The sequence below is a fragment of the Nicotiana tomentosiformis genome, chromosome 9 (genome assembly GCF_000390325.3).
Source record: "Nicotiana tomentosiformis chromosome 9, ASM39032v3, whole genome shotgun sequence".
Classification (NCBI taxonomy): Eukaryota; Viridiplantae; Streptophyta; class Magnoliopsida; order Solanales; family Solanaceae; genus Nicotiana; species Nicotiana tomentosiformis.
Genome location: NC_090820.1, coordinates 11622395 through 11681528, shown reverse-complemented (window position 1 = coordinate 11681528; position 59134 = coordinate 11622395). Strand labels below are relative to the sequence as shown.

At 37.5% G+C, this 59134-nt stretch overlaps 3 protein-coding genes across 3 annotated transcripts; 1 reads left to right on the top strand and 2 right to left on the bottom strand.

The window, feature by feature from the left end:
* Positions 1–7564: 7564 nt before the first annotated feature.
* On the bottom strand, positions 7565–9478 carry LOC138898389 (uncharacterized). The gene is made up of 3 exons (XM_070184451.1): positions 8840–9478; positions 8605–8778; positions 7565–7966 (listed from the first exon to the last, which is right to left on the bottom strand). Exons 1-3 carry the CDS (start codon positions 9476–9478, stop codon positions 7565–7567), a joined length of 1215 nt encoding a protein of 404 aa, XP_070040552.1.
* A 23832-nt stretch (positions 9479–33310) lies between these two features.
* On the top strand, positions 33311–37432 carry LOC104088944 (GDP-mannose 3,5-epimerase 1). The gene is made up of 7 exons (XM_009593734.3): positions 33311–33421; positions 34550–34960; positions 35847–35940; positions 36028–36157; positions 36244–36376; positions 36684–36891; positions 36971–37432. The coding sequence occupies exons 2-7, from the start codon at positions 34551–34553 to the stop codon at positions 37124–37126; spliced, it is 1131 nt and encodes a 376-aa protein (XP_009592029.1). The 5' UTR covers positions 33311–33421; position 34550; the 3' UTR covers positions 37127–37432.
* An 18088-nt stretch (positions 37433–55520) lies between these two features.
* On the bottom strand, positions 55521–58058 carry LOC104088953 (uncharacterized). The gene is made up of 3 exons (XM_009593744.4): positions 56872–58058; positions 56585–56774; positions 55521–56487 (listed from the first exon to the last, which is right to left on the bottom strand). The coding sequence occupies exons 1-3, from the start codon at positions 57289–57291 to the stop codon at positions 55796–55798; spliced, it is 1302 nt and encodes a 433-aa protein (XP_009592039.1). The 5' UTR covers positions 57292–58058; the 3' UTR covers positions 55521–55795.
* Between the last annotated feature and the right edge of the window lie 1076 nt (positions 58059–59134).

Sequence of the window (59134 nt, the reverse complement as noted above, 5' to 3'; positions counted from 1 at the left end):
AGTGAATTACGTAAGAAGGCCAAGACATAAGGATCTTTCAATGCGGTTTTAGTAAAAATCGCAGAGCAGAAAATCAGGGACAACAACAACAGGGTTCTCAGATAGGGACAAATTTGTCTTAACAAACCACATTACAGACAGGGTATGTCACGACCCAATTTCATCATAGGTCGTGATGGCGCCCAATACCATTGTTAGGCAAGCCAACATTGATACATCTAGTGATTTCCAGTTTAAATATGTTTGCAAAGTGAATAACTTTCTGCATTTATAAAAGTTTTAGAAATTTACTGCTATAAAGTAATTAAACAAAAGCAACTGAGTGCAAATCAAAGTCACAACAATAAATCCAAAATCATAAGTCTACTAGTGTGTGTGCCAAGACCTGGTGTCACAAGTGTGTGGGCTACTAGCAGAATATACAAAAGAATACTAGTCTATTGTCTCAAGGAAATAGACAGAAATATAAATCCAAAAGAGAGGCTCCGGCTGTTGCTGAACGGCTCGGAAGGGCAGCTCACCGCGTAGTCTCGAGCTAGAAGTCAAGCGTGCGTGCTGGACTGATAACCGGATGCACCTGCCTCAGATCCTGCACATCAAGTGCAGAAGTATAGCGTAAGTACGTAAACAACATGTACCCAGTAAGTATCTAGTCTAACCTCGAAGAAGTAGTAACGAGGGGTCGACTTCGACACTTACTAAGGGCCAAAACATAATAATATGAAGTTCTAATATAATAGAGCTCAAAACTGGAAGTAAGTAAGCAAATCCTTCTTTCAAGTAAGAATCAAACCATTTCTCTCATCTATTCCTTTCACATTTCAAGTCCGTGAAGCATTATTAAATATAAAAAGGGATTTTGGTATCACTACGCATGAGTTATGCCAAGGACGTACGGTCCGATCCAAATATACATAATAATATACTGTGCACCGCCGAGGGTCGAACGACCCGAACCATATAATATATCAATAAATTCTACCGAGGTAAACGGCCCGCTCCCATGAGAGTAGTGGAAGTTTACCCCGCCCGCGGAATATATTTGCGAAGTGGTTGAACATATAATTTCTCAATTTATCATAGTATTCCTCAATTCCTTTCAAAAAAATTAGAAATTCAACTTGGGGCTTTAATGTAACGACCTAACTTGTCATTTTAAGAATTTATGCCAGTTAATTGAAAAAGAAACTCTACTTTCAAGATTCAAGATTAGTGGCGGCATAAGGCCCTGAGCAGCTTCTTATTATGTGTATTGACTTTCGTGCATGATTGAATTTAGTTACCCGATGATTGGGATTGATTTGGGACACTTGGTCCCCAAAACGGAAGCTTAAGTCTTAAGATTTTTACCGTAGTCAGAACTGTTTGAAGACGACTCCGGAATGGAATTTTGATGATGTCAATAGCTCCGTATGGTGATTATGGTCTTAGGAGCACGTCCGGAAAATTATTTGGAGGTCTGTAGAGGAATTTAGCTTGAAATGGCGAAAGATTAATTTTTGAGAAGTTTGACCGGAGGGTTGACTTTTTGATATCGGGGCCGAAATCCGATTCTGGAAATTGAAATAGTTTTGTTATGTCAATTATGACTTGTGTGCAAAATTTGAAGTCATTCTAGATTGACTTGATGTGTTTCGATACAAGATATAGAATTTGAAATTTCAAAGTTCATTAGGCTTGAATTGGGTTTTAATTCGTGGTTTTGATATTGTTTGATGTGATTTGAGGCCTCAAGCAGGTTCGTGTTATGTATTGGGACTGGTTGGTATGATTGGACGGAGTCCCGGGGGCCTCGGGTTTGATTCGGGGTGGTTCTGGACCAAGTTTGGGTGTTTTGATGTTGTTGGTTGCTGGTTCTGGTGTTGTTCTTTGCGTGCGCGAAGAAATATTTTGTTGTTGGGACTTTGTTTTTCGCGTTCGCGAAGACGGAAATTTTGTTGTTCGTCATCTGATTTTAGAGGCTCATATCTCGCAATATATAAGGACTTTGGAAGCTTATATTTCGCAATCTATAAGGAATGGGGAGATGAGCAACAAATGAAAGTTATAGCCCTTTGGGTCTAGTTTCTAGAAAGTTAAACCATTTGTCATTTGGCGATTTGTACAAAATGTTATGACTATTATACTAGAGGCTGTCTGAGAAGAGTTTGAAAATAGTTGTTGGAGTATTTGTTCATCGCGAACGCGAGGGAAGGGTCGCGAACGCGAAGAACAAATCCCTGGGCAGCAGAATAAAGTCCAAATTAATCTCATTCTTCCATTTTTGGATCAAGGAAGCTCGGTTGAGGCGATGTTTTGAGAGTTTTTCAAGGGAAACATTGGGGTAGGAATTCCTAACTTGATTTTGGTTAAATTACATGAATCTATTGTTGTTTTTATCACTAAATTAGTGAATTGGGTTGAAAATGGTAGAAATCCTCTAGACTTTAATTTAAGATTTGAAGGGCGATCCGTTATCGGAATTTGATAATTTTGATATGGTTGAACTCGTATCGGAATGGGTGTTCGGATTTCGTAAAACTTTTGTCGGGGTTCCGAGGGGCGGGCCCCGCGTTGACCTTTTAGAATAAAATTTTAAGTTGGTATTTTATTATCCGAAATTTTTTCCGATAAATTTTAATGAAGTGACACAATAAATTTTGATAGATTTGAGCTATCCGGAGGTCAATTCAAGCAAGAAGGCGATTTTGGAATATCGGCACAACTTCAATAAGGTAAGTGTCTTGCTTAACCTCGAGTGGGTGAAATACCCCTTAGGCATTGAGTATTATGTGCAAATTGTGTAATTGAAAATCATGTACGCGAGGTGACGAGTACGTACTTGGTTTATATGTGCTAATTTCGTTGATTAAAATCCTTAGATGCCCTTATGTATTAAGTTAAAAATTATTGACACTTATTAAATCCTCTATTTGTCATGCCTAGATCCCTGTTTGTTGAAATTATTTTTATATGATGATTTGGTGTGATTTTCACCTTGAATTTATGTGAAATATTATTTTGTTGAGTTGTTCACTCCCTAATATTTTTGTTAAGATTTTTGTGCACATTATGGTCGAGGCATGGGCTCCTTATTGTGGAAAATGATGTATTGTTGGTTTCCGTAGCAAGTTGAAATATTTGAGCACTTGATGATCCATTTATGATATGTGAGCACTTGATGTGCAGTTGTTGAAATCATATTTACTTTGGGACTACGAAACGGTATTTCGAGAGATCCCCCTGCCTTGCATATTTACTTTGGGACTACGAAAAGGTATTCCGGGAGATCCCCCTGCCCTGCATATCTACCTGCATATTTACTTTGGGACTACGGAACAGTATTCCGGGAGACCCCCCTGCCCTGCATATTTACTTTGGGACTACGGAACGGTATTCCGGGAAATTCTCCGGTCTTGCATATTTACTTTTGGGACTACGAGGCAGTACCTCGGGAGATCCCCCCTGTCTTGCATATTTACGTTTGGGACTATGAGACGGTACCTCGGGAGTGCCCTTTGTTGATATTTTTTTATGGATGCACTTTCCTTTGGTTATTTTGTTTTTCCGTGATATGTAAATTCTTGTGTTCTTCCGTGATGTATTATTTGATTTTATTATGTGTTTTGCATTCCTTGTTGTATTGTATTGGCTTTGGCTCCTTGTACAAGACTCTAGAGATTTGTGTTTATGGTTTTTACTGGTTTTCGAGAATTGAGTTATTTCAAATAAAAGGAATGGCTATTATGTTTTAATTTAATAAATTTTACATCCAAATTATTAGTTATAGGATGCTTCATTTTAATTGGAATATCATTTTCTTCACCCAAATGGTTTCTAAAATAAATTCATTCCTTTGTTGATTTCTTACTTGATTTAAAGATTTTAACCTTACTTTAGTGAAAATAAATTGATCATGCGGATCTTATATACATTGATATTTTGACACATGAGTGGTCCGTGTGATGGTAAAAGAAAATATGGGCACGAGGTGGCGTGGAAAAATAATATGAAAGTGGGCTGAGACCCGTAATTTTTATGATTGTGAAATGAGGTGTCACATGGTGACTTTTACTTGAAAATATATTTATTGGAAAGTATTATATCCTGAAAATTATTATTTGAAAAATATATAGGCGAAAGAATTTATATTTGAAGAATTTGATTAATTGATTGTACACGTGTTTCTTATTCGTCTGAGCAATAATTATGATGTTCTTGTTGCATTGTTGTTATATCACTGGTTGATTTTGTTGTTATCGTTGCTAGTTATTTTCCAGTATTATTTTGTATACTATATTGCACAGGTTATTAGACTAGTGAGTGTCTTGACTGTACCTCGTTTCTACTCCACTGAGGTTAGTCTTGATACTTACTGGGTACCGATCGTGGTGTACTCATACTACACTCCTGCACATTTTTGTGCAGAGCCAAGTATTGGAGGTATCGAACCCGGACAGAATTAGAGTGTGATCGCAAGGATTCAAGGTAGAGCTGCTTGGTCGTCGCAGTCCCTTGGAGTCTGTTCATTTCATTGTACTTTAATTTTTAATCAAACGGTATTGTATATTTGGTCCTCATGATCATTCCATGTATTCAGCTAGAGTTCGTGACTCAGTACTACCAGTCTCGGGAGATTGTATATTCTTATTTGTCCCGCTGTTAGTTTTGATTACTTATTTAATTTTAAAAAAATAAAAATAGCTTCAAAAATGTAATTGAAATCGGCTTACCTAGTATTAGAGACTAGGTGCCATCTCGACGCCTGTGGCGGGATTTTGGGTCGTGACATTTAAATATTGAGACCTTCAACTTCCACTTTAATCCAATACCTAGTAAGCATAAACAAGTAACGATATCAACAAATCATGGTGTAAGCCTAGATCTACCCGGACATAAGCATGAATAGTAGCTACGCACGGACTATCGTTACATCGTGCGTGCGTAGCCCCCACAATTAAAAGTACATATTGATTTAAGTTCACCTATGGGTTTAATTTCACTCTTACAAGGTTAGAAAAGAGACTTACCTCGTCTCAAGGTCTACTTCTCGGCTCAAGAATGCGCTCACACCCTCAAGTCGGTGCCGAATCAATTCAAACTAATCAAATAATATATAAACTAATCAATACGTGCTCAAGAGTTCGTATTCCAACTATTAAAAAGGTTACCCAACCCTAAATGCAAGATTCTAAAAATTCACCCCCGAGCCCACGTGCCCGGATTTCGGAAATTTTCGAAGAAAGTTGTTATCCATAACCTTAGAAACATAAATATATAATTTTCACTAAGTTTCATAACCATTTTCGTGGTAAAATCCCATTTTTATTAAACCGTAGGTTTTTTATCTATAATCTACCAATAATATATATACTAAACTCATATTAAGTAGAAATTACTTGCCTCACAAAGCTAGGTCGAAATCTCCTCCTTGAAAGCTCTCAAATCGCCCAAGAGTGAATGAAAATGTGATAAAAATGGCCTAAGTCCCGTATTAAATGAACCCTCATTGCCCAACGACTTTCGCACCTGCTTTGGGCCGCGTTTGCAGTCTCGCACCTGTGGCAAATGCCTCGCAGGTGAGCCTTTCCCTCACCTGGCCGGGCTCCGCATCTGTGGACAAGGAGGGCCGCTTCTGCGAGCCTAGTCGCACATGCGACCAAGGCTCTCGTACCTGCGCTCACGCAGGTGCGCCCAATCTTCCGCATCTGCGGATTCTGGCCTACCCTCCATTTCTCGCTTTTGTGGCTCGTGGCTCGCACCTGCTAGCCCGCACTTGCGGCTGGCCAAGCACAGATGTGATTATGACAGATCTGGGAGCTTCAGCTGTTGCAAGCTTCCGACTTGGTCCGAGCCTCGTCCGATTGACACTCGGGGAGGGGCCCCGCCCAAACATACCAACAAGATTAGAATCATATAGCGAACTCGCTCGAACTCTCGGAATGCCCGAAACAACATTAAAACTATGAATCGCACCCCAAAACCAATTGAATCAAACTTATGAATTTAAAGTTCCTCTATTCACTAAACATGCGCTGAAACATACTTAGACTACTCAGATTGATACCAAATTTTGCGTGAAAGTCTTAAATGACATTACAGAACTATTCCTGGTATCGGAATTCCGTTTGGACCTCGATATCACCAAAAACCGCTCCAAACCAAATTTAAAGAACTTCAAAATTCTTCAAGAACCAACTTTTGATATTAAGTGCCAAAACGCTCTCGGTTCATCCAAAACCCGAACCGAGCATACGCCCAAGTCCAAAATTATCATACGAACCTATTGGAACCGTCAAATCCTGATTTCGAGGTCGTTTACTCAAAATATTGACCGAAGTCAAACTTAGCCTTTTAAGGCCAACTTAAGGGACCAATTGTTCCGATTTTAACCCGAACCCTTCCAAATCTCAAAATAACCACCCCCACAAGTCATAAAATAGTAAAAACACATTCGGGGAGTCTTATTTAGGGGAACGGGGTTCTAGAAAGCAAAACGACCAGTCGGGTCGTTACATTCTTCACCTCTTAAACAAACGTCTGTCCTCGAACGGGTCTAGAATCATACCTGGAGTGCTGAACAAGCAATGATATCTGCTCTGCATGTCTTCCTCGGACTCCCAAGTCACCTCCTCGACTGGTTGGCCCCTCCACTGGACCCTCACTGTTGAAATGCTCTTGGATATCAAGTGGCGATCCTGCCTATCAATAATGGCAACTGGCTCCTCTTCATAACCCATGCTCTCATCTAACTGAATCGTACTGAAGTCTAACATATGTGACAAGTCGGTATGATACTTCCGAATCATAGACACGTGGAAAATCGGATGAACTCCCGATAGACTGGGAGGCAAAGGAAGCTCATAAGCAACCTCCCCAACACGCCTCAACACCTCAAATGGGCCTATAAACCTTGGGCTCAATTTGCCCTTCTTCCCAAACCTCATGATCCCCTTCATCGGCGAGACTTTCAAGAGAAATTTCTTGCCTACCATGAATGATAAGTCACAAGCATTCCGATCCGCGTAACTCTTCTATCGGGACTGTGCTGTGCGGAGTCGCTCCTGAATCAACTTTACCTTTTCCTAGGCATCCTTCACCAAATCAGTACCATACAATCTAGCCTCGCCGAGCTCAAACCACCCAATGGGAGAACGACATCGCAACTATATAAAGCCTCGAACGGAGCCATCTTGATGTTGGACTGGTAACTGTTGTTGTAAGCAAACTCGGCCAAGGGCAAGAACCGATCCCAATGTCCTCCAAGGTCAATTACACATGCTTTGAGCATGTCCTCCAATATCTAAATTGTCCGCTTCGACTGCCCGTCGGTCTGTGGATGAAATGCTGTGTTGAGCTCCACACAGGTTCTCAATTCACTCTATATTGCTCTCCAGAAATGTGAAGTAAACTGAGGACCTATGTCTGAAATGATGGAAACAGGCACACCATGCAGCCGAACTATCTCCTGGATATAAATCTTGGCCAATCTCTCCGAAGTATATGTAGTCATCACAGGAATGAAGTGTGCCGACTTAGTCAATCTGTCTATAATGACCCAAACTGCATCAAACTTTCGCAAAGTCTACGGCAAACCAACTACGAAGTCCATAGTGATGCGCTCCCACTTCCACTCTAATATGGTCATTTGTTGGAGTAGGCCTCCTGGCCTCTGGTGCTCATACTTAACCTGCTGGCAATTTAGGCATCTAGCCACATACTCAATTATGTCCCTCTTCATCCGCCGTCGCCAATAATGCTGCTTCAGGTCACAGTACATCTTCGTAGTACCTGGGTAAATGGAATATCGAGAACTGTGCGCCTCTTCTAGGATCCTTTCTCTCAAGCCATCGACATTAGGAACACATATGCGACCCTGAAGTCGCAGGACACCATCCTCGCCAATAGAAACCTCTTTGGTACTACCCTGTAGTATCGTCTCTCTGAGAACCAACAGGTGCGGATCATCAAACTGTCCAGCCTTGATCTGCTCCAACAGTAAAGACTAGGCAATGATGTAAGCAAGAACTCGGCTGGGCTCTGAAATATTCAACCTCACAAGTCTGTTAGCCAAGGATTGAATGTCCAAGGCTAGTGGCCTCTCATCTGCTGAAATGAATGCCAAGTTACCCATACTCTCTGTCTTCCTACTCAAGGCATCCGCGACTATATTCGCCTTGCCCGGATGATAAAGAATGGTGATGTCATAATCCTTCAGTAACTCAAGCCATCTACGCTGTCTCAAATTGAGATCCCTTTGCTTGAACAAATGTTGCAAACTGCGATGATCGGTGTAAACCTCACAAGACACCCCATAAAGATAATGCCTTCAGATTTTAAGAGCATGAACAATCGCGGCCAACTCCAAATCATGCACAGGATAATTCTTCTCATGGGTCTTCAGCTGACGTGAAGCATATGAAATAACTCGTCCTCCTGCATCAATACACCACCCAAGACAATGCGTGAAGCATCTCAATACACAATATACATCCCCGAACCGGAAGGCAACACAAGGACTGGTGCTGTGGTCAAAACTGTCTTGAGCTTCTATAAGCTCGTCTCACAATCATCGGACCAACAAAATTGAGCACCCTTCTGGGTCAATCTAGTCAAAGGTTCTACAATAGATGAGAAGCCCTCCACGAACCGGCGATAATAACCTGATAACCCCAAGAAGCTTCTGATCTCGGTCGCCGAAGTAAGACGAGGACAACTCTGAACTGCCTCAATCTTCTTGGGATCCACCTTAATGCCTTCGCCTGATACAACATGCCCCAAGAATGCCACAATATCCACCTAAAAACTCACACTTAGATAACTTAGCGTATAGCTTCTGTTTCCGCAAAGTCCGAAGCACCACTCTCAAATGATGCTCATGATCCTCCATGCTACATGAGTAAATCAAAATGTCATCAATGAAGACAATGAAGATAATCTGACTAGATGTGCTGACAGACAAACCCTTCCACTCCAATCTAGGCAACTTTGGCATCGCTAAGGTAACAGTCCTGGCATGGCAATCTAGGATGGCGTGATACGGAGATAGCCAGTCCATGCCCAAGATGACCTCAAAGTCGGTCATATCAAGAAACAGAAGATCCGCTCTAGTCTCATAACCACAGAATGTAATCACACAGGACCGATAGATTTGATCCACTACAACAGAGTCGCCTACAGGAGTGGACACATAGACAGTAGTTCCCAAGGATTCACGAGGAGTATCCATAAAGTGAGCAAATAGATATGACACATACGAATAGGTAGATCCTGGATCAAATAATACTGAAGCATCCCTACCGCAGATAGAGATAATACTTGTGATCACGGCATCGGAGGCCACTGCATCTGGTCGGGCCGAAAAAGCATAAAATCTGGCTGGAGTGCCACCTGGATGGCCTCTGCCTGCCTGACCTCCACCTCTGGGACGACCCCTACCCACCTGCCCTCCGCCTCTAGGCGACCGAACGGCTGGTGCGGCTACTGGAGCTGTAATCATGGGCTGCTAACCTTGCTGCACTACCTTGCCCCGAAGTCTGGGGCAATGCCTTTTCATGTGACTAGGATCCCCTCACTCATAAAAAATTCTCGGAGCGGTGGACTGCTCCCCTGAAGTCTGACCCTGATGGCCTGAATACCCACCGGAATGACCCTGGATAGTTGATGGGCGATATGAACTCTCTGGCATGGAACTGAAGTAGGCACTGGAAGAACCCTGATGACCGGAGTACCCACTGAAAGAAACCTGAATAACTAGCGGGCGGTAAGAACTCTCTAGCATAATGCTGAAATAGGGTCATGCCGGAATACCTCGAGGAAGTGGTGGTGCCGGATATAGGGGCGTTCTAGGCTGACCCCTCCCAAAATGACCTCTGCCCCCAGCTGGGGCACCTCTGAACTCTCCAAAAAAATGGGACCTCTTGTTCCGTTGCATCTGCTCTCTACCCCTCATACGGTAACCCTCAATCCTCCGAGCAATCTCTACTACCAACTGATAAGAAGTCCCCATCTCAACCTCCCAGGCCATAGTAGCCTAAATACCTGAGTGCACCCCTGCAACAAACCTCTACACTTGCTCCGCCTCAATAGGAAGTATCATAAGTGCATGGCGAGACAACTCAGAGAATCTCGTCTCATAATCGGTCACTGACATCGGACCCTGCTCGAGCCGCTCGAACTAACACCGCAACTCTTCCCTCTGGGAGGGTGGGATATACCTATCCAAAAATAAATGGGTGAACTGGTCCCAAGTCATGGGAGGAGAATCTGTTGGTCTTCCAATAAGATAAGCCTTTCACCACCTATGTGTGCTGCCCTCCAACTGAAAAGTAGTGAAATCCACCCCGTGAGACTCCAATATGCCCATGTTGTGTAGTATGTCCCTGCACCTATCAATAAAGTTCTTAGGATACTCATGTCGCTCATCACCAAAGACCAGAGGGTGAAGCCTAGTCCATTTGTCCAAGAGCTTCTGCGGCTCGCCGGCCGTAGCTGGTCTAGGCTCAGGTACAACCGCTGCAACTGGCTAGGCCCCACCCACAGGTAGTGTACCCGGGGTCTGAAATACGGTAGTTGCATGCCCAGGTGCCTGAGCAGTAGGGGTCTGTACTCCCCCTCCCATTTGAGATGTGGCTGGATCTGCTGGAATAAACCAACTTGGGTCATAGAATCCATGAACCGCAGCATACAGCCCATGACCTCCTGAAAGCCCGGTGCCGGCTCTGTTGCGGGTACCCCGCACTTCTCCTCAACAATGAGATCCTCCACTGGATCCGCTGGTGGTACAACTAGGGCAACTTTGGGATGTCCTCATCCCCTACCTCAGGCTGGTGCCCTCCCCCAACCTCAGCCTCAGCCTCTAATCACAGGGGGAGCAGCCCCTCCCGGGTCTGGAACGTCTGTTGCACGCGTTCTCACCGTCTGTGAGAGAATAAGAGTAAAAACCTTAGTACACCATCAACTTCACGATAGAAGATGAATAAATAGTAGTTTCCTAACATCCTATTGCCTCTCGAAGATAAGTATGGACGTCTCCGCACCGATCCGCAAGACTCTATTAGGATTGCTCATAACTTGTGAGACCTACGTGAACCTAGTGCTCTGATACCATGTTGTCACGACCCAATTTCATCATAGGTTGTGATGGCACCTAACACCGTTGTTAGGCAATCCAACATTGATAGATCTAGTGATTTCCACTTTTAATATGTTTGCAAAGTGAATAACTTTCCACATTTATAAAAGTTTTAGAAATTTACTACTGTAAAGCAATTAAACAAAAGCAACTGAGTGCAAATCAAAGTCATAACAATAAATCCAAAATCATAAGTCTACTAGTGTGTATGCCAAGACCTGGTGTCACAAGTGTGTGGGGTACTAGCAGAATATACAAAAGAATACTAGTCTACTGTCTCAAGTAAATAGATAGAAATATAAATCCAAAAGAGAGACTCCGGCTGCTGCTGAAGGGTTCGGAAGGGCAACTCACCGTGTAGTCTCAAGCTAGAAGTCAAGTGTGCGCGCCGGACTAGTAACTAGATGCACCTGCCTCAGATCCTGCACATCAAGTGCAGAAGTGTAGCGTGAGTACGTAAACAACGTGTACCCGATCCAAAATATAATAATGTGACGAGGGGTCGACTTCAACACTTACTAAGGTCCAAAACATAATAATGTGAAGTTTTAATAAAGAAGACAATGTATAATAATAATAATAATAATAATAATAGAGCTCAAAACAGGAAGTAAGTAAGCAAATCCTTCTTTCAGGTAAGAATCAAACCATTTCCCTCATCTATTCGTTTCACCTTTCAAGTCCGTGAAGCATTATTAAATATAAAAAGGGATTTCAATATCACTACGCATGAGTTATGCCGAGGACGTATAGCCCGATCCAAATATACATAATAATATATTGTGCACTGCCGAGGGTCTAACGGCCCGAACCATATAATATATTAATAAATCCTGCCGAGGCAAACGGCCCGCTCCCATGAGAGTAGTGGAAGTTTACCCCGCTTGTGGAATATATTTGCGAAGCGGTTGAACATATAATTTCTCCATTTATCGTAGTATTCCTCAATTCCTTTCAAAACAATAAGAAATTCAACTTGGGGCTTTAAATATTGAGACCTTCAACTTCCACTTTAATCCAACAACTAGTAAGTATAAACAAGCAACGGTATCAACAAATCATGGTGTAAGCCTAGATCTACCCGGACATAAGCATGAATAGTAGCTACGTACGGACTCTCGTCACATCATGCGTGCGTAGCCCCCACAAATAGAAGTACATATTGATTTAAGTTCACCTACGGGGTTAATTTCCCTCTTACAAGGTTAGAAAAGAGACTTACCCCGTCACAAGGTCTACTTCCCGGTTCAAGAATGCGCTCACACCCTCAAGTCGGTGCCGAATCAATCCAAACTAATCAAATAATATACAAACTAATCAATACGTTCTCAAGAGTTCGTATTCCAACTATTAAAGAGGTTACCCAATCCTAAATGCAAGATTCTAAAAATTTACCCCCGGGCCCACGTGCCAAAATTCCAGAAATTTTCGAAGAAAGTTGTTACCCATAACCTTCGAAACATAATTATATTATTTTCACTAAGTTTCACAACCATTTTTGTGGTAAAATCCCATTTTTTATTAGACCCTAGGTTTTTCATCTAAACCCATGATTTCTACCAATTTTCATGTTAACATCTACCCATAATCTATGTATTAAACACACATTAAGTAGAAATTACTTACCTCACAAAGCTAGGGTGAAATTCCCTCCTTGAAAGCTCTCAAATCCCCCAAGAGTGAATGAAAATGTGATAAAAATGGCCTAAGTCCCGTATTAAATGAACCATCACTGCCCAGTGACTTCCGCACCTGCGGTGCTTTGGGCTGCATCTTCGGTCGTGCATCTATGTCAAATGCCTCGCAGGTGCACCTTTCCTTCACCTGGCCGGGCTCCACATATGCAGACAAGGAGGGCCGCTTGTGCGAGCCTAGCCGCACCAACGACCAAGGCTCTCGCACCTGCGCTCACGGAGGTGCGTCCAATCTTCTGCATCTATGGATTCTGGGATGCCCTCCATTTCTCGCTTCTGCGTCTCGTGGCTCACACATGCGAGGCCGCACCTGTGGCTGGCCAAGCGCTGGTGCGATTAAGACAGATCTGGGAGCTTCAGCTGTTGCTCCAAGCTTCCGACTTGGTCTGAGCCTCGTTCGATTGACTCTCGGGCCCCCCAGGCCCCGCCCGAACATACCAACAAGTTTAGAATCATATAGCAGACTCGCTCAAACTCACGGAATGCCCAAAACAATATTAAAACTAAGGATCGCACCCCAAAACCAATTGAATCAAACTTATGAACTTCAAGTTCTTCTATTCACTCAAAATGTGCCGAAACGTACTTGGACTACTCGGATTGATACCAAATTTTGCGTGCAAGTCTTAAATGACATTACGAAACTATTTCTGGTCTCATAATTCTGTTTAGACCTCAATAAGACCAAAACCCACTCCAAACCAAATTTAAAGAACTTCAAAATTTTTCAAGAACCAATTTTTGATATTAGGCTCCGAAACGCTCTCGGTTCATCCAAAACCCGAGCCGAGCATATGCCCAAGTCCGAATTCAACATACAAACCTATCAGAATTGTCAAATCCCAATTCTAAGGTCGTTTACTCAAAACATTGACCGAAGTCAAATTTATCCTTTTAAGGCCAACTTAAGGGACTAATTATTCCGATTTCAACCCGAACCCTTCCAAATCTCAAACTAACCACCCCCGCAAGTTATAAGATAGTAAAAACATATTCGGGGAGTCTTATTTAGAGGAACGGGGTTCTAGAAAGCAAAACGACTGATCGGGTCGTTACAGGGTATTAGGGGACCATCATCATCATTATCTGGACATTGTAATTCTGGGAAAATATATGCCATTGCTCCAGTCTGCCAGACCTGTGGTAGATCACATTTGGGCCAGTGTCGTGTTGTGACTGGAGAGTGCTTTCGATGTGGCTAGTTGGGACATCACTTGAGGGATTGCCCTCATCCTTCGAGGAATTTTAACTAGGCTTTTATTCTGTCAGTTGCACCTACTTAGACTACTTGTAATACCTTAGGTGCTACAGGTACAGGAAATAGAGGTTGAGATGTTGGAGATCGTGCTACTGTGAATCAAGGACAAGGGAATAGTGGTAGAGGTCAAGCGAGAGTTTTTGCATTTACTAGACGTGATGCTCAGGCCTCGAATGCAGTGGTTACATGTATTCTTTCTGTCTGTTCATTTGATGCACTTGCGTTGATTGATACAGGATCTACTCACTCCTATATGTCCTCATACTTTGCTTTGAGGTTTAGTAGACAACCTGAGCTATTGAATGATCCTTTTCTAGTTGCTATTCCTGTTGGGGAGTCTCTATTAGCTGAATATGTATACCGTGCTTATCAGATTCGGGTTGAGGGTAGAGATACTCTAGCTAGCCTTATTGTACTTGATATGATTGACTTTGACATGTTGATGGTAATGGATTGGTTATCTTCTTGCTATGATATCGTCAATTGTCATGCAAAGATAGTTAAGTTTGAGATACCGAACGAATCCAGTTTTATTCTAAGCGGGAGTCAGGTTCCAGAGATTTGCAAAGTTGTATCTTTTATGAAGGCTCAACGACTTCTGCAGAAAGATTGCTTGGGTCTCTTAGCTATTGTAAATGACACAAGAAAGGAAACAGTTAGTATAGAAAATGTACCAATAGTGAGAGAATTTTCTGATGTATTTCCTGAGGATTTACCAGGATTGCCTCCAGTACGAGAAATAGATTTTGGTATTGATTTGCCACCTAACACACAACCCATATCAATACCCCCATATCGGATGGCACCAGCAGAGTTAAAGGAGCTAAAATAACAATTTCTAGATTTTTTAGATAAGGGTTTTATCAGACCGAGTATATCTCCATGGGGTGTACCAGTATTGTTTGTAAAAAAGAAAGACGGGTCCCTGAGAATGTACATTGACTATAGGCAGTTGAACAAGATAACTGTACGTAATAAATATCATTTGCCTTGTATAGACGACATGTTTGATCAGTTACAAGGAGTCAAGGAGCTGCCCTCTTTTCAAAGATTGACCTCCATTCTGGTTATCATCAGCTTAGAATTAAAGATGAAGATACTTCTAAGACTGCTTTCAAAACTCGATACAGGCACTATGAGTTTCTTGTGATGCCTTTCGGACTGACTAATGCTCCAGTTGCATTTATGGATTTAATGAATAAGGTGTTCAATCCGTTTCTGGATAGATTTGTAATAGTATTTATTGATGATATCCTCATATATTCTCGTAGCCAAGGAGAACACGAGAATCATCTCAGGACTGTGTTGCAAACATTGCGAGAACATCAGCTTTATGCTAAGTTCTCGAAGTGTGAATTTTGGCTAGACTCAGTAGCATTTCTAGGGCATGTTGTATCCAAAGATGGAATTATGGTAGATCCTAAGAAGACAGAAGCTGTGCAGAAATGGCCCAGACCTACTTCTCCTACTGAGATTCGTAGCTTTTTAGGCTTGGCAGGCTATTACAGGCATTTTGTGCATGATTTCTTCAGAATAGCAGTGCCACTGACCAAGCTAACACAGAAAAATGTAAAGTTTCAGTGGACAGAGGAATGTGAGTAGAGCTTTCAAAAACTCAAAACATGTTTGACAACTGCACTAATATTAGACTTACCATCAGGTTCCGGAGGATTTACGGTGTTTTGTGACGCATCGAGGGTGGGATTAGGATGTGTTCTCATGCAAAATGGGCGCGTTATAGCTTATGCTTCAAAACAATTGAAAAAGTACGAGCAAAACTATCCTACACATAATTTGGAGATGGCTGCAGTGGTATTTGCTCTAAAAATTTGGAGGCATTACCTATATGATAAAACTTGTGAGATTTATACTGACCATAAAAGACTGAAGTATATCTTTCAGCATAGAGATCTGAATCTTCGGCAGCGTCGGTGGATGGAACTACTCAAAGACTATGACTGTTCTATTTTGTATAATCCTGAAAAAGCCAATGTGGCGGCTGATACATTGAGCAGAAATTCTATGGGGAGTTTGGCACATATAGCTCCTGCAAAGAGACTTTTGGCCAAAGATATTCAGAGACTAGAAGATACAGGTATCAGATTTAGTGTCGAAAATTCAGAGGCATTGTTGGCTTGTACTCAGGCTAAGTCTTCATTAGTTGAGTGCATTAAGGCCACCCAATATAAGAATAAGCGATTATGCAAATACAGAGATAAGGCCTTAGCTGGTAAAAACAAGGATATGATTGTTGAAAGTGATGGTGTTCTTCGAATGGGTGACAGGCTATGTGTCGCAAACGTAGATGGGTTGAGGCATGTTATTCTTAAAGAAGCCCACAACTCTAAATACACTATACATCCAGGATCCACTAAAATGTACCATGACCTGAAGCAATTTTATTGGTGGGAAGGTATGAAGAAAGATGTTGCTAAATTCGTTTCTAACTGTTTGACTTGTCAGCAGGTCAAGGCTGAGCATCAGCGATCCGCAGGACTATTACAACAAATTGAGATTCCAGAGTGGAAATGAGAAAGAATTACTATGGACTTTGTCGCCCATCTATGTCAGGACCCAAAATTCCCATCTTCGGACCGTGATGGCGCCTAATATTTCACTTGCTAGGCAAGCCAACGTTAGAATAATATTAAATAATTTTTAAACAATCTTTACTTTATTAATAATCAAGGAACCAAAAGCGGAAGCAAAGTTAGAAATATATCCATAAAAACAACGATGTCTAAATACCATCCCATAATTGGTGTCACACGTGTACAAGCTTCTAGAATAATACAAATAAAGGTCTAAATAAAATAAAGCTATCTGAAAATAAACACACAACTAAAGTAAAATAGACGGGGACTTCAGAACTGTGGACGCCATGCAGTTATACCTCAAGTCTCCTCTGAATAGCAGAAATCCGAGCAAGTCTATGGCACGCCGCTGGGACCAACTCCGAAATCTGCACAAGAAGTGCAGAGTGTAGTATCAGTACAACCGACCCCATGTACTGGTAAGTGCCGAGCCTAACCTCGACGAAGTAGTGACGAGGCTAAGGCGGGTCACTTACATTACCTGTACGCAATATTAGTAACAACAATAATAATAGAAATAAATCAGGTAACTCATTTATAATAATCGAAGCCAACTCAGCAGTCATATAACCAATTATCATTTCCATCAATTCTGTTGCAGCGTGCAACCCACTCTCACAATATATTCACATTCAATTCTGTTGCAGCGTGCAACCCGCTCTCATAATATATTCCTTTAATCAAATCTGCTGCGGCGTGCAACCCGATCCCCCAATATATATATATGTATATCGACTTTTTAATAAGTCTGTTGCGGCATACAACCCGATCCTCCAATATGGACTTTTCATAAGTCTGTTGCGGTGTGCAAATATCCTCCAATATGGACTTTTTATAAGTATGTTGCGGCATGCAACCCGATCCTCCAATATGGACTTTTCATAAGTCTGTTGCGGCGTGCAACCCGATCCTCCAATATATTCATTATAATTAATTCTGTTGCGGCGTGCAACCCGCTCCTCCAACATATTCATTTATCAATTCTTATAGAAGAAATTTCTCCAATAAGTACAATAATTAATATAAAATTATAAGACAACAAGCATACAATAATTATAATTTAATTATGAAACAAACAATGACAAATAGCAGATTGTTATGGAAATCACGGAGAAAATAGGCAGTTTAATATTTAATATGCTAAATGTCAAATAATAATTAAAACACATAATTCAAATAGTATGTAACAATTAATGCAGAAATTCAAGAATTAATATTTGACAAAGAATAGGAGAGAAACAGTTATTATAATAATTAATTTAGGATTTAAAATAATTTATGATTTTTCAAGTAAGCAGGCAAACAATTAATTTGACGACGTATAGACACTCGTCACCTCGCCTATACGTCGTTTACATGCAATTCATATAACAATTAAATTAAGGGTTCTATTCCCTCAAGTCAAGGTTAACCACGACACTTACCTCGCTTTGCAAATTTCAATCAATTACTCGACCACAGCTTTTCCTTTTAATTTGTCTCCAAAAGCTTCAAATATATTCACAAACAATTTGATATACTCAATACGAATCATAAGAATTAATTCCATATTAATTTATAAATTTTTCGGATAAAAATCTGAAATTTATTAAAATATTCGGCAGTGGGACCCATATCTCAAATCCTGAAAAAACTTATGAAATTCGAATACCCATTCTGAGACGAGTCCAACCATATAAAAAATTTTCAATTCCGATGTCAAATGGACCTTCAAATCATAAATTTTCGTTTTTGGAATATTTTATAAAAATTTAATTTTTCTTCCATAAATTCACGGATTCATGATATAAATAAGTATGAAATCATGAAACATAATCAATATAGGATAAGTAACACTTACCCCAATGTTTTCTCGTGAAAATCGCCCAAAAATCGCCTTACCCGAACTCAAAAATGGAAAAGGGTTGAAAATGGGACGAATCCCATTTTCCAGAACTTAAGTTCTGTTTCTGGGACTTTTACCCTTCGCGAACGCGGTCAGTGCCTCGCGTTCGCGAAACACAAATTTGTGCTATCCCATTTTGCACTTCGCGAATGCGAGGGCTACTTCGCGAATGCGAAGCTTGCCTAGCTTGGCCTTCGCGAACGCGAGATGCCCTTCGCGAACGCGAAGGCAATAATCCTGGAAAGCCTCTTTCCCTTCGCAAATGGGAGGCTTCGGTCGCGGAACGCGAAGCTTTGAACCTCAGGCCTTCGCGAACGCGGTCACTCTGTCGCGAACGCGAAGCATGAAATGTGCCAGCCCCAATTTTCTCTTCGCGTTCGCGAGAGTACCTTCGCGAACACGAAGAAGAACACATCAGAAGTCTGAAGTCTTCAGAAAACCAGATTTCCTAAGTTCGAAAATGATTCGTTAACCACCCGAAACCAACCCGAGCCCTCGGGGCTCCAAACCAAACATGCACTCAAGTCCTAAAATATCGTACGAACTTGCTCACGTGATCAAATCGCCAAAATAACACCAAGAACCATGAATCAGACACCAAATCAAAGGAAATTTTCAAGAAAACTTTAAAACTTATATTTTTACAACCAGACGTCTGAATCACGTCAAATCAACTCTGATTCTCACCAAATTCGGCAGACAAGTCATAAATATTATAGTGGACCTATACTGGGCTCCAGAACCAAAATACGGACCCGAGGTCAATAAATCCAATATCAGCAATTTTTTAAAAATCATTAAGCTTTCAAGCATTTAATATTTTTTCAAAATTCCATATCTCGAGCTCGGGACCTCGGAATTCGATTCCGGACATACGTCCAAGTTTCAAATCACGATACGGACCTACCGAAATTGTCAAAATACTGATCCGAGTCCGTTTACTCAAAATGTTGACTAAAGTCTACTCAGTTGAGTTTTTAAAGCTCTATTTCACATTTTTAATCCATTTTTTCACATAAAAACTTTTCGAAAAATTTTACGGACTGCGCACACAAGTCGAGGAATGATAAATGGTGCTTTTTGAGGTCTTAAAACACAGAATTACTTATTAAATTTAAAGATGATATTTTGGGTCATCACATTCTCCACCTCTAAAACAAACGTTCGTCCTCGAACGGAGTTAGAAAAAGTACCTAAGCTGGAGAAAAGGTGTGGATATTTACTCCGCATGTCCAACTCGGACTCCCAGGTAGATGCCTCTACCGGTTGGCCTCTCCATTGCACCCGAACTGAAGGATAACTCTTATACCTCAATTGTCGGACCTGCCGGGCTAGAATAGCCACCGGCTCCTCCTCGTAAGTCAAATCTTTGTCCAATTGGACTGAGCTGAAATCTAACACATGGGACGGATGACCATGATATTTCCGGAGCATAGACACATGAAACACAGGATGAACCGCTGATAAATTAGGTGGTAATGCAAGCTTGTAGGCTACTTCACCCACCCTTTCAAGAATTTCAAAGGGTCTGATATATCTAGGGCTCAACTTGCCCTTCTTTCCAAACCTCATTACACCTTTCATAGGTGAAACCCGGAGCAATATTCTTTCTCCAACCATGAATACAATATCATAAACTTTACGGTCGACATGACTCTTTTGCCTAGACTGAGCTGTGCGAAGTCGATCCTGAATAATCTGGACCTTATCCAAGGCATCCTCTACCAAATCGGTACCCAACAACCGAGCCTCTCTCGGTTCAAACCAACCAACTGGCGATCGGTATATCCTTCCGTATAATGCCTCATATGGAGTCATATGTATGCTTGACTGATAGCTATTATTATAAGCAAACTCCGCAAGTGGCAAGAAATGATCCCAAGAATCTCCAAAGTCTATAACACAAGCGCGAAGCATATCTTCCAATATCTGAATAGTGCGCTCTGGCTGTCCGTCTATCTGTGGATGAAATGATGTACTTAACTCCACCCGCGTGCCTAACTCATGCTGTACAGCCCTCCAGAAATGTGAAGTAAACTGCGTACCTCGATCTGAAATAATAGACACGGGCACACCGTGAAGGCGGACAATCTCACGAATGTAAATTTCAGCTAACCTCTCTGAAGAATAGGTAACTGCCACTGGAATGAAATGTGCTGACTTGGTCAACCTGTCCACAATGACCCAAACTGCGTCAAATTTTCTCTCAGTCCGTGGGAGCCCAACAACAAAATCCATAGTGATACACTCCCATTTTCACTCAGGAATTTCTAACTTCTGAAGCAAACCACCAGGTCTCTGATACTCGTACTTAACTTGCTGACAATTCAGACACCGAGCTACATATGCAACTATATCCTTTTTCATTCTCCTCCACCAATAATGTTGCCGCAAATCTTGATACATTTTGGCGGTACCTGGGTGAATAGAATACTTGGAACTGTGAGCTTCTTAAAGAATTAATTCACGAAGCCCATCCACATTAGGCACACAAATACGACCCTGCATTCGCATAACCCCATCTTCCACTATAACAACCTGTTTGGCATCACCGTGTCGCACCGTGTCCTTAAGGAAAAGCAAATGAGAATCATCATATTGCCTCTCTCTGATGCGCTCATATAAAGAAGACCGGGTGACTGTGCAAGCTAGAACCCGACTAGGTTCGGAAACATCTAACCTCGCGAACTGATTAGCCAAAGTCTAAACATCTACAGCTAATGGCCTCTCACCAACCGAAATATACGCAAGACTGCCCATACTCACAGCCTTTCTACTCAAAGCATCTGCCACCACATTGGCATTTCCGGGGTGATACAAAATGGTGATATCATAGTCTTTTAACAACTCCAACCATCTTCTTTGCCTTAAATTAAGATCTTTTTGTTTGAACAGATAATGAAGGTTGCGATGATCAGTAAATACCTCATACGAGACAACGTAGAGGTAATGCCTCCAAATCTTCAGCTTCATGAACATGATAATTCTTCTCGTGAACTTTCAACTGCCGCGACGCATATGCAATTACCTTGCTATCTTGCATTAATACTGCACCAAGCCCAATGTGATATGCATCACAATATATCGTATACGATCCTGAACCTGTGGGTAATACTAATACTGGCGACGTAGTCAAAGCGGTCTTGAGCTTCTGAAAGCTCAACTCACACTCGTCTGACCATCTGAATGGGACATCCTTCTGGGTTAGTCTGTTCAATGTGCTTGCTATAGATGAAAACCCTTCCACGAACCGACGATAATAACCTACCAAACCTAGGAAACACCGGATCTCTGTAACTGAAGTAGGTCTAGGCCAATTCTCAAAAGCCTCTATCTTCTTAGGATCTACCTTTATGCCTTTTGCCGATACCACATGCCCCAAAAAGGCAACTGAGTCTAACCAAAACTCACATTTTGAAAACTTGGCATATAACTGATTATTCTTCAAAGTGTGAAGCACACTTCGAAGACGATGCTCATCCTCCTCTCGACTGCTGGAGTAAATTAAGTTATCATCAATGAATACAACCACAAAAGAGTCCAAATAAGGCTTGAACACCCGATTCATCAAATCCATAAATGCTGCTGGGGCATTTGTCAACCTAAATGACATCACTAGAAATTCGTAATGCCCATACCGAGTTTGAAAAGCTATTTTAGGGACATCAGAGGTCCTAATCTTCAAATGATGGTAACCAGACCTCAAATCGATCTTCGAAAATACCTTGGCACCCTGAAGCTGATCAAATAAGTCATCAATTCTTGGTAGCGGATATTTGTTTTTGATAGTGGCCTTGTTCAACTGCCGATAGTCTATACACATCCGCATAGAGCCATCTTTCTTCTTTACAAATAATACTGGTGTACCCCAGGGCGAGACACAAGGTCTAATGAATCCCTGATCAAGCAAGTCTTGTAACTGCTCTTTCAATTCTTTCAACTCTGGCGGGGCCATACGGTATGGTGGAATAGAAATTGGCTGAGTTTTCAGAGCCAAATCAATACAGAAGTCAATATCTCTGTCGGGTGGCATTCCCGGCAAATCTGCAGGAAATACTTCTGGAAATTCACGAACAACTGGTGCTGAGTCCATAGAAGGGACATCCGCATTGGGATCGCGAATATAAGCTAAATAGGCTAGACACCCTTTCTCTACTATACGCCGAGCTTTCATATAAGAAATAATCCTGCTGGCAGAATGGCCAGGAGTTCCTTTCCACTCTAACCGAGGTAACCCCGACATAGCTAGGGTCACTGTCTTGGCATGACAATCCAATATAGCATGATAAGGGGACAACCAATCCATACCCAAGATGACATCAAAATCTACCATATCAAGATGTAGAAAGATCCATACTAGTCTCAAGATTACCAATAGTAACCACACACGAATGATAGACATGATCTACTACAACAAAGTCTCCCACCGGTGTAGATACACATACAGAAGCACTCAGAGAATCACAAGGCATAACCAAATATGAAGCAAAATAGGAGGACACATAGGAATAAGTAGATCCTGGATCAAATAGAACTGAAGCATCTCTATGGCAAACTGGAATAATACCTGTGATCACAGTATCAGATGACTCGACCTCAGGCCTAGCTGGAAAAGCATAAAATCGGGGCTGGGCCCCACCACTCTGAACTGCGTCTCTGGGACGACCTCTAACTGGCTGGCCTCCACCCCTAACGGTCTGACCTCCACCTCTAATAGCCCGACCTCCACCTCTAGCTGCCTGACCCCTACCTCTAGCTGGCTGAGCAGGCGGTGAAGCAACCGGTGCCGGTATGATGGCACGAAAATCTTTTTGAGATATGTTACTCGCCAATCTACAAGTAATACCTCTACCGATGGACAGAGACCAGAACCCACGGTGGCAACTACGGACAGGGGTGGAGGTCGAGATCGAGGTCATGTTAGAGGCTGAGGCAGAGGCCGAGGTAGAGCTCAGTCCAGAGCTTGAGCAGCTGCACCTGTTGTAGAACCTCAGGTGGACCTTCAGGAGGAAGTTCCAGTTTAGAATGTACCAGTTGGACCAATTCAGGTCCCGGTAGGATTCATAGCCACTCCGGTACTTCAGGATACTCTAGTCCGTTTGGTAAGTCTTATGGAGGGTGTGGCCTAGAATGGTACATTTCCAGTGGCACCAGCCATCTCACAACCTGGGGGAGGAGCACAAACTCCTACTACTCCTGCTCCGTAGCAGATGGCTCCCCAGAATCAGGCTCCAGCTGCCCCGCCAGTTAGGGTAGTTCAGCTAGTTATTGCGGCACAGATCAGTGATAGGCCCGCCATGTATTTTGAGGCCTTATTGAGACTGGATAAGTTTACCAAGCTCTTTCCATTTCACTTCAGTGGTACACCTTCTGAGGACCCACAGGATTATCTTGAACGCTGCCATGAGGTGCTGCGGAACATGGGTATAATTGAGACCAATGGGGTTGATTTTGCTGTATTTCAGATAACGGGTTCCGCCAAGAGACGGTGGAGAGATTATACATTGACCAGACCAGTTGGATCGCCTGCACTTATATGGGAGCAGTTCTCTCAGCTATTTCTGGAAAAGTTCCTCCCTATCACACTGAGAGAGGAATTCCGCAAGCAATTTGAGCATCTACAGCAGGGCAATATGACTGTTACTTAGTATGAGTCCCGTTTTTTGGATTTGGCCCGTCATGATCTCCTTTCACTACCTATGGAGGGAGAGAGAGAGTGGGGAGGTTTATTGAGGGACTCACTCACCCTATCAGACTTCAGATGGCCAAGGAGACCGGAAGTGAGATTTCATTTCAGACGGCTGCTAATGTCGCAAAGAGGATCGAGATGGTTCTTGCACAGGAGAGAGGGCAGAGGTCCGATAAGAGGCCTCGTCAATTCGGTGGTTTCAGTGGTGCCTCGTCTAGAGGTAGGGGTAATTTTGGTAGGGGTCATCCTCCCAAACCATTTCATTCAGCACTTCATGCATCTCCCTGATTTGGAATTTATAAATTTTTCAGATAAAAATTCGAAATTCATTAAAATATTTAGTAGTGGGACCCACATCTCAAATCCCAAAAAAACTTACGAAATCTGAACACCCATTCCGAGACGAGTCCAACCATACAAAAATTATCCAATTCCGATGTCAAATGGACCTTCAAATCTTAAATTTTCGTTTTTGGAAGATTTTATAAAAATCTAATTTTTCTTCCATAAATTTACGGAATCATGATATAAATGAGTATGAAATCATGACACATAATTAATATAGGATAAGGAACACTTACCCCAATATTTTCCCGTAAAAATCGCCCAAAAATCGCCTTACCCGAGCTCAAAATTGGAAAAGGGTTGAAAATGGGACGAATCCCATTTTCCACAACTTAAGTTATGTTTTTGGGACTTTTACCCTTCGTGAACGCAGTCAGTGCCTCGCGTTCGTGAAGCATAAATTTGTGCTGTCCCATTTTACACTTTACGAATGCGAGGGCTACTTCGCGAACGCGAAGCTTGCCTAGCTTGGCCTTCGCGAACGCGAGATGCCCTTCGCGAACGCGAAGGCAATAATCCTGGCCAGCCTCTTTCCCTTCTCGAACGTGAGGCTTCGATCGCGAACGCGAAGCTTTGAACCTTAGGCCTTCGCGAACGCGATTACTCTGTCGCGAACGCAAAGCACAAAATGTGCCAGCCCCAATTTGCTCTTCGCATTCACGAGAATACCTTCGCGAACTCGAAGAAGAACATACCAGAAGTCTGCAGAAAACCAGATTTCCTAAGTCCGAAAATGATCCGTTAACCACCCGAAACCAACCCGAGCCCTCGGGGCTCCAAACCAAACATGCACCCAAGTCCTAAGATATCATACAAACTTTCTCGCGCGATCAAATCGCCAACATAACACCAAGAACTACGAATCGGACACCAAATCAAAGGAAATTTCCAAGAAAACTTTAAAACTTATAGTTTTACAACCAGACGTCCGAATCACGTCAAATCAACTCCGATTCTCACCAAATTTGGCAGACAAGTCATAAATATTATAATGGACCTACACCGAGCTCCAGAACCAAAATACAGACCCGAGGTCAATAAATCCAATATCAGTAATTTCTTAAAAATCATTAAGCTTTCAAGCATTTAATTTTTCTTCAAAATTTCATATCTCGAGCTCGGGACCTCGGAATTCGATTCTAGGCATACGCCCAAGTCCCAAATCACGATACGGACCTACCAGAATTGTCAAAATACTGATCCGGATCAATTTGCTCAAAATGTTGACTAAAATCAACTCAGTTGAGTTTTTAAAGCTCTATTTCACATTTTTAATCCATTTTTTCACATAAAAACTTTTCGAGAAATTTTACGGACTGCGCACGCAAGTCGAGAAATAATAAATGGTGCTTTTCGAGGTCTTAAAATACAGAATTACTTATTAAATTTAAAGATGACCATTTTGGATCATCACAATCTACCACGAACCCTTAGAGGTTATGACTATGTATGGGTGATTGTAGATCGATTGACAAAATCAGCACACTTTTTGCCAGTAAAGACTACATATAGTGGAGTAAGATATGCACAAATATTTATGAACGAGATTGTCCAACTTCACAGAGTTCCAGTATCCATCATCTCTGATAGAGGATCACAGTTCACTTCACGCTTTTGGAAATCTTTTCAAGAAGCATTGGGTACACGAGTAGATCTTAGTGCTGCATTTTACCCACAGACAGACGGGCAGTCTGAACGTACTATACAGATCTTGGAGGATATGTTGAGAGCTTGCATTCTTGAGTTTGGAGGTAGTTGGGACGCTTATCTACCTTTAGCTGAATTTGCTTACAATAATAGCTTCCAGTCCAGTTTTTAAATGGCACCGTACGAAGCACTGTATGGTAGAAGATGTCGTTCTCCTATCGGATGGTTTGAAGCTGGTGAGACTAAATTATTGAGACCCGACTTAGTACAAGAAGATATTGACAAGGTCAAATTAATCAGGCAGAGATTGCTCATAACTCAAAGCAGACTAAAGTCTTATGCAGATAAGAGAAGAAGAGATATAGTGTTCACAATTGGGGACAAAGTGTTCCTACGAGTCTCCCCTATGAAAGGTGTGATGCGTTTTGGTAAAAGAGGCAAGTTGAGCCCCAGGTTTATAGGACCGTATGAGATACTAAATCGAGTGGAAGTTGTGGCTTATCGTTTGGCATTTTCTCCTGAGTTATCTTTTATTTATCCAGTGTTTCATGTCTCAATGCTAAGAAAATATATATTAGACTCATCTTAGGTGCTTGAAGCACTGACTATACCGCTCGATAAGAAGTTATCTTACGAGGAGGAGCCGATGGCTATTATTGATAGACAAGTAAGAAAACTACGGTCAAAAGAAATATTATTCGTGAAAGTCTTATGGAGAAATCATACAGTTGAAGAAGCTACGTGGGAAGTGGAAGATGCTATACGAGTCAAGTATCTTCATATATTTCAATCTACAGGTACGTACAAGAATTTAATTCGGGGACCGAATTTTATAAGGTGGGGAGAATGTAATGCCCTATATATTAATAAGGGCATATAAGTCTTTAACTAGTTTTTTATTTTTTTTAAAAAAGAGATATAATAGGAGAATGGGCTAAAGCCCAAAGAATGGGCTAAAGCCCACTGGAAAGAGAAACGAGAAAAGGGAAAAAGGGACGCAACAAAGTTGTTGCTAAACAACAGAAGCTAAAAACTAAGAAAGAAAGAAAAAAAACCATAAGAGGAATCAAAGGAGAAGAAGAAGAAGAAGAAAGAGGCTGGAACCAAACCTTTGAGAAATTTTAAATACGTACTGGCTCTTACGGGTAATACTCAAATTTTTCATCTAGGTTCATTTCTTCTGGTAATTCTTTTTATCTCAGTTTATATATTTGAAGGGTTTCACAAGGTATAAGAAATTTAATATCAATAAGAGTTATTCTAGGCAAATTATGCAATTGGAAGTTGGCTTAATGCTACTGTAGGATAAATTCACTTGGAAAAAGAAGGGTATTGATGTATTTGTACTTAAACTAGTCTCATTATATATGATCTTTGTTAGGTGTAAATTAAGTTAGGGTACAAAGATTGAGTTTTGGTGTTTAACTGTATTGCACTGGACAATATTGAATTTGGCTTTGAATGTGATAAGTCTAGTATTGAGTACAAAAGATAAGTACCAATTAAGAAGAAATATTATGGACAACAATGTTATTTCAGTTTCAACTTATGCACACGATTAAGGAAATTCAGTACATGGAATAAATTACATAAATACCTTTTTATTTAAAAGATTTTGGACTAATTTAAATTACTCATAGCATGGGTAAATATAATTCGGTGAATTGATGATAAAATATAAAACTCGGAGGATTGAGTATTCTAAATTAGTGATGAATTTAGCCTAAATGAGGCAATTAACACGAGATCGAAATTGATGTGGTTATAGATTGATTGAAGAAAGTTATATGGATTGCTCGAGGTGAAGTGTTTGGTATCTCGATATGAGTACTGTGAGTAGTAATATTACCGCAATTTGTGTTATCATAGCTTGTATTATTTACACATGATTTTTAATATGAATATGTTACCGATTATTTTGAGTTGTATGCGGGACAAGTCTTTTACTCGATATGATACCGAAATAGTAATTTGAGATGATTACCATTATTTTTAATATTCTCGATGTCACTAGATCTATTTTACCATTACTTGAATTTATTGTTATCGAAATAAAATTTCATGATTTGATAAGAACCGAAATGCCCTATATTATTTTAAAATATTTTCTACGAGTATATACGGATTACAGAGACAAGTATAAATGGGAGTAGGCGTTGAAGGATTCCGTAGCTAATGGCGGGTTTGTTAGACCCGGTGCACCTTGTAATTATCGATTACCGTTATAGCCCTCGCTAGTGGGAAGGTAGAACTAGCATACAGTTACTGATTTCCCTCGAGTAGGGACTACCGTTATATTTGACTTCTTGCGAAGAAATTCACAGTTATACCGATTACATGATCTGTTCATTTAAACCTCCCAAATATGAATATTGATATTATACAGTATCTACCGAGCTTATTACTGAATTGTCAATTGAATTATATTACATGACGAGAATGAAAATAATTTATTGTTTCTGAAAGGGCATTCTTATGATATTTTCGTTTAATATAGTAGCATGTTTTCTGACTTGTCCCCAATTAAAAACGATTGTGGTTAAGTGTTATTACTCAATGAGCTAGCGGCTTATTCCCTGCTAATTTTTTTTTACAGAGACAGCAGTTGACGTGGGCGAGGATTTCGTTAATTAGAGCGCACAGGTTGATAGTTCTTGGTGAGCCTCGCACTTGTTCGCGTGGGCGAAGATTTTATTTATTGTTATGGTCTTTTCTTTGAACTCTTAGAGTCGCTCCATAGTCATTCTTTTAATGTCATGAGTATTCGTTTGTTATTATAAACTTATGTTGGGTATCGCTCTTTATTATCAAAGTTGGAGATAAATTAGTATTTCTAGCTGTAAGTGGGTAGACTATTAATGGTAGATATTTTTTTGGGTTAATTGATTAAGTTATTGTTATTTGGATTGATATTAGGGTGTTTGGTTGTTAATTTGAGACAGGGAAATTTTTGGAATAGTCCAAAAACAAAGGAAACTCTGTCCGATTTTCTGTAAAATACCGATGAGGCTTACTTGGGGGCACTTGCTCCTAAGTGTCGGTCATGATCCTAAATTGGGTCGTGACAATATACCTTCTAACTAATATTTTTACTTGACAAAAAAAAAAATCAAGTTCAAATTAAAAGTTCTGAATTCACGACAAACACCAATTTGCAAGTTGAAACACTATATATATATATATATATATATATATATATATATATATATATATATATATATATATATATATATATATATATATATATTCTAGACTATTTTATTCGGTAATTTTTTACTTTTTCTACTAATAAAATATTGGGTAATTTTTTACTTTTTCTACTAATAAAATATTGGATTACTTTATCCATCCAGACTTAAGCAGGGGGATTTTTTGAAACTTTGATCCTCTAATTCGTTCTTATTCTTTCTTTGTTAAACATTTCCATCCCGCGAGAAATACACAAGCCAAGTTGCATGGCTTTTCTAACTACTAACATTATGTTCATTTACATATTAGGTGGAAAGAATATCAATGCTAACAATTCTTTTTGTTATTGATTGTATTTATTTTGTATGATCCTTTCCAAAACTTTTTGAAAGTCTTTTTCAAAAGTTAAACGATGAATAGCAGTCATTTCTTTCAGTCTCCAATTATTGGAGGAATCAAATCATGATTCCATTATTCCTTACAACAAAATGAAAGAAATAAAAATATATAAAAAAGAACAGAAAAAAACACAAAGAAGATCAATTATCATGCAAAATAAATATTCACACTGATAAAGTTATTTAATATTCTTATTAAAATGCATCTTAAAATATCTGATACAAAGTCGACAGATCATAATAGTTTAAATATCATTCGCAATTAATGAAGCCAATTAAAGTTATTGTATAATCTATTATTTCTCAAGAATATAATGGGTTTCTTTATACTTTTATGTCCCAAGTGCCTTTTTTTCTCTTTCAGATTTTCGATGTAATACTTTTAGTTCTAAAAAACGTGATTTATAAACACTTTTATGCAAATTTATATTAAAGAACCGAAGTGTGAATATTTGAGAGATTAAAAGTTAAATGAGTTAACCTTATGATTTAGAATATTTGACGTCACAACTCTTACTAATTTACTAGAATTGGTTACCAAAACACTAATGATATTTTATATAATGCGTTTCTTATTGTTTTTGAAAGATTGTGGTCATGTGGTCATGGTCCAAGGTAAAGTGGAAGCGAAAAAGGCGGCGTACCTGAGGTTAGTGGGGAGCATCGGCGAGGAGGAGAAGCGAGCGTACATGGAGAGTTATAAGGTAGCTAGGAAGGAAGCTAAGCTGGCGGTCACGGAAGCTAAGACTGCGGCGTATGGTCGTATGTACGAGGAACTGGGGAAAAAAAGCGGGGAGAAGAAGTTATTCCGGCTGGCCAAGTTGAGAGAGAGGAAGGCTCGGGATTTGGACCAAGTGAGATGCATCAAGGACGAAGATGGTAGAGTATTGATAAAAGATGCCCAAATTAAGAGGAGATGACAGACTTACTTTCATAAACTTCTGAATGAAGAAGGGGATCAGGATATTTTGCTAGGCGAATTGGACCATTCCGAGAATCACCGTGAATTTGGGTACGGCAGGCGTATCAAGGTTGAGGAGTTCGTTAGAGCTATGCGTAAGATGAGTAGGGGTAGAGTAACCGGGCCAGACGAAATTCCGGTGAAATTTTAGAAGTGTGTGGGGAGAGCAGGTTTGGAGTGGTTGACTGGGTTGTTTAATGTTATTTTTAAGGCGAAAAGGATATCGGATGAGTGGAGGTGGAAGTACGGTAGTTTTATTGTATAAGAACAAAGGCGATATCCAGAGTTGTAACAATTATAGGGGTATCAAATTATTGAGTCATACCATGAAAGTGTGGGAGATGGTAGTTGAAGCGAGGGTGAGGATGACGGTGTCTGTATCCAATAGCCAATTCGGGTTCATACCGGGTCATTCTACTACAGAAGCTATACACCTTGTTAGGAGGTTGGTGGAACTGTACAGAGAAAGGAAGAAGGATCTGCACATGGTGTTTATTGACCTAGAGAAAGCGTATGACAAGGTTCCTAGAGAAGTTCTCTGGAGATGCTTGGAGGCAAAATGTGTGTCGGTTCCTTACATTATGGCTATTAAGGACATGTATGATGGGGCAAAGACTCGGGTTAGGACAGTAGGAGGCGACTCCGATCATTTTTCGGTTGTAATGGGGTTACATCAAGGTTCTGCGCTCAGTCCGTTCTTGTTCGCCCTGGTGATGGACGCATTAACACACCATACTCAAAGGGATGTGCCATGGTGCATGGTATTCATCGATGACAAGTTCTGACTGATGAGTCGCGAGACGGTGTTAACGAGAGACTGGAGGTTTGGAGACAGGCTCTTGAGTCTAAGGGTTTCAATCTGAGCAGGACGAAGACGGAATACCTGGAGTGTAAGTTCAGCGTTGAGCCGGGGGAAGTGGACATGGATGTGAGGCTTGGATCACATGTCATCCCAAGTAGAGGCAACTTTAAGTACCTTAGATTGGTTATCCAGGGGGGAGGGGAGATCGACGAGGATGTCACTCACCGTATTGAGGTAGGATGGATAAAGTGGAGGTTAGCATCTGGAGTCCTGTGTGATAAGAGAGTGCCACCGATACTCAAAGGTAAATTCTATAAAGCTGTAGTTAGACCGGCCATGATGTATGGGGCTGAGTGTTGGCATGTTAAGAACTCACATATCCCGAGGATGAAAGTAGTAAAAATGAGAATGTTGAGGTGGATGTGTGGGCACACTAGGATGGATAAGATTAGAAATGATGATATTCCGGAGAATATGCATGTGGCTCCCATTGATGACAAGATGCGAGAAGCGAGGCTCAGATGGTTCGTGCATGTTCAGAGGAGAAGCCCAGATGCTCCGGTAAGGAGATGTGAGCGGTTGCTTGGCATCTTTCTTCTCGATTTTATGTTGTTCCTATTTTTTCTATGATTTCTGTGGTGATACTAATATTGTCTCCTTTTGTCTTTTCTTTTCTTTTTTTTTTAGCTGGGGGTCTTTCGGAAACAACCTCTCTACTCCTTCGGGGTAGGAGTAAGGTCTGCGTACATACTACCCTTCTCAAATCTCATTAGTGAGATTTTACTGGGTTGTTGTTGTTGTGGTCACGTAGGTACGAGGATAGTTGTCAAAGATGCTAATTGGTTAATCAAAGATTCAAAATCATTCGAACTATAAAAAATTTCAATCTACTCCACCTCTTTCATTTATTTTTTTCCCATTACTAGTTGGAGAGTAGATATTCTTTTCTTTGCTTTTAACTTATACTCGTATCTTTATGTAATATTTTAAATATATAATATTGTATTTAAAAAAAATAAAGAATCAATACTTAATTAAGTTTAAAATTAGGTTTCAATTTTTACTTAACAAACCAAAAAGGACGAGTAAAGTGAGTGGTACAAATTTTACTTTTAATTAGAGTTTTCTATTTCGAATTTTGAAAATAGAAAAATTCCTGACGGAAATAGCTTATACTATCTTTTAATAGGTCATGAGAGACATAAAATTGGATTAAGTTAGTGAATTTTAGATATTTAAAGAAAAAGAAAGATCCAAAAAGAGAATAATTTGAGTTTTGAAGTAGCCTGCCCTTTCGTATCTTTCACTACATAGGGTTCAAACAAAAAGAGGTGGGCTTGCGTAGTAGATAGCCTTGTTTAACTTGGACTTATATATATATATATATATATAGCAAAAGATATATATATATATATATCACTAAATTATATAAACATATAATAAATCATGAACCTAATAACTTAAATAATTAATAAGTATAATATTATTTTAAACTCATAAAACTCATAAACTTTAAATTGCACAGAGAAAGTTTTCATTTTTCAAGGCCTAGGATTATTATAGACCGATGAAAATGGATTATAGTTCAAACCGACTCTATTTCCTATGTTATAAATTCCAGATCAGACACAACACTTTTCTGTCCACATAATTATATGCTTACTATTTTAAACTTAAACCAAGAACCCCCCCTGTAACTTGGAAATTATTGACTAACTATATTTATATTTATATTTATATTTATATTTATATTTATATATTGGCTATAAATCAGAGATCTGTTACAAAAAAAGTATAGCCCCTTATCATTGAGCTTCGCCATCTCCTTCAACACCTCAGCATCAAGGTATTTGGCATTCTCTCTGTTCTTTTCTGTGTTTGAAATTTTACTTTGGATTTGTTTTCTCTCTGAATCTGTAATTTTAATAGCTGGGGTTCTAAGTGGTCATTAATGTAATTTGCTTTTCATCTTTTAGCTTTTGAGGTTTTAGTGTGCTTTTCTGTTCTTTTCTCTTTTTTGGGGTGTGAAAAATAAAAAAATTATCTTTTTTGGTTATCTTTGTTTTCTTGATTTTCTGCATATTAGCTGCAAGTTTCAATACAATTTTCTGTTTAAGCTGGGTGTTTATGTGTATTCTTGTCACGTTTATTGCTTAATTTATTGATGTTCTGAACTGAATTAGTTTTTAGTTTTGTTTATAGAGTAGAGTCCCTTGTTTTTTCTGCAAATATATCTTAATGCTGTGATAATAGCATGCCTTTGTCAAGTGAATCTTTTAGTTTTCTTTGTCAAAAAATGAACCTTTTAGTTTTGTCTTGTCTGAGATGGAGTGGTTTCTCTCCTTTTTTTTAAGTGTGGAGAAGGTCTAAATTTGGCCTGTACTCCTAATAATGACTCAATTTTTCCCTCCATTAGACTTTTAAAGTCTATTCATGCCCTTGCCGTTAGCAAATTATTAGTGTTGCCATTTGTCATTAGTGGAGCTTCAACGTGAAATACTCCACGTGTTCAAATTCTTCGAGAAAAAGGTCCAAATTTACCTCTCAACTTTTGACTAGGTTTTGGAATTACCCTTATTGGATCTTCGGTAGAGGTCGAGGGCAAAAAATGAGACTTTTTCCTAATGGCGGGGTGAGATTATACCAAAAATATAATTAGTGGCAAAGTTGAGCAATTTCGAATAGCAAATTTGACCGTTTCCCTTTTCTTTTAACTTAATTTATTTGATTTATTTCATAGTATATTCAGATAAAAGTTCATTCTTGATGTTCCTTTCTGTGTTTTAGTCCTAGAGTTTGTCCCTCGTCCACCTGGATATATGTCTTTAAACTTGTTGTTTCTGTATTAACCACATGGAGATTCACTTCCCTTATGATGGCCCTTTTGTCTACGAGTATTTTGATTCTAGGCTCGTGCTTTCCTCTATTTGGCCTAGGATTCCTCACATTTTCCATTTGATTTATGTATGCATAGAATGGGAAGTTCCGGTGGAACCAGTTATGGAGAATACACATATGAAAACCTTGAGAGGGAACCCTACTGGCCTTCAGAGAAGCTCCGAATTTCTATTACTGGAGCTGGTGGATTCATTGCCTCACACATTGCAAGGCGTCTTAAGACCGAGGGGCATTACATTATTGCTTCCGACTGGAAGAAGAATGAGCATATGTCTGAGGACATGTTCTGTCACGAGTTCCATCTTGTTGATCTCAGGGTTATGGATAACTGTTTGAAAGTCACTAAAGGAGTTGATCATGTGTTCAATCTCGCTGCCGATATGGGAGGTATGGGCTTCATTCAGTCCAACCACTCGGTGATCATGTATAACAACACTATGATAAGCTTTAACATGATGGAGGCTTCAAGAATCACTGGTGTTAAGAGGTTAGCCAATCTTTGCTTCTTTCTAAGTGTTGTTTAGTTCTTAGCGTCAGACTACTGTTCTAATGCAAGACACCTATGCACTATTCAAGGGCTTTGTGGTTTCACTTGCAATACTACTTATGCCTAACCATCTTTTGGCATTCCTTCGTTCTAAAACGATGAAGTACTTACCTTAGATAGGTGGGAAGATGCGGAGATAATGTTGCCATCTAACTTCGATGCTTTAAAAATCTCCTCCGCAACACGATGGCCCCAATGACCTGAGAGTAAAAGAAAACAATAATATTTATAAACACACACAGATATAGATTGCTATTCATAATTTTGGGTGTAGGTTACTACTGCTGCAATTTTGTTGTAGATGGTTGAGTCTACTCTTATCAATTTGTTTTGCTAGATTTTATGTATTGAAAGATGACGAAATTGAATCTATTTCTCGCACTCCTTTGACCTTTCCTTATGTTGGTTCTGTCTCGTCCTTCTGCATTTGCTGCCAAATCTTGTACATCCATAAACCTTTTCTCATATACAGTAAAATAAAGAAAAATATTATTACAAGTTTCTCTTCGAGCACCACAATCTGCTGCTATGTTCCTTTATGAGGCAAAACAAGATGTTGCAAATACAAGATTTGAACCTGTGACTCAAGGTTGTGGACTTTGCGGGAATAGACTCAAAAATCTGGTTCAGAAGCACATTTTTCATGCTGTTGATTTCTCTAGCTTTTGATCTCTTAGTATATTTGCTGTGTCATTAATGCCACCACAGGGAACTTTTCTACCTTGTAGCTGTTTCTGGTTTTTCATATTCGTCTCCTCTGTTGACTTTATAGTAGCTAAGAGACAGTACTAGTTCCAGATATTAACTTTTCAAATGTTGGTTACAGGTTCTTTTATGCATCCAGTGCTTGCATCTATCCTGAATTTAAGCAGTTGGAAACTAACGTCAGCTTAAAGGAGTCTGATGCTTGGCCTGCAGAGGTTTTGATCTTAAATCCATTAAACCTTTGCTGTATTTGGGAATTTGATCATTTGTGGCATTAATGGCAGTTTTTATTTTTGTATTAGCCTCAAGATGCTTATGGCTTAGAAAAGTTGGCAACGGAGGAGTTATGCAAACATTACAACAAGGACTTCGGAATTGAGTGTCGCATTGGACGTTTCCATAACATTTATGGCCCATTTGGGACATGGAAAGGTAATTTCAATGAATTATATTACATGTCATTGCATTGTCATTATATTTTTTTCATGAAATCATCAACTTTTTGTTTAAAACTACAGGTGGACGCGAGAAGGCACCAGCAGCTTTTTGTAGAAAAGCCCAAACTTCCACTGATAAATTCGAGATGTGGGGAGATGGAAAGCAAACTCGATCTTTCACCTTCATTGATGAATGTGTTGAGGGTGTTCTCAGGTACGTGGAGCTCTAAGCATGATAGCATTTCTCAGGAATCTTGTGGCACCTCAATAATCTTGGCAAAAGATACAAAAAGGGATTTTAGCATAGTTTTGGTCTACGCCTCTGGTATTTAAAAAAAAATATTCTTCTAAAACACACCCCCCTTGGCCCCCAGACCTCACAAGAAAGAAATCTAAAACGAAATGGAGGACCTTCTGAACATTGCTAGTCCTAATTGGTGATGTTTTAGTAACCGGGAACTGGTTAAACTTTGTTTTGGGAAATGCATTTCCATTGCTCAAACTAATTTATTCCTATTTAGGTTAACAAAATCAGACTTTAGAGAGCCAGTGAACATCGGAAGCGATGAGATGGTAAGCATGAATGAGATGGCGGAGATGGTCCTCAGCTTTGAGGACAAGAAGCTTCCTATTCATCACATCCCCGGACCAGAGGGCGTGCGCGGCCGAAACTCCGACAACACTCTCATCAAGGAAAAGCTTGGTTGGGCTCCTAGTATGAAACTGAAGGTATCGTTTGGCATTTGTTTGAGAGTTATGTTATTGTATAAGTGATGCACTTCTAATGTCTGTGTTCCAAATGATTCAGGATGGGTTGAGAATTACATATTTCTGGATCAAGGAACAAATCGAGAAAGAGAAGGTACAGGGTGCCGATGTGTCCGTTTATGGGTCATCGAAAGTTGTGGGAACACAAGCTCCAGTTCAATTGGGATCTCTACGTGCTGCTGACGGAAAAGAGTGAAGTAGATGAAGCCAGGTGACTGAATCTTTCAGTATGCACAACGGCCTTCTTTGTTAGTTCCACCATGTTTTGGTCGCGTGGAATGTCTACCTATTGATATATATTTATATTCTGTGCCAAAGCTTTTATTTTACTTCACCCTCCTTGCACCTATAAAAGAATGCCGAGAGATTTAGTAGATGCTTCTGTTCTGTGATTTGTTTTCGCTGTCTCAATGAATTTATGGTATTGTCCTAGTTTATACAGGACACGGATTTGCTATTTGCTATCAATCTATCATTTTCTTGCTCCTTTTAAAAAAAGAAATTTCGGACTCCTTATAATTTTGTCTTACATGCTTTTCTTGAGCCAATGGTATATTGGAAACAACCTCTCTATCTTCACAATGTAGGGGTAAGGTATACGCACTACCCTCCCCATACCCTACTTGTGGGACCGCACTGGGTATGTTGTTGTTGTTGTTCCTTATAACTCCGTCTCTGTAAGACAAATCTTTTGGAACCTTTACTTCAGTGTGGTACGACGGAAGTCATTTTCCATAGACAATGTTTGAGGTAAGTCTATATGGAAATTCACAAGAGTAGATAATTTGATTCTTTGAGGCACTAGAACAGTTAAGGTTTGTTTGTCTGAACTCTTAAGCATAGTTATTCAGATAATCTATGGTTCAAAACCCAGATTCTCTTTTCTTGCTGACCAATTAAGTTAGAAGTTGGGTGTTTCTCTACTTTTTTTGTCACATAACCAACATATTGTTTGATCTCCAACATTTAAGAAGGAGCTTATGTGTGAAACTAGGACACATAGTAAGAGCAAAGTAAAAGATTGTATAGTCAAACCTCTTTATAACAGTCTCGTTTGTTCTGATATCTTTTGGTTGTTGTATTGAAGTGCTCTTATAGAAAATATATATATTATAACATAGCATGAAAAATTGGTTCCAAAGAAAACTTGGCCATTATATGAAGTGCTATTGTAGAGGATGACCGTTATAGAGAGGTTTTGACTGTTCTACACTTTATGTTAATGTTCAATCTTAGGTTTCTTAATCAAGCATTATGTCAATAACTAGTTGGATAGCTTATGTAGCAATTAAGAGATTAAATGCAGGATAACTATTACTGTTTTGAAATCAGTATTAGTGATAAGTTGTTTTCATATTAGCTATCAACTCTTTCTAATTCTAATATCATCATCTGTACTACAAGCTAATTATATCATGATCTCATTCTCAATGTATATATTATTAATGCATTTACATCAGTATACTTTGATCTCTGGATTCTACTTGTGACAGTACATCATGAATGAGACTTTACTCCTAGGAAAAAACAGTTAAATAGATTTAATTTCTTTCTTTTTTCTTAGAAAAACAGTAAGTTTTGGAGTTTCTGAGTTTGGATTTAGTTTCTTAGGTCAATTTTGTATCTCTGTGTCTAAAGGTGAGTGATGTCTTGTTCTGTAGGTACTTAATGGAACCACTCAATTTTATCTTTTTTAGTTTCCATCTGGTATTCAGTATCCACCTTGGAGTCCGATTAATTCAGATTAGCGTCAGGAAAGCCCACTTTGGGGAGTAAAACGCTCCCTGCCAAAGACGATTTCATGCCCAGAACCTGAAATCTCTGATTAAAGATATTGGAAGATTTACCACTCTATCATAACTTTTGGTGGTGGAACCACTCAACTTGCCAACGTTATATACAATGAAATCTACCAAGAATGTGTTAGTTTTAAAACTCCAACCAATTTTACTTATGTAGCAAATGCTTTTCAGTTGAAACTATAAGGGCAGAAGACTCAAATTGTGTGACATTCCTTTTAAGAAATGACTATTGGTAACAACAAGAGGTAAAGTTTAGCTGCTTGAAAGTGGTTGAAATTTCTATTGACTACAAACAACAAAATCATATGCTCTTTTACTTATTTTCTCAACAACCCAACAAACCTTAAAATCTCACTAATTAATTATTCTTCTTGTTTTTCTTGTTTTTTTATAATTTTACAACGACCTTAGGCTGCAGAACTTTGAACTTCTTGTCAAAACCTTAAGTCACTTTTATCTATGTTCCCTTGCAGTACCATGAAAATTAGGTGTACTACCTATACTAAGTTTATATTCGAACTATTTAAACAATGACGAAGTCAGGAATTTCGCGTGATTCGTAAGATTTAGTATTTTATATAAAAAAATAAAATATTTGACCTATATGCACAATATAATTTTCTAGCGACGGAGGGTATTCAATTGACATATTTACCCAGCATTTAAGAACTAATACTCCTTCCGTTTCAATTTATGTAAATCTATTTTCTTTTTGGTCTGTTCCAAAAAGGACTCTTTTCTAAATTTGGAAACAATTTAGCTTAAATTTTCAATTCTACTCTCAGTGAGAAGCTTTTATAACCATACAAATATTCTGGCATGTTTACCACCACAAGTTTCAAAAGAACTATAGTCATATAAATGTTCTGACTTGTTGAGGATCATAAATTCCATAAGTCTTTATTTTTTTCCTTAAACTTCGAGTCTGAGGGAGTAGTTTTTTATTGCTATCTTATTACATAATTACTACTAATACAAAGCAGAGAGGAGAAAGAACAAGGTGGGATATGTTCAAGAAGAGTAGCAGCTAACTTTAGGGTAGTATTTAAATGTTAGTTTTCCTAGAGTAATCTTGAGAAATAATAACATTATAAGTAATCTAATCAAGTTGATATTTATTATTTTGCAGTTAGAGGATCATAGTCAAGTTCATTTGTTGATTAACTTCAACAGCAAGACTAATTACAAGTTTTCAATTTTCCCACTTGCTCCTTTACTTGTGCTTGATTTTTGGCAAAGGAAATGGACTGCTGATGCTGGCTGATTTAGTGGTTACTATAAAAATGCACTAAAGTTTATATAAAATTTCAAGAATTGATTTTTTAAATATATAATGTTGGATATTTAATTGATGAACCAACTATCCAAATTACAAATCAATCAATTTGAAGGATTATTGATAGGAACACTCAACAATTGCTTCTCTCAGCCTTAACCTTATCTTCTTGTTGACTCCCAATGTAGTACAAAGTACCAATTGTCCTACCAATTGGCAAGCAAATACTGTAATGTTTAATGTCTTTCTCTAGATAGTTTCTAGGAGTACAATTTTAAGGGAAGATGGTATGTTCCTGTCCATGCTACTACATTTAGTTCGTTTCACTACTGCTAAAACATGAATTCAAGACGAATCAATTCTGTAGCTAAATACAAAAATTCGTTGTTAATTCTATCTAGTGATGAATGAACTACAGATTATCAAAAAATTCTGTTAGCGATGAGCGATTTGCCTAAAGTATTATATCTATTCTTTTTTCGAAAGTTTATCCGCTTAAAAGTATTGCCGGTTATTTTCTTCACCATGTCCTCATCATCCTGACCTCAATCACGGACCTTACGGTCAGAGGTAGAGCCACATTATTGACTACGGATTCGGCCGAACTCGGTAGTTTTGGTTCAAATCATGTATTTATTTTAAATTTTTTATTAAATATATATAAATTATTAATTTAGAACTCGATCATTTAAAAGGGTTAGGATCACTAAGCCATAAGCTTGAAATTTCGGCTCCGCCTCTACTTACTGTTAACATGAATGGTAACCAGGATTGATGAATAAATAATAAATTCAGATCACAATATGATAGTTGGAGTAAAAGACTGTACTACACACCCTGTGTTAGTGTTCAATCTTAGGTTTCTTAAGCAAGCATTAGGTCAATAACTAGTTGGATAGCTTATATAGCAATTAAGAGATTAAATGCAGGACAACTATTACTATTTTGAAATTGGTATTAGTAATATATTAGCTATCAACTCCTTCTAATTCTAACACCGTCATCTTCTGTACTACAAGCTAATTATATCATAATCTCATTCTCAATGTATTTAGTGACGGATTAGCCACAAATTCTTAAAAAAATTTGTTTAGCTACGAACGATTTAACGACGAAGTTCATAGCTAATTTTAGTTTTTTTTTAGTGTTTGGAGTCAAATTCTAAAGATGATAATGCGAAACTAGAAAGAAGGTTACTTTTCCTTTCCTTATGTAAGATTTGCCTAAAATATCACTATATATATATATATATATATATATATATATATATATATATATATATATTCATTTTTTTAAAGTTTATCAGCTTAAAAGTACGCCAGTTATCTTCTTGACCTACGTCATGGACCTTATAGTTAACATGAAGTTACAAAATTCATTGTGATAACCAGAGATTAAAAGAATAAATAATAAATCCTGAAAAAAAATTATTAGTTCTGCAGCTCTGAAGATATACTTAGAAGTGTCAAATAATGATGAACAATGCACTCATGCATATAAGCAGAAGCAGGGTGTACATAGGTCGGATTTGTTCGAATTTTCTAATTACCAAACCAAATCAATAAAATTCAGGTTTTTTAAAATCGGATTTTTCGGATTTTTTCAAAAAATAAATTCATAAAGTCTTTATAGCACAAAACGTAAAATTTGTGCTCCAAATATTTCTTTAATTAATCCTAGTAAGACAGAACTATATAAGATATTTTTCAATAAAATAACATAAATATGAGATGAATCATGGCATTGTACTAAAATATTCAACAATAAAGATAATAAAGTTGCATAAAATTAATATTATTAATAAGCCATAATGAAAACAAACATAATTTAAAATTACGACTAATAAGTATTATTATACATGACTAACTACTAAAAAAAAATAAGTTATACATTTTATCCAAACCATAAAAAAAACTAAAAAATAGATATCCAACACTATTTTCATTCATAGTACAATTGAATTGAATGTTTTATTAGTAGTAGTATTGATTTGATTTTGGTTTAGGATTTATTTGAGATACTATTATTTATGGACTATAAAACTTATTGGAGCATCCAAAAATTATAAGTCCAAGCTTGAAATAATATGTTAAAAGATAAAATTATGAAAAAACTTAAGAAATATTTATAAACCACACTACAATAAATATTTTTATGTATTAAATATATTTGAAACTTCTATACATATAATGTCGGGTTGGTTTGGTTTCGGTTTGACTTTTTTTAGTTAAAACCAAACCAAACCAAATATGGTCGGGTTTTTTTTTCCAACACCAAACCATAGTCGGGTTTTTTTTCTCGATTTGATTAGGATTATCAGGTTGGTGCGATTTGTCGGTTTCATTTGTATAGCCCTAAATACGAGTTCTAAAGTTCTCGTACTTCAGTTGTCATTTTAAAAAATAAATTTTTTGATCAACCCTTAGGAAGCATTTAAACCTCTCATATAACTTTTAAATACTTTTTTCCATTTTAAGACTCTTTTTGACTTTTGGTTAATCCAAGTCTGTAATAGTGACACGGTCGGGATCTATTCAGTCTTAATTATATATCTTGGGATTCAAGTACTGAAAATATAGATTTTTTTTGTAAGAATTTATTCTATATGAATCCAAATTAATCATACATACATGACGGTTTAGCATTGCGTAGAAGAAATTTAAGTATAATCCTATGTTACCAAAAGTAACATAATGATATAAGTTGGGTTTAACTCTAATCTTTGTTATACAAATAAAATATGGTTAACTAGGATTTAAAGTTTCGGATAAACCTAACTTCAAATTAATACTACTAGTAAGTAGTAACTACTTTTCTTAAAAACTTCTTTGACTTGTCGAGCATGCAAATATCCCAAGAAAACAGCCTCAGCTCTTCTTTCTTACTGAATTAAGAAATTGAAATTGAAAGAGCAAATATTTCTTAAATACATGCCTAACAAGTAACAACTTAATATATCTACTACAAGGCACATGTTTAAACAATTAAATATCTTTACGACATTTTCTTTTCTTTTCCCTTTTTTTTTTGGTGGTTGAGGAAGAAGCCTATCTGTTTGAAATAATCGGTACATACCAAATTGAGACCAACAATACAATAACTCAAAGAAGAATTAACCTAAATACCTATCGGAAAAAAATAAATCAGCGAATGTATTTCATGTATAATATGTATATAATTTATATAAATTGATAATAATAAAAAAACAGTAAATATGATAAGATATTTGTGTAAAGATTCCATAACTTAACAAGTATATGTATATAATAAATTCTTTTTAACAGTATGTAACAAAATATTTTTTTGAGTAACATTTTTTCCCACTATTTTTTTTTTACTATTATCAAGGGATGGACAGGTGGAATTCCTCTATCCTTTTGCCCAATGTTTCGGGTGGAGCTTTGAAAATAGAGAAGTTCATATAGGAAGTGTTTCTCTTTTAATGGATCACAAGGTGAATTCGAATTAGTCCGATTAGTGAATACCGAATACCATATAGTTATACAGAAAAAGAAGTTTTCGTTCTTACTCTTAGGATGCAAATAGTGATAATTAGTCAAAATCATACTTTATTTAAAATTAACGCCGATTAGGATATATTTATATATTCACTACCAGAAATTCGGCAAAAATCGATCGCGGTCTACCGACCTATTTTGGTCGGTCAAAAAATCGACCAAAGTCGATCGATTTTTCAAAATATTTTTAAATTTCTTTTTACGAAACCGACCAACTTTGGTCGGTTTTCTTTGGCGCAAAAATGCGGGAAATTATTTTTGAGTCCCGCGAAATTTATTTTTCAAGAAACCGACGAACTTTGGTCGTTTTTTCATTTAAAAGAAATTAAAATTAATATTAAAAAAACCGACCGCAATCAGTCGGTTAATTCGGCCGGTCATTTTAAAAAACCGACCGAATTTATTTTTTAATAAAACCGACCGACATTGGTCGGTTATTTTCGTGCGAAAATACAATTAAAGCGTATAAATGAAATAAAAGACAGTCTTAAAACAAAATGCACCAATGGTCTAATGGTAGAATAATATCCTGCCACAGTACAGATCCGGTTCGATTCCCAGATGGTATATTTTTTAATTACATAATTAAAACACCGACCGACTTTGGTCGGTTTTTTCGGTAATTTTTTTTTTTTGAAATTTAATTGACCGACCAACTTTGGTCGGTATGCCCTTCCGACCTTCAAAATATCGACCACACGTTAATGGTCGCGTTTTGGACGGTTATTGGCCATTACCGATCAACTTTGGACGGTTTTTCCCGAATTTCTAGTAGTGATGGTGGTTCTTCTAATTTTATCCAGTCCAATAGTAGTAATTTAGTATACTGATAAAATTAAAATAAATTAGAGAAAAACTATAGGGAGTGGAGAAGTGGGGTTGGCAGTTGAAGAAAGAACTATAAGGATGTGACCTTAGTTTAAAATCAGGACCACATTATATATCTAACACACTAGAGACCCCATTATTGTAACAGATAAATACAAAATGGTCCAGCTTTTTAGCATAATATAGTGCTCCTGAACTGTAGCAGTAATAATTCGTAAAATAGGAATAAAGAGAATTCAAATTTTATATGCTGAAGTTTATAAAGTTTACACATTCTGGGTAATTTGATTGACATTAACAGATTATCTATCTCCTTTTAATGACTCAAATTTATTGAGTTGCGAACATTTTCAGATAAGTTTTTCACATTTTGAGTTTTTATAAAGTTGGAAAATTTTCAGAAAATAAACTTAGACTTAATTTGTAAACTTAATTTTTGCAAAAGCTTGAAATAAAGGAGGTAGGGGCCTTCAACTTTTCCAATGCTCTAATTATGGTACAATCTTGGAATATGTGCATTCAAAAATTTACCCTAATCTAACGAATATTCCAAAATTCTCAACTCAGTTTTACAATCACAGTATTTTGGATTTGATCCCACTTCACAGTTCACATCCCATGATATTTTAGAATTATTTATTTTTGAGTTTGTTATAGAATTTATTGAGAGGACTAAGGGCTAGAAAAAAAAAGATTTGGAGCCTAAATGAGATAGGTTTGAAATTCATAAAGTGAAAATGAGTACTTAGGTATAGATAATTACTATTATTAACTTAGGCCTTCAACTTTATTTTCAAAAATGATTCTTTTCTTAGTAGGATTATTTAAAAGAAAAAACGCTGTTCATCTTGGTCTCTGTTATTTGGCATATTGTGCTTAACATTTCACCTCAGATAACAAAATGCACCAATTAATTGGCCAAAGAATTTAATATAAGATGTAGTTATTATAAATACCTAGTCAAAATGTAATATTTAACATACCATAAATCTCTCAGAAATTTTTTGTCATAACATGTGTTAACATCGAACCATCATATCATACTATATTATAAGTGCAAATACTCTAAGTCAAAGTTAATTTACAAATTTACCCATTTAATATTAAGTGTCAGTTTTACCCATCATTTTTACCCTTTAAAAGTACATTATCTCTTGGTTATTGATGTATAAAAATGTAACAACACTAGACTACAATATACAATGTATATGATACACTTTTAAACTTGTAATTCTTTTAGTATTCCTAACTAATTAATTGTGCTACTTATTATATTCTAAACTAATTAATTCATAAAACGTTTGAGTTAAGACTTGAAAATATATTCCAAATGGAATACTAAGGGCCGCAGAGCTCTCTCGCTGCATATATAAGAGCTGGCAGCTGAGTAGGAAACGCACACAACAATATATGAGTTGTGTTTTACCTTTAGTTACCGAACACTTTGATTTCATATCCTATCTACTGTTAAATTCCAAACATTATATTAAGTCGTAACGAACTATAGCACTTTCTTAGGCATTTATAAAAGGAGGCTTGGGTCGCATTGAATATGGTTTGCTTGTTTGGTTGATATAAAGCGGTAAAACGAAAACAAACCAGAAGTGAGGCTTTATGGAAGTGAGGGGTTTTAGCCTTTTCCATTTCTTGTTTGTAAAGTAACAACCAAACCATAAGTTGTTTCCTCAAGAAAAAAATGTGTTCTACTTATTTATTCTGTCATCGCCATTTGTATTAGTTTTTTCATAAAATTTCTTGTAATTTTGAAGTGTTCATAATTATGATCTTATTACATTTTTATTTTTCATGCTTATCTTAACTTTTTAAATAAACACTAAGTTGATGTGAACCACGTACTTTTATCGTAGAGTATAAATTTATGTGTAAAATTCTACTAAATTTATAAAAATAGTATATGTGAACCCATAACTTTAAATATATAATTGATTTTATGTCAATAACCTTAAATATTGAACCCATAGAATTTAAATCATGGATCAATCAGCCTCTGCCAACCATGTAGATCATAATTAATGAAAACTTTTCAATGGAATTCAAGTAGATATTAAAAAAATGGCATGGTAGTTTCTGCATTTCGATCCAAATAATTCAAACATTGATACACGTGCAGCGCAGGTGTCTAAAAACTAGTTAAGAGATAAAAGTGAAATATTCATTAGAAAACATGTCATATTAATAATATTTATGATATTTTATTAATAATAGTTAACGTGCGCTGACTGTGCTCATCCATGGCGAATGGAAAAGGACGGGGACGTGGATATGGACGTGGGCGTGGTATGCCCAAGAAGAACCTCGTAGCTATTTATAGTAGCTCTGTGGGTGCTCGAATCCAAGCTGATGAAAAGGAAAAGGATCAATTAGGCACACCTTCTCATAAACAGGTGGTGCAAGAAATTGGAATTGCAATGGGGATAACGAGCTGTGAAGCGGGATCATCATCGACAAGCTCTAGTGTTAAGAAGAGGCTAGATCTAAACACTCCTTCAATAGCGACTGAAGTCAACAGCCCTGAGGAGTACCAGATCCAACATGCAAGTAAGGAAACAAAAATTTCTGGCAATGAAACAGTGAATCCTGTGCATGCTGCTACTGGAACAATAATTGTGGAGAATACTAAACCTGATGAGGTTGTTGATGTGAATTCCAAACCGTGGACAAACCTATTTCAGAGGAATAGAGCAGTTGAGAATGATATGTCGTTATCTTACATACCCCCACAAATTATTGATGGCCAAATTATTGTGCAATTAGACAAAGCTGAAATTGATCTAGAAACAGAGAAGTGGAGAAGTGTTGTGATAGATTATATCATTAGGGAAGTACCAGGTTACAACACTATGAAGAGATACATTGGGATGAATTGGGCAAATGTTGTTGAACCTGAGTTATGCCTACATGAGAAGGGCTACTACATCATTAAATTTCAAAACGAAGCAGACATGAAGAAAATTTATTATTCTGGGCCATATACGATCAACAATAGACCTATTATTTTAAAGCCTTGGACACCAGATTTTGATTTCAATGAGGAGTTTCCTACATAAATTTCTTTGTGGGTCCAGTTCCCTAAGCTGCCTATGAACTATTGGGGTCATGATTCTTTAAGTAGAATGACTAGTACAATTGGGACTTCTATCTATGCAGATGAGTGTACTGCAAAGAAAACTAGAGTGTCATTTGCGAGGATGCTGATAGAAGTAAACATCACTAAAGACTTGCTCCTAGAGTTAATGGTTATGGATCCTAATGGCAGGCAATTCACACAGCTAGTCAGGTATGACTGGAAACCTGAGTATTGCCAGAAATATCTGGTGGTGGGGCACAAATGTGGCATAGAGCAACGGCCAAACAATCAGCAAGAGAAGCAACCTATAAGGAGAAGAGAGCCTAAGAAGGTCACAATGGAATGAGATGCAAAGGCCCATTGAATGGAGGAGACAATCAAGCTAACCAACTAGGAGACCAAGCTCAGCAGCATGCACAAGACATTCCCCCTCAGCAGACCAATGGAGGTTCATAGGGTAGAGGAAATGTGCAAACAATTGTTGGTACTCATGAACAAGAGCAGCAAGGAAATTTTCAAACACCTATACAACACCACAAGGACAATTTGGAGACAACAGTAGATAAGAGCAAAGCTGCAGGAATTATGCCTGAACTGAATTTGGTAAATTTTCCAGCATTGTCAGCTATAGCAGTGAAAAATGCCTTCGAGCCATTACAAAGGGGAGGTTGGAATGCTAACACCCCACCACCTGATAAGGGTAGGGGTTACATGACTTGCTAATAAAGTGGCTCTTCTGGAATATCAGAGGTGTAAATAAGAGATACAAACAAAAAGAGTTAAAAAATTATATTAGTAGTCAAAAAATAAAGTTAGTAGCTATAGTTGAAACTAGAGTCAAAGAACATAATGCAAGCAAGGTAATGCTAAAAGTAATTCCAGGGTGGAACTATTTTACAAACTATCAACATGCTCCAAATGGAAGAGTGTGGCTTACATGGGATCCTCAATGGTATACTGTTACACTGCTGAGAACTGAAGCTCAACTTATACATTGTTTGGTATAGGATAGGCTGGGTGTGGTGAATTGTGAAGTTACAACTATCTATGGATATAATACCCTAGAACAAAGGAAACAATTGTGGGAATCTATAAAGAATCTAGCAGTAAGAATTACCAAGCCATGGCTCTTATGTGGTGATTTCAATGTTATGTATTCTAATGACAGACTTATGAGTAATCCTATTAACTATACAGAAATTCAGGATTTTGCTGATTGCATGACTTCACTATCTCTGAATGAACTGTCGAGGACAAGGGAGTATTACACATGGTCAAACAAACAATATGGTGCAGATATATGTAGCAGACTTGACAGAACACTTGGTAACTTTGAATGGATGATGTAGTGAGGTCATGTGACTACTGAATATGGGCTGCCATTTATTTCTGATCATACTCCCATGATACTCACCTTACACTCAGCTCCAAAATATGGCAAAGTACCATTTAGATTCTTTAATGTTTGGGCTGAGCATGATAGTTTTATTGATATTGTGGAAAGGATTTGGGGACAATCATATTCTACTTGTAAGATGAAGAATGTTTGGATGAAGCTGAAGGCTCTAAGACTACTGTTCAGGGCTTTAAATAATGAACAGTTCAGAACTATTAGCTTGAAGATTGAACAGGCTAGAGTGGAATTAGAAAACATACAGGGAAAGATCAATACAATATATAATGATTCACTGCTTGAAGAAGAAATGAGCCTACTACAGAATTTAGAAAAATAGTCTCTCATAGAAGAGAATGTATTGAAGCAGAAGTCAAGAGCAAAATAGATTAGGCTTGGTGACTCAAACACCAAGTATTTTGCAGCTGTCATGAAGGGAAAAAGTTAGGAGAAACAACTAAATGAAATTATGGACCTCACAGGTGATAAACTTACCCACCCTGACAGCATAAAGCAGGAGATCATTGAATTTTATAAGTCACTAATGGGATCAATAGCTCATTCTCTCCCTGCTATAAACAGACTGGTTATGAGAAATGGAGCAGTACTGTCACAGCAGCAAAAGATTGCTCTTTGTGCTGAGGTTACTGACAAAAAAATATATGCTGGACTTTGTGCTATTGATAGTGATAAAGCACAAGGAATAGATGGATACAATGCCTACTTCTTTAAGAAGACATGGGTGGTCATTAAAGGTAAAGTTACTCAAGCTGTCAAAGATTTCTTTATTATTGGGAAATTATATAAAGCTGTTAACTGCACTACTATCATACTGGTGCCTAAAATACCCATTCCAAATACAGTCAAAGATTATCGATCAATTGCCTGCTGCACCATGCTGTATAAACTGATATCTAAAGTGCTAGCAGCCAGGATACAACAAGCCATTGCCTCTATCATCTGTGAGGCACATGCTGGCTTCATTCCTCACAGAAGAATAGCTAATAACATCATACTACAACATGAGCTAGTAAAGGCATATACAAGGAAACACATTTCTGACAGATGTATGATCAAGATTGATCTTCAAAAAGCCTATGACTCAGTCGAGTATAGTTTTTTGGAACAAGTCCTGATAGAGCTGGAATTTCGTATGAGATTTATAGCATGGATAATGGAATGTGTTACCACTGTTAACTATATTGTCATGATAAATGGCGAATCCACCCCACCCTTTGATGCTTCTAAAGGTTTGAGGCAGGGAGATCCTATCTCCCTCTTCTTATTTGCCATAGTTATGGAGTATCTCAGTAGAAGTCTCAACAGTCTCAAAGAAGTGAAAAGTTTAAGATTTCATCCAAGATGTGCAAAGCTAGGAATCACATACCTTAGTTATGAAGATGACCTCCTGTTATTTGCTAGACGTGACCTTCCCTCAATCTCTGCTATTCATAGATGTTTTAGTCAATTTTTCCAAGTATCTCGACTGCAAGCAAATCTGAGGAAAAACTTAGTGTATTTTGGTGGAGTCCCTCAGACTGTAAGAAGGGATATTCTGCAACAGTTAGGTTTCACATTGGGGGAACTGCCTTTCAAATATCTTGGTATCCCACTTGCTACCAAGAAGCTTTCATTGATACAATGACATCCTTTGGTAGAGAAGATAGTTGCAAAGATTTCTTCCTGGACAGCAAAGAAATTATCATATGCTGGTCGAGTACAGCTTGTTCAAACTGTGCTATTTGGTATTCAATCTTATTAGTCGCAGCTGTTTACTTTGCCTTCAAAGGTTTTGAAGATGATTGACTCATACTGTAGAAGCTACATCTGGTCTGGGATAAATGTGGTCACAAAAAGGCTTTGGTAGCCTGGGATAAAATGTGTACACCTAAATCAAGTGGGGGCCTAAACCTGATTAATTTGCATTTATGGAACAAGGCTGCTCTAGCTAAAGTATGCTAGGATGTAGCACCTAAGCAAGATCGACTATGGATAAGATGGATACATGCTTTTCTACATCAAAGACAAACTCTTTGAAGATGTGGCAATTTTCCAACAAGCAAGCTGGATGGTGAGACAAATCTTAAATGCTAGAACAACTCTTCAACAGGTGCAACATCAGCAACATCAAAGAAAGAGTATGATCAGCAGTTTCTACTTGCAGTTGTTGCATGTTAGGAGACAGACCAAGAGTTAACTGGAAATGCTTGATGTTCCAAAATAATGCCGGGCCAAAATCTATATTTACCATGTGGATGCAATTACATGGGAGATTGCTGACTGCAGATAGGCTGATACAATGGGGACTAGTTGTAGATCCAAAGTGCTCCTTATGCCAAGCTCATGATGAGAACAAGGAACACTTGTTTGTCAACTGTCTATTTACTATGGAATTATGGTAGAGAATCCTACATTGGACGCAAAGGCAGGATGTTACTAGGGATAACTGGGAACAACATATGCAATGGATTATACAATGTGCTAAGGGTAGGACACAGCGAGCACAAGTCTTTAGGATGGTATATGCTGAGATAACTCACTTCATTTGGATTGAAAGGAACCCGCGATTGTTTGAAAAGAGAAGCAGAGGAGTTGATAGTATTACACGAGAGTTAGGTTGCATATGTAACGTGAGAGTCACCACTGGGATTAGTAGCAATTTAATGTTTAATATAGATAGTTAGTGTAGGCGTTAGAATTTGTAAGAGTTATAGCTGCTGAGTTATAAGCATGCTATGGATATGTAAAGTTTACTTGTGATTAATATAAAATTGTTAGTTACCAAAAAAAATATGTAATATTAAATTGCTTAATGTGAACACCATATATGAGTATATCTTTTCCTATTCACTTATTACCCTAAAAGACCAATTTTCTGGCTAGATACACAAGGAAAACATGGGGAATGAAAAATTAAAAGGGAGTTTTCACAAATTATTTGTAATAAGTTCTATGACAAAGGAAATTTACCATAGTAACAACAACAATAACAAACACAGTATAATCTCATAATTCGGATCTGGAAAGGGTAATGCATACGCAAACTTTATTTCTATCTTTGTGAAGGTAAAGAGGTTATTTCTGATGGACTTTCGGCTCAAGAAAGACAAGCATAGTTACAACAGTAATGAAAAAAAATACGATAATGGAGAAGCCATGAAAAAAAAACAGTAACAACAACAACATAATAAGATAACCGAAGCAAAAAAAATAACAAATAGTAATAAAAATCTAAGAATAAAAAAATATAAGAACAATACTACTTTGTCTTGATTTCCGATTGATGAAGAAGAAGGAAAATGAAACGATTCTATTTTTAACTCGCCCCCGGCTACGTGTCCTTTGGACACTACTGATATGAAAAATAAATACGTTCTACTAAGTACTACCTACTAACCTTCTACTTTAATTCTCGATCTCGACATCCTCATGTTAAAAAAGTAAAAATAGAAAGAAAAAACAAAAAGGTGTGGCAAATGGAGGAATGAAATTTTCAAAAGCTTAGTGGGCGTTTGGACACAAGAATTGTAAAATTTCAAAATAGGGGGAAAAAAATTTTCAAGTGAAAATGGTATTTGAAATTTAGAGTTGTGTTTGGACATGAATATAATTTTGGGTTGTTTTTGAAGTTTTGTGAGTGATTTGAGTGAAAATTTTGAAAAATAGCTTTTTGGAGTTTTTCAAATTTTCAAAAATTTCCAAAATGCATCTTCAAGTGAAAATTGAAAATTTTATGAACAAACGTTGATTTCAAAAAAAAGTAAAAAAATTTTAGAAAAAAAAAAAATTTCTTATGTCCAAACGGGCTCTTAATATGTTCAATGGTTTATTTTCTTGTAGCCTTTGGCAAAAAAGTTCATTTCATCCTCTTCTAAGGTCTGTGAAAACACAAATTTACAATAGAGAAAAAGTTGCAAATCTCAATTCCAATACCACAATAGAGGAAAATAGAGAGAGGGGAAAAAATAAAAATAAAAAAAGTAAATAAAGGAGAGTAGGTGGAGGGTTGCTTTCATAAAGCTATTATTATTGTCAAAGCTTTGGGCAATAGCTTTTTCTTAATTTGCTTTGTACAGATATCTGGACCCCACTACCACTCATAAAAACATATAAAATAATTACTATAATTAATACTATAAAGAAAGTGACCCCACAAACTTCTCCTCTCATCTAAATTTTGGTTCTCAGAGTTTTCTAACTGTTACTAGACCCAACCTTTATTATTTATTTTTATGCAAATAAAATAAGGTTAAAATATATAGGATATACACTACACAATGGATTGCCAAAAGCCCCACAACAATCATTGTGTGTATATAATAAATAAATATTTAAAGAAATATTAATATTACTTTAGAATATTTAAAAATGAAATAACATGATGATTTACTTATATAGTACTTAATTAGTATAATTATTGTGATAAAATATGACAGCAGATTAGGTCTGTAGCAGAGGCCATTTGTTATTTAAAGTGGTATAATCAGATAAAATACCTCTGATTGACCAACGTGGTTTTACACAATTGGTGTCAGAAAATGAGAGTTTAGTCTTTGATTTATTAAACTTTAATTATGGGCTAATCTGGAAAAAAGAAAAAAGATAAATGTCAGTGCCTCCAAGCTGGGATCAATAAGAACCAAATTAATCTTTACTAATGATTTCATAAAAAAATATATTCATGGAATATGCCCAAAATTATAATCCCATCTTTTTCTTTTTAAAAAAAAAAAAATTAGTTTGGTGCCTAGCCTATGTGTTAAAAACTTAAAACATTGTTAATGTGCTTACAATAAAATAATTTGTACATTAAAGTCTTGGTTAGTGATATTTTTTGAATTCACCGAGGGCGTATCCGGTGTAAAGGTTACGGGTTCATCCAAACCTATAGATTTTGTCCATACCTTTTATTTTTGCCTAATAAATTATTAAATATGTATAAATAATAAATTTTGGACTCATTCAATTATATGAGATATAATAGAATTGTGAATCTATACCCATAAAATTTAATTCCTGAATCTGAATCTGAAGACCATTATTATTTATTGTTGAAAATTAAAAGAGACGTAAGTTAGTTCAATATATCGTTGATATTTATACTTGTCAATTCAATTTATTAAACCTTTGAACCTCTGTATATGAAAGAAGAATAAGCAAATTGGATAACTATTTACCATTTCTGCAAGTTACCGATTTCTAGAAAAATATTAGCATCCTCTTTCTGCTTGTAAAACATAAATTCTGGTTAAATAAATGTAATCTCTATACTTAAAACTCTAATATTTGGAAACCCAAAAAAAAAGAAAATAAAACTTTTGTATTTGCTATCTTTTCTGTTGTTTGACTCTAATCTTGCCGCGTAGACAATCATAAATTTCCACCTCAATCTGTTGACCTACTCTATTTAAGTTTTTGCATTGACCCATTAAAAGTTCAAATAAAAGAAAATGATTCTACAAAGATTTTCTATATTTATTTAGGGATCTCATGTGTTATTTTTATTTTTTATCAATGTTATGTGAAAAAGACCAAATAATTAAAATAATAATTTATAGTAGATCATAAAATTAAACATATTTTAAAAAGGTTATCAGGTAATTACCCAACAAACAGTCAATAGTGTGTAAATCCAAGAAAGTATTCTTTGCTTGGGAGTTGGAACCTTGAAATCAACCACTCCTACTATTGCCCTTACCCTAATTATTACCATTCCCAATATATTTGAACCACGTGTTAAAGCTCAGTAATTTTTGTAACTTCTACTTTCTCTTTCTAAAAAGCTCACACAGTTAAAAGCAGGTCAAGTTTGTTCACCCACATAACATAATCCCACACTATTAAAGAATATGCTAAATATAAAAATAATCGAGTAAAATTACAAAAAGAAAATAAAGGCCGAGGTAGAGTAACGAGTAAGTTCAAGATTTTCTTTTCTTTTCACATAATTATCAAAGATTGAAGAAATCTCATCCAATCAGTCACATTTAATAACTTTTTAACGAGGGCGGTTTAAGCTGACAAGTTTCTGAATAAGAGGTGTTGAATTTTATTTTATAAAACATAAAATTAGTTTACATGATACACGTGCTTTCAATGTTTGATATGGCGTAGTACAAAAGATAAATTTATATTAAACCTAGAAATTGAAAAACAAAAAAATTGAACACTTAAAAAAGAATAAAAAGGGGGGAAAGAGAGAAAATTACTCCATTTGAGAACACACACGAAAAGAGAATATCACGTTATTCTAATGACTCCTCCCCTTACCGCTTTGCCTCTTCTTCACGGCGTTCAAGATTGCACGAGTTCCTGCCGTCATCCCTCCCACACCCTGCTGCATTCTCTTCTTTCTATGTATTCTTCTCCATACCACTAAAATTATTTTTCTCAAATTAATAAATGTGAAATTAAAAATAAAAGGCTGAAAATACAGATTGTTCCCTAATTAGGAAACATTTGGATATGCATTTAACAGGCTATATTAGAATATCGAAAAACTTTACCCAAGACAAGAGAGTGAAACGCAAGAAGACTATAAAATTATATCCGCATAACTTATAAAATTCAGTTTAATCTAATGAATGAGATATAGAGAAAAAAAGTATGTAGACAAACGCAAGCTATTTATAGAACACGAGTTCATATCATGAAATTCGAATATTAACATTAAAATGACAAAAGATACGCGTAATGATTTGATCTCTTTTTTGCGATTTTTAATGCTTTGGAAAATTACTACAACAAGGATAGTTTTTGATTCTTATTACAGGCCCTTGCAAAAAAAAAAAAAAAGGAATTATAACGGAGAACGGAAAATTTGAAAAAAGGGTTTCCGATCATAAAATCTGAAACTCCGATTGCTTCTATATATTTATATATATTTATAATTTGTACGTACTAGAAAAATTTTGGAAAAAAGTTAGAAAATTTTCAGAAAAAAGTAGACAAAACTTTTTTTTAGGGTTTTTCCCTGAGAAGGGAAGCCAATCCGGTGACGACGACCTTATTTCCTCTGTCACAACTCCTGGGCTTCAATGCCGGAGGTTGCCACGTCATCATTAACGGCTTTACCGGCTTCTCTTCCTCGCTGCCGGAAAATTTAACCGGCAGCGGCGATGTAAGCAACGTTGCCGATGTGGTCTCGTTGCTACTGGACTCTAAAGACGCGGACGACGGCGTTTTCTCACCAAAAATCAGCTCTAATTCTCCAAACTCAGAATCAGATATTTCTTTAATCTCAGCAGCTTCAGCTAACTCCTCCTCCTCCTCCTTGACCTCACTCTCGTCTCCGGCCTGTGCTTCGGCCACGCCGTCGGTCCCAGTTGCTGTTTTCTCGGCTCCGGCTTGTGCTACGGCGGCGGTATCAATTATTCGAGTGTGAGGGCTAAGCCACTTGGATTTTATGTACTCGGCTTTACGCCAGGGAGCGATGTGCATGCCTTTCTTCTTCAAACTCAACCGAGCCGCTTCCGAGACGATCGACACTATTTGCAGAAGCCGATCGGATTTTCCGACAAAGATGAACGGCAGCGACAGAAGAACCGCCTTGTAACTCCCCGTCGATCGGGCAATCTCAAACTCCGATCGAAAATCTACATCAACCAACACTCTTTCCCCTTCCACTATCACATCAATGTACTCATATTCACCTGAACAATTTTAAAAAGAAAACAATTCAGTACAAAATTGACCAAAATTTAATACATCAATAAAGCACATACAAAAGGGAAAAAATAAATTATCTACCCGCAGGTACAGAAGAAGTCTTTTCCCATTTGGATTTGCAGATGGAAGCATTGTAGCCAAGTTTCGAGAGTTCATCGGTCACAATTTTTCGCAAATCGTCTTTACGCTTGCAAGCTTTGTTTTTCTCAACAATTTTTGAGGTATCAGCTAATAGATTTCTCTCGGCCACACTTGCACACGGAATTAAGCTCTGAATTATCGCGACAAAAGTAACAATCAGATTGATTCGAAATAACGAATGGAAATTCATAGATATATAGTTCATAGTTCTGTGATAGTTCTCTTACCTTGAGAGTATCAGAGAAATCACCGAAGGAGGAGTTTGTAACTGAGTCAGCGAAACCGTCAAACTCGTCATCGGAGCTATCATTGGTGTTGCCGTTGAAACAATTGCAACGATTCAGTCCACATTTAGCAGTCGACGGCTTTTCATTGTTCTCCTCGATGAAATTCTGAACCATCTGGCCCAAACAAACTGAGCTCGGCTCAAACTCAGTAACTGCTCCTCCATCTTTTTCATAAGGCAATTCAATGCCGGTGCCGGCGGCATTCGGCTTCTCTACTGCCGACGAAATCCGTAAGACACTGGGGAACGGTCGATCGAAGAACCTTTTGAGTCGCGATTTCACCACAGGCTTTGCTGTATCGTTTTGGATCGATTCTCTGTATGTCGGAGAATCGATCGGCTGAATTTTCATCGGAGGCATCCTCTGTTAATCGTACACTCCCTCTCTCTCTCTCTCTCTCTCTCGTTCTCTGTGTAGAGCCTAATTATACTCTGCGTCAGTTCTGCTCAATTTTCAGAGCTTTTAAAAACCTACTCGCTTTGCGTGATGATGTCAAAATCAAAAATCAGAATTCTGCATCTGAAACCATTCAACTAAAAGCAGCCCAAAATCCTTACAGACAACTTCACTTTTCCGCACAGATACACGAAGAAAAAGGAAAAGCTCACTAATACAAGAAAAATTAAAATAAAATTTCACCTAAAATCAATGCTTTGAAAATATCAAGTTCATCATAATATTCACCTACACCACTTCCTTTACCAAAAATTGGACCAAAGTTTACAGTTTTACACAACTGCACATCATCCAATCAACATCATCACCGTCACATATATCAACGATAACCTCATCGAATCAATCAAAGCAGTCATACGTACTTTTACTTTTAAAGAAAAAGGAAAGATTGGCCAAAATTTGGATTCGGAGTTGAGGAAAAGAAAAGAATGAGTGTATTTTTAGGTCAAGGTTTTTTCATGGAAAACGTGACTATAATGAACAGAAACACGAGCATTGCATTTGTGAAGAAAGGAATATGTCGCCGGAATATTCATTTTCCGACGGGAGGTCGTTATCGCCGGGAAAGGGGAAACTATGTGAAGGAGAAAAATGAATGACTTTTCATTTTCTCTTCCTTTTTTTGCCTTTTGTTTTTCGCTCAGATTTTGGTTTTTTGTGAAGTTGAAGTTAAAATGATAAACGAGATTTGAGGTGTTTATATAGCGGGAAGTGAGGTGAAGAACAACGAGGGTGGGGGGGTTGCTGACTAGGATATTAAATTCCACGTCGGAAATTACATGCACGAATTATTGTACAAATTACGGGATTTTTGCTCAAGTGAAGGTATTAAGGCGTAGGGTAAAGTTAAGGGCTTTAAGATTATGACACGTAGTGAAAGGTGTTACGTGAACGGTTCAGATTAGAGCTATGGCCTATGTGAAGAGCGTGACCCTGGTTTTATGGGAGTTATGGCCTTGTTGGGGCAGAGGTAATTTGGCTGTTCTCATTCTTTTACTTTTCTTATGGGTAAAAACGTGCAGTTATTAATCATGGTTTAGTGAAAGAGGTAAATATGTTCAAACACATTATACATCTATTGGTATGATATAAATTATAGATGCGATTAATTTTTTATTAATCGTATTCTTTAACCATTAATCAGAATTTTCGAATTTGAGACTGTAAATTAAATAATCTTTAATAGAAAGCTCAAATTCGCAGATACGTTTTTTCTTAAGAAAAAAATTAGTTTTTTTCACTTTTAACTTGCGTCAGAAATTATTTACATTCGATATAATTTTTGTATATAACATACAAAATGTATATATATTCAAAAAATAAATAATAAAATTTCAGCTATTATTTTGACAACGGGTATATAGTGTCATTTTCCTAAAAAAGATTGCACCTACGGTAACAGTGTTACTGAGTGATTCTCTCACTCAAATAGTATTCTAGATAATTTAATTGTTCTATTCTCTTTGTTTCAATTTATGTGAACCTATTTGATTTGACACAGAATTTTAAAAAATAAAGAAGACTTTTAAATATGTGATGTAAAATGGGTCACATATATTTTATATAGTTATAAATCATTGCATAAAGATAAATTATTTCAAAATTATAAAAAATGTTACTCTTTTTTGGACGAAATAAAAAAAATAGATTTATATAAATTGAAACAGAGATTAGTTTTTATTTTTGGCATAGATGTCACAGTCAACTGTTATATCAACTTCTTCAACAAATGGTTTTGATCATATGA

Bases quoted from the DNA above. Each gene is read 5' to 3' on its own strand.
- LOC138898389 (XM_070184451.1), bottom strand. From the start codon at position 9,478: ATGATTACAGCTCCAGTAGCCGCACCAGCCGTTCGGTCGCCTAGAGGC. The intron at 8,779-8,839 runs GTGCTTCGGACT...GTGAGTTTTTAG, and splicing joins ATGAGCATCATTTGAGAGTG to GTGGATATTGTGGCATTCTT. The intron at 7,967-8,604 runs GTAGAACCTTTG...CTGTTGGAGCAG, and splicing joins TGGAGGGCTTCTCATCTATT to ATCAAGGCTGGACAGTTTGA.
- LOC104088944 (XM_009593734.3), top strand. From the start codon at position 34,551: ATGGGAAGTTCCGGTGGAACCAGTTATGGAGAATACACATATGAAAAC. The intron at 36,377-36,683 runs GTACGTGGAGCT...ATTCCTATTTAG, and splicing joins TGTGTTGAGGGTGTTCTCAG to GTTAACAAAATCAGACTTTA. The intron at 36,892-36,970 runs GTATCGTTTGGC...CAAATGATTCAG, and splicing joins CTCCTAGTATGAAACTGAAG to GATGGGTTGAGAATTACATA.
- LOC104088953 (XM_009593744.4), bottom strand. From the start codon at position 57,291: ATGCCTCCGATGAAAATTCAGCCGATCGATTCTCCGACATACAGAGAA. The intron at 56,775-56,871 runs GTAAGAGAACTA...GCGATAATTCAG, and splicing joins ATTTCTCTGATACTCTCAAG to AGCTTAATTCCGTGTGCAAG. The intron at 56,488-56,584 runs GTAGATAATTTA...AAAATTGTTCAG, and splicing joins GACTTCTTCTGTACCTGCGG to GTGAATATGAGTACATTGAT.